The following is a 72,089-nucleotide window of genomic DNA, read 5'->3' on the forward strand; positions in this document are numbered from 1 at the left end:
CCAAATATACTACATTTCTCTAGCCAGATCTTGCTTCTAAATTCCTGGCACATATATCTGGCTGCCTATTTGGCATCTCTATTTGGATTCCAAACAGGAATCTCAAACATACCCTGACCAAAAATAAACTCCAGATAGTTCCCTCTGCCCCCATCTCTTTCCCACTAAAAATCCCTCTTGCTTCCACTGTTTACCCCACATTTATATTAAGACTGGGTTTAATAGCTACATATTTTTAAAGAATAATCCATAAGTAATAATTCATATGGAAAATAAATTCTAAACAACCTATGAGTTAAAGATGAAATCAAAACAGAAATTAGACAGCATTCTGAACTGAATGAAAGTGAAAACAGGGCTGGGGCTGGGGCTCAGTGGTAGCGCACTTACATATAAATAGCGCACCGCATATAAATAAATAAAGGCCTATCGACAACAGATATATATATATATATATATATATATATATATATATATATATATATATATGAATTTAAAAAATAAAGAAAGTGAGGGGATACTAAAGGAATACTTAGGGGATAACACCAAATCCCTGTATTATAAAGGACAAAGCTCTCAGATTAAGAATCCCAGCTTTTACCTTAAAGAATAAATTAAACCCCCAAATAAACAAGGTAAAGGAAATAATAAAAGAATGGTACAAAATCAGGAAATAGAAGACAAAAAAATTAAAATCAATAAAATCAAAAGCTAAATATTTGAACAAAGCAATAAAGTTGGCGAAAGTTTAATAGTCTAATCAGAAAAAAAACAGGGAAGACACAATTGCCAAGATCAGGAATGAGAAAGATAATATCGATTGTGGAGATAGTAAAAGAGTAATGATATACAATATGATCAACATTACACTGATAAATTTGACAACTTAGATGAAATAGACAATTCCTTGTAAAACATAAACTTTCAAAGCTTCAAGAAGAAATAAAAGGCTGGGGATGTAGCTCAGTTGGAGAGTGCTTGCCTCACATGCACAAGGCCCTGGGTTCAATCCCCAGCACCACACACAAAAAAGGAAGAAATATAGCTGCGTATGCCTGTAACCCTGGTTACCCAGGAGGCTGACGGAAAGTTTGAGGTCAGCCTCAGCAATTTAGAGGAACCCTGTCCAAAAATAAAAAGAGCTGGGGATGTAGCTCAGTGGTAGAGCACCCCAGGGTTCCCTGCCTGGTACCATGAAAAAACAACAGGAAGGAAGGAAGGAAGGAAGGAAGGAAGGAAGGAAGGAAGGGAGGGAGGGAGGGAGGGAGGGAGGAGCCCTAGCCTGTTATAAAGACATTAACTGCGTAGTTAAAAGCCTTTCCACAAAAATATCCCAGGCCTAAGACAGAAATACTAGAGAATTCTACCAAATATTTAAGAAAGAACTAACTCCAATTCAACACAAATTCTCCCTGAATAGAGAGGAAGAAACATTTTCCCAACTCACTTTATAAGGCTAAAATTACTCTGATTCCAAAACCAGACAAAAGAAATTATAATAAAAGAAAATTACAGACCATAAAACTTCAGTTCATGGTCAGGAGCATAGGGGCAAAAAAATTGTAACAAATGTTTAACAAATCTAATTCAAGAATATGTAAAATGAATAACAGAACATGACCCAGTGGATCACACAGGAATAGAGAAATGTGAGGTTAAGTTACCCTCTGAAAATCAATCAGTGTAATTCATCAAAGAGTACAGAAAAACCATAAGATCCTCTCCATGGGCTCAAAACTATTTTGAGAAAATCCAACATCCATTTTTGATAAAAAACAATCAGCAAACTAGGAAAAGAAGGAAAACCTCCTCAAAATGATAAAGGGCATCTATAAAAACCTACAGCTAACATTATACTAAATGGTGAAATGTGGACTCTTACCTCCTAGAATGAAGGTAAAGGCTGTCAGCATTCACCACTTGTATTCGGCATAGTGCAATACGGAAAGAAAATCATATAAAAAGCACCCAAAATGAAAAGTAATATCAAAATCACATGATTATGTAGAAAATATCCACCCAAAGCCTAATGTTAATAAGTAACATTACAAAAGTTGCAGGATTTTAAAAAATCAATTATCAAAAATTATTTATGGGGCTGGGGCTGTAGCTTAGTGGCAGAGCACTTGCCTAGCACATGTGAGGCACTGGGTTCAATCCTTAGCACCACATAAAAATAAACAAATAAAATAAAGGAATGCTGTCCATCTACAACTACAAAAAAATAAAAAATCAAAAAATCAAGCAACAGTAAGTGCTGGTGAGGGTGTGGGGTAAAAGGTACACTGAATCATCGCTGGTGGGATTGCAAAATGGTACAACCACTTTGGAAAGTAGTATGGCGATACCTTAGAAAATTTGGAATGGAACCACCATTTGACCCAGCTATCCTACTCCTCAGTCTATTCCCAAAGGACTTAAAATCAGCGCACTACAGTGATGCAACCACCTCAATGTACCAGCAACTCAATTCACAGTAACTAAACTGTGGAAGCAGCCTAGATGGCCTTCAATAGATGAATGGATAAAGAAACTGTGGTATATATGTACAATGGAATACTACTCAGCCTTAAAGAAGAATGAAATTATGGCATTTATGGGTAAATGGACAGAATTGAAGAATATCATGCTGAGCAAAGTAATCCAATCCCAAAAAACCAAAAGCCAAATGTTTTCTCTGATAAGTGGATGCTGATCCATAATGGGTGGGGGGAGGGCAAGGGAAGAAGGGAGGAACTTTGGATTGAGCAGAGAGGAGAGAGGGGGAGAGAGAAAGGGATGGGGAGTGTGTGGGGGAGGAGATGGTAGAATGAAATGGACATTATTGCCCTATGTATGGGTATGATTGCATGAATGGTGTGACTCTATATCACGTACAACCAGATAATGAAAAGAGTGCTACATTTGTGTAAAAAAATAAAATAAAAAATTTAAAAAATCAATTATATTTCTATAAACTTTCAACAGTCAAAAATTGAAAAATTTAATCCCCATTTATAATAGCATCAAAATATGAAATGCTTATGAATAAATCCATCAGAAGATATACACATGAAATATTAAATATGTATAAATAAATCTGTGTTTATATATATATATCATATATATGTGTGTGTTGTAAGGTACTTACACACATACTTACATACTTATACAAGTATGTGTGTGTATATATATATATGTGCATATATACATATACATCCTATTTTTATATATATACTGGAACTGAAAAGTATTAAATATTGCTGAAAGAAATTAAAGAAGACCTACACAAGTATAGTAATGCATCTTGTTCATGGGTCAGAAGACCTAGTATTATTAAAATGTAAATTCTCCCAAAATTGATTTGTAGAATCTGGCATAGGGATGCATGCCTAAAATCCCAGTGATTTAGGAGGCTGAGGCAGGAGGATCACAACTTCAAGGTGAGTCTCAGCAATTTAATGAGGCCCTAAGCAACTTAGTAAGACCCTGTCTCAAAATTAGAAAAAAAAAAAAATTAGAAAGGACTGGGGATGTGGCTCAGAGGTAAGTTTCCCTGGAGCAATCCTCATTACCCCTCTGAAAAATATTGATTTATAGATTCAAAATTTTGCCAAATTCCCAGGTGACTTAGAAAAGTGATAAGCAGTTTAAAATTCACATGAAAATGTAAAGGACCTAAATGAGCCAGCTAAAACAATTCTGAAGCCAGAAGCAGTGGCACTCACCTATAATCTCAGTGACTTGGAAGGCTGAAGCAAAAGAATTGCAAGTTCAAGGCCAGTCTCAGAAACTTAGTGAGACTGTCTCAAAACAAAAAAATTTTAAAAAGGACTGTGCATGTAGCTCAGGTACAGCCAATCTGGGTTCAAACCCCAGTATTTAAAAACTAAATAAAACTCTGAAAAAGAAAAACAAGGTGGAGGCATAGAACTACCTAATTTCAGGATTTATTATAAAGTTACAGTAATCTTAAGACAGTGTAATATTGATGTAAATACAGACAAATCAATGGAACAGAAGAGAGTCAAAAAATAGACTCATGTGTATATGACCAGTAGAATTTTGACAAAGATGTTCTGTGGAGAAAGCAGAATCTTTTCAGCAAATTGTGCTGCAACTAATGGATACTCTTGTAAAAATAAAATAAAATAAATAAAATAAACAAAACAAAAAAGTTTGATAAACTTAAGAGTTTTCAGAAGACAGCATTCAGAATTTCTGCAATGTATTATCCATAATGTCCACCATGCAATAAAAATTAGTAGATGTGAACAGAAGCAAAAATTATAATATATTATAATATATTATAACAGAACAGCCATTCAATAAAAGCAGATCTACAATGACCCAGATGTTACAAGGAGTAGATAAGGACTTTAACTGTGCTAATTATAAAGAACTTATTGAAAACACGGGTATTTGGGGTGAAGAGAGGAGAACTTCAGGGAGAGATACGGAAACTGTAAAAGAGAACCTAATGGAAATCCTAGAGCTGAAAAAATACCTCCAGAATTTTTCAGAAGTCATTGAACTACAAAGGGAAAAGTATTGGGGGGAAAAAGTGAACAAAGCCTCCATGTCTCGTGGGACATTATCAAGCTAAGATACATGACATTAGAGTCCCCCAGGGAGAGAAGAGAGAGCATGGACAGAAAGCACTTGCAGAAATATTGACAGGAAAGTTTTCTAAACTGGATCAAAACCAGCAAGTCACAAATTTAGAAGCTCAGTAAAACTCAAACAGCCTAAAAGCAAAAAAAAAAAAAAAAAAAAAAAATCACAGCTGTATCACAGTCAGACTGCTGAGCACCAAAGGTAAAGAGGCAGGCTGGAAAGCAATCAGAAGGGGAGAAACACAACAAAGAACAACAGCAACATGATAGCCGGCTTCACACCAGAGAAAAAAAAGAGGCCAGAAGGAACTAGAACATCTTTAAAAAGTACAAAAAGAAAACACACAGACACACGTGCACACACCATGTCTACATAAAGTTCTCTCTCCGGAGCTGGGGTGTGGGTCAGTGGTAGAGGGTGTGGCTAGCGTGCTCCAAGCTCTGGGTTCCAGCCCCAGTACTGAGAAAAAAATTCTACATCCAGTCAGAATATCCTTCAAAATTGAAAATAAGTAAAAGGATAGCATGAGAGAAGATTTTGTAATGACACAAGAACTCTCTATCTGCACTGTAGGTTTGGTTACACGAATCTCCACGTAAAATTGAACAGAACTGCACAAACAAAACACAAAAGAGTGCAGGTGAAACTGCCGCCATCTGCATACAATCTGTGGAGCTCTAGCTTGGTTTAACATTACCTATGTTTACGTAAGATGTTACCATTGGGAGAAAGGTACACAGAACCTTTCTGTTCTATTATTTGAACTCTCTTAATCTATAATCTTCAAAACAAAAGTTAAAGCATTTAAATATAAAAGATACTTTGAATAAGTAAAGGCTGAGAGAATTTGTTTCCAGGGGAGTGCAAGAAATGCTAAAGGAAATTCTTCAGGTAGAAGGGAATGGGATAAAGCATTAGTACCCTCCTCCTTAAGGGGGCTGAGCATGCTGGCTTCCTCTCAATGAGGTCAGTATGGAAAAGAAGAGGGAAAGATTTTTGTACTTTATGGCAGAAAACTCAATGCATTACCCCAATGATCAAGGTATCATGTTGATAGTAAGTCCCCTTGAGATAGTGTGATAAAAATGGTCCCTCGCCTCTGTGATCTTCCTCCCCAAACTCCATATATCACATATGGATTCTGGTGAGGATGCCATGGTCAACCATCCGTATATCCCAGTCTAAACCTGTCAAAAACAGACAAACGTCAACCAAGGAACATTCTACAAAACACCAACCAAATATTCAAAAAGACAGAAACTGTCACAGTCAAAAGGAGTTAAAGCGGGGCTGTGGTTGTGGCTCAGTGGTAGAGCGCTTGCCTAGCATGGACGAGGCACTGGGTTCAATCCTCAGCACCACATAAATGTAAAATAAAGATATTGTGTACACTTAAAACTAAAAAATAAATATTTTAAAAAAGGAGTTAAAGGAGACAAAAGCAAAATATAACATTCTGAATACTAACTAGTGAGGGTAACCCTGCCAATGCCTCCCTGCTGTGAAAACTCAGCACCAGTCATGACATGCCACAATCACACAGTGATTGTGCTACAGTCAACCCATATATTATATATAGGTTACGGTGAGGGTGCCACAGTCAATCCACACATCACATGAGGACTATGGTGAGGGTGCCACACTTAATCTGTGTATCACATATGGATTATGGTGAGGGCATATTATGGTTTAGATGTGAGGTGTTCCCCAAAAGCTCGTGTGTGAGACAATGCAAGAAGACTTAGAGGTAGAATTATTGGGTTATGAGAGCCTTAGCCCAATCAGTAAATTAATCTCTTAATGGGAATTAACTGGGTGGTAACTGAAAGTCGGGTCGGGTGTGAGTCAAGGATGTGGGCATTGGTGGGGGGGCTGCCTTTGGGGTATGTATTTTGTGCCTGGCAAGTGGAGTCTGTCTCTCTCTGCTTCCTGATTACGTCCTGAGCCACTTTTCTCCACCACGCTCTTTCACCATGATGGGCTGCCTCGCCTGCCTCACCTCAAGTCCCAAAGAATGGAGCTGGCTATCTATCGACTAAGACCTCTGAAATTGTGAGGCCCCCAAATAAATTTTTCCTCCTCTAAAATTGTTCTTGTCAGTCTTTTAGTCACAGCAGCAAAAAGGTTGACTAAATCAGGGCACCATTGTCAATCAATCTGTGTATCACAAACAGATTACAGTGAGCACACCATGGTCAATCATGTATCAAATACGGATCATGTTGAGGGTGCCAGGGTCAATCCATACATCACATATGGATTATGATGATGATGCCAGTCAGTCAATCCATATATTACATGTGGATTATGGTGAGGACTCCATGCTCAATCCATTTATCACACATGGATTGTGGTGAGGGTACCAATCAATCCCTATACCACATATGCATTATGGTGAGGGTGCCATGGTCAGGTCATCTAATGTATAAATGCTTAAAAGCTCAATTATTTTATTTTTTATAAAAATGTTCAGAAAATTAGTTTTTTCTTTGTGTACACCAACCAAAGAAACTCCCTGCAGCAATCCAACACTGAGACAACACTTCACATAAGCTGAACCAACGGTGAATATGTGCCTCAAATGTTAATTATAGCTTCCAGTGGCTTTATGAACACTGTGACTAAAATTCCACATCTCAGGCACATTTGAAGAACATACATAATCCAAGCTGGACTGACACAAGCTGTCACCTGTTTTATTGCAAGGAATCAGCCTCCTATCCCTTCCTGAGCATCCCCCTGGTACCTTCTTACAGGTCCTTAGGAATAAGTGCCACAAGTTCTGCAACAGCCCCCAGTGGACAATCTCAAAAAAAAAAAAAAAAAGATTTGCTTTGTGGGGCACTGCAACCTTCTGCTGGTGAAATTCCTATTACAAACATCTGTCCTAGAGATTGTGGGGAGGAGGCCAACAAAAACCACAATCCAGGAGAAACCAAATTTGAACTTTTAATAAAACTTTATTGACCAGCCGAGGATAGTTTGTGTATCAGTTTTCTGTGGTGGTTGTAACAAAGTACTGCAAACTGGGTAGCTTAAAATAACAGATTTTTTTTTTCTCACAGTTATGGACACTGGAAGACTACAATCAAGGTGTTGGCAGCGCCAAACTCCTTCTGAAGGCTCAGGACAAGATACATTTTTGACTCTTTTTTAAAAATATTTTTTTGGTTGTAGATGGACACAATATCTTTATATTTATGTGGTGCTGAGGATCGAACCCACTGTGTCACATGTGCAAGGCAGGCCCTCTACCACTGAGCCACAGCCCCATCCCCACATTTTTGACTTTTGCAGCTTCAGGTAGCCCCAAAAGTTCCTGGCTGCTTGTGGCAGCATTACTCCAATATCTGTCACCTTGACCATCTTCCTTCTGTCTCTTGTTTTCTTCTCGTAAGGTCACCAGTTATATTGCTTTAGGGCCCACCCTGCCCCAATATGGCCTCACCTTAACTAATTACACCTGCAGCACTGCTATTTCCAAATAAGATCATTTTCTGAGAGAGGTGGGACTTCAACATATCCTTTTTGGAGGGGCACAGTTCAACCCATAATAGCTGAGACAATTTAAAACAACTGCATAGCCCTAGACCTTTCCTCAGACTTCCTTGCTAAAGAGCTTTCTCACACATGGCCGCCTCCGTGGATTGGGACTGGCTCACTCCATTTTCCATCTCTTGGAGGACCCCTTGCAATTCCATTCTTCAGAGGGTAGATCAGGCTGAGCCCTGCCTTGGAGAGGTCAGGATTTTCTTTTATCCTGGTGAAGGTCAGAGGAGTTGCCTTCCCCCAGATGACTCTCATCCTAAAATGCTGAGAACAGGACCACCAATTCCCTGCAGAGGAAGCACCTCCCACCCACAGGTAAGAGCTGTCCCTTTGACTCCAACAACTTGATCCCATATTAGAATGACAATGTTTCCCCAAATCTGCAGTTTGATTTTGAACACCTTATGTGAGAATAATAGATTGATTTGGCTTATGCCAAGATGATTCTAGAAGTTCTTCTTCCCTCATCAAATATTCAAACAGCAGCAAACCTCCTTAATATGTATTTTAATTAGGGTCACCCTTTCCCATGCAAAATAATTTCACAAATGTCCATTTGGTAAAAACTAACACAGCAGTGATTTACTATCTTATGATAGGAAAATCCAATGGTAGGAAAAATGTTTTGTATTTATCTATGGAAATTAAATATATATTTTTTATGTGTTCCATAAATATGTACACATATATGTGTGTGTATGGTCACAGAAGGGTAATAAAAATACCACAACAGCAGACAGGTTAAATTTCAAATAACTTCCACAGACACCAATATCAGAGGTGTAGGCCAGGAGAGACTACCCGGCCAACCACATGTTTAACATGAGCTTCTCACTCAAGGGATGATGGTAATTAATTGAAGCAATTATGTCCTCTCTCTGGGAATTTAAATAGGAGAGCTCAAGTTCTTAGCTCATAGAAAAAAAGGAACAAAGTGGAAGAACACACGAAGAGAAGACATCAAGCCGAGACCACAGGACAGCAGAACCTGCAGAGAAGTTGACCGGGGACAGACCTTCCGGCTAGTTAAGGCTATATTTCAATTAGTAGAGGTACTTTAGATATAAAAACAGTCCCTTTCAACCAATCAAGTTCCTGTGTGGCTGTAGTCAGGTCTCTTGGATCATTGATTCCTATTATTTTTGGTAATCTGAGTTATTTCTTTTTTTTAAATATTTTTTTAGTTGTAGTTGGACACAATACCTTTATTTTTATTTTTTATTTTTTTATAATGTGGTGCTGAGGATGGAATCCAGCATCTCACAAGTGCTAGGCAAGTGTTCTACTGCTGAGCCACAGCCTCAGCGCCCCCGAATCATTTCTTATACCAAATTCTCTCCACTCTGGAATAAAGGTATCTTCTAAATTCTTGGGTCTGACATAAAAGGGGTTTACAATAACTGGAAAACTTCTTGAGTGAATTTGTCCTTTACAATTGTGCTTCTCAATCTAGAAAAATATTAATATTTCCAGCCTTGGACAGTGCTTTCAAACTTTTTGAGGCAATTCAAAGTAAAATATATATTTTATAATTTATAATGGATCCCAGTACCATATTTTTACATAGATATGCCATGTATGTATCTATAAAAAAGTACATATACAGAATACATACTAACCCTTACAATAGTGTGTCCTTTCCTTTTTTTTTTTTTTTTAAGGTAACACCAATTAAACTGATTTTACAATCCACTAAGGAATGTGGTGCCATAAATTCAAAAATAATTTGGGAAGTCATGGTGGCACATGTCTCCAGAGGCTGAGGCAAGAGGATCATGAGTTCAAATCCAACCCCAGCAACATGGAGGCACTAAGCAACTTAGTGAGACCTTGTCTCTAAAGAAATACAAAAAAAGGGCTGGGGATGTGGCTCAGTGGTCGAGCGACCCTGAGTTCAATCCTCAGTGCCAAAACAAAACAAAAACATAGTTTGGAAGGGACATCTAAATCCATTGGATAAACATGCTACGTTTTTCTGGAGAGTCCATTTTAAGACCTAATGCTTTAAAATATTTGAATGGTACCGGAGATGTAGCTCCGTGGTACAGTGCAAGGCCCTGGGTTCGATTCCCAGCACACACCCCCACACCCCATAATGAAAACATGTACACAAATTAAACAGCAGAATGCCAAATTTCATTAAAAGGTATAACTTCAAAGATATTTGTCGCTTCCCCCTGGTTGCCTAGGACCTCAATCTGTGGACCTCTGAGGAGGCAAATGTCCACAACTGCTCTCCCAGGAGGGCCTGGGTAGGGCGGTGGAGGGAGTCTTCCTCGGACTGTTCGGGTCCCACAAGGCTATCTACAGAGCAGTGGGCTCTGAAATCTTCAGACCCACCAGTTCGAGGCCTGCCACCCATCTCCCTCGACCACTGGGAAAGGGCCCGGGGCCGTGACCGGTAGTGGGGGCGGGGGACGACACCAACACGCTGTCAAAAGGGCCGAGGACGGGGGTAGTCGTGGGCGCGGTAGGTTGCCCGTTTAGCAACCACCAAGGTCAAGAAAGTCCACCGTGAAGGACAAGCAGACGTCCTGTCCCTCAACGGCATCCCCGTGCCTCGGACCTGGCTTCCCCGACCCAGGGCCGGGTGGGCTTCCCTTCCCGCGCCCCGCCCCCCTCACCACTTCCCCGCGGCAGGGTCCGTCGGCGCCTGCGGTCGCCAACACGCCCCGCACCCGCGCCGCCCCGGGCGACGGCCGTGGCGTGTGCCCGCTCCATTAGGAGCAGAGTGGTTAGAGACACGGACGCCCTGGCCACAGGTTCCCACGCGGGCGCCATTTGGCGAGAGGTGCGCCGCGCCGTGCGGGCCTCAGGAGTTCCCTGGGCGGCTCGCGCCGATTTAATGAAATCTCTGACATTTTCAATGATCGCAGACTCCATTCTTCCCACAGTCCTTCAGCCACGGATGACGGTTAGTCGCCACCTACATCAAGCCCAGACTAACTAATGCTAATACAGCAAGACGATAATCAGAGAAAAGAGTAAAAATACAGAAAAACCAGGGCGGCGCCAGCTAACCCACAGCCTGCCCGCAATCGCCACGCACCCCACGCCTATTAAGGGATCAACGGGCGCCGGTCCGCCAATCGCTTAGCATTTCGCCAATTACCACATTTCCCGCCGCTTGCCCCGCCTCCGCTCCCCACTTCAGCCAATCACTGCAAAGATACCTTCTCTTTCCCCCTCCCCTCAGCCGCCGGCCCCCACCCAGTGGTAGTTCGAAGCCGTCAAACCGCGCAAAAGCCCAGCAGTGCTTTAGCAGCCTGGGTGTATTTTTAACTCCAAGGCAGGCAGCCCCGCCCCCTACTCCGCCTTCTGGCCGCCCCCAATGGGAAACGGAGTTTCCGTCGCGTCATCGCGCGGGCAGACAGGAGCTGTCCAATCACCGCTCGGGGAGAACTGGCGTAATTAAAAAGCGGCGGAAGAAGGTGGGAGGGTCGTGACGCAGCGACTTTTAGTCGTGACTTTTCCGGGGCATCTCTGCGTTCCCTTTTTTTCCCTTTAAAGTAAAACGTCGCTCCGACGCACCCCCCGAGCGTTTCGGCGGGCGGAGGCGGCGGCCGCGGCGGCGGGAGGGGCGCGGCGTTGACGCGGGCCGGGAGCGGACCGCCGCGCGGGGTCACGTGGGCGTGTTGTGGGGGGAGGGGCACCGTCGCGCGGTCGGTTCCGGGCGGTTGGGCGCGAGCGAGAGAGCAGGAGGCAGCCGCGCCCGCCGCCGCCCCAGCTCTGTATGCCGCTCTCCTCTGGCGCTGCCGCCGCCGATCGCAGCAGCAGGAGCCGCCATCGTCGAGGTTGATGTGGTTGGGCCGGGGCTGAGGAGGCCGCCAAGATGCCGCAGTCCAAGTCCCGGAAGATCGCGATCCTGGGCTACCGGTCTGTGGGTGAGTGGTGGGCGCCTCGCGGCCTCCATGCGCCACCGGATCGGTGCCACGGTCAGGGCCAGGGTCCGCGCCGGCGCCACGGCCTTGCCTGGGCGCCGGGACGCGGCCCGGCCTGCGAACTTTGGGGCCGGCGCGGCCATGTGGCGGGCGGGCGCCGCGCGTTTCGTAACCACCATTTTGAGCGGAGGTGGCGGCAGCCCGGGCGGCGGCCGCCCGGGCGAGGGCTGCGGGGGCGGAGGCGGAGGCGCGGGAGGCCTCGGAGCCGCCGCCGCGCTCCCGGAGCGCCGCCGCACCTGTCCCCGCCTGGCCGCTCACTCTGGCGGCCGTGCAGCCTTCCCTCGCCCCTCCCCGGCCGCGAGTCGGTGGGGTCTTAACAAAGGAGACGGCACCGGGGTGCCTCCGTCCGCGGCCGGTTCGGCCTTTCCCGGGAACCCGGGTGTTCCGCGCGGACCGGGCGCCCAGGGCCGGCTCCCCACGCGGTACCCGTGCGGAGCCCCCTGGGTGACTGCCCAGGCGGGAGGGCGAGGAAAGGCGCCCGGATCCCGCGCTGCCCTATTTTTCTTAGGGAAGAAATAAGGTCAGATGCTTGTCAGGCTGCTCGGTAATTCATAGGTCTTTGTCCTCTTCGGTTCCGGAGCGTTTGACAGATGTCGGAAAGTGGTCCCGGCCGGTGGCCTTTTGCCGCGCAGGGCCGGGCCGGGCGGTGGGCCGGGCGAGCTCCCGGTGTCCGCTCTGAGTGCGCGGAGTGGAGGCCCGACCGTGCTCCCGGAGAGCAGCGGGTTCGACAGGCAGCAGCCGGGGAAGTTGGGCTCGTCTTTCGGTGCCGATCCTAGGAAGTGACTCGGCTGTGCACCTGACCACAGGGGCAGGGGTGGCGAGGGCGAGGGGCTGAGTCCCGAGCGATTGCGGAACGAGGTGCCAATAACTGCCACAGGGACGTCTGTAACTGCCTGTGCTCGCTGGACAGACTCCCCGCTCGCTTCGCTTCCTCACCCCCACTTTCCACCGCGGGTGCCAGGGTCTGTGCTCTTTGACCGAGATCAGCTACAGCGTGCTTACTCATCCTTTTACCGTCGCCCTAAAGTGCTGGGGGAAGTGTGGCGGGGGATCAAAGGCTGAGCGCGCCAGGAGTCCTAGGGGCAGTCCTTGTGTTGTGCGGTGCCAGATCGCAGGTGTATAATGGGGAAGCCGAACAGCTGTAGCCTTAACCGTGCATCGAATTGAGGCTTTTAAAGTTACTGACAGGCTACTTCCCCAGGACCCGTGTGGAACCCTGGATCCAGCCCTCTTGGCAGCCTGAGTCACCATGCTGTTGCTCTTCTGTTCTCTGAATTTCTTCCCCTGCGGTTTGTAGAGTGGGATCAAGACATGGGCTGACTTTTGAGAGAAACTTGCCCTCATCAGATAGTAGCAACTAATGGAAGATAGGTAGCACCTGTATGTCCTAAAGATCCTGACTTTTTAAATTTTTTGAAACTGATGCAAAGGTCCAAGAGAGCCTACTTAGCTAGACCTTTCCTCAACATAAAAAGGCTGGGGATGTGGATCGAGGGTACAGGGCTTGCCTAGCATGCAGATGGCCCTGGGTTCATATCCCAAACTGGAGGAGGGCCTTAGGGGGGGATATGATTGATGATTCCAGTCTTTAGTGAGCAAAGTCTAAGTGTTTTGTCACTCTTTTGCTAAAGAATTTCCTAATGTCCAACAATTTCTATTCATTGTTGTATCTTCCTTTTAGTCGGCATCCTCCTAAAAACCAGGTGTGACCTGCTACCCCTAAGGCTTTTCTTCATAAATATTTAAACTGCTCTTTGTTAAATGCTGTGCTAACTTAACCTTCAGTGGCATACTCAGTAACTTTTAGGCCCTTTTTTCTCTGTCCTTGATATGTCACATTGTACAACCTACTTAGTTTTCTCCATATTTATTTTCAAATGTAGTGATTAAAAGATATTTTGGAGGATTAAGTTATTTCCAGTCTTGCATTTGATTATAAAGTTGTTTACCTTTGTTATGAACCAGGATATTTTATAGTTTGTGGGTTCCCTTTGGGGGGAGGTAAGGTTGGTCTTTTGTTAGCATGATTCCATGTACTAGCCACTCTTGAGAGTTTTTGTATTCAGACTTCTTGGAGCTTACAAATGGTGCCACAGTGGAGAAATTTTAGTATATGTGTTTCTAGGTTGTGATGCTAAGCTGTTGTGTTGACTGTCAAGAAAGCACAGTAATAGGCTCATCTAGAAATCACACCTTTCTTAGAATGTTCTCTTGATTAAATTTTCTTGATTTGAATAGTTATCATTGTAACTTGGTCATACCACAAACTATTTTAAAAGTCCTTCTTAAGTTAAAACTGAAATGCCATGATTGTTTTACTGCTTGACTTTAAGTTTTGTGTGTATTTTTGACAACATTGATAATACAGTCAGTACAGAAAATATAATTCTTGGGTAACTGTTTTTCTATTGAAGTAATTTTCCTGTTATTTACAATGCTAAAACATTTAAGGACACGTCGCCTATAATTCAGTCTGGCTTTCAGGGAAGTGCTTTATGGTGTTTTGGTTGTGACCACATGTGCCAGCTCCTTCATAGTCCATTGTTTCTAATACAGCTGAGCAGTCTCATAATCTGAGGTAACTAAATTAAGTTAAAATTGTATCATCTGGCAAACTACTTTCAATCTGGTACATCTTGTATTGGAATCTTACACAGAGAGTTTTGGTAATCTAGTTTACCATTAGATCCTAATTAAAAGCTTATTTGTCATGTATAAGCCTCTTATGTGGTTAATCAGGAGGATGGGATCACAGGAATGTGAAAGATTATAAGAAAGTGAAACAACTGTGTGGTTTGACAAAAGGCAATTCATCAAAACTGCTCACATTATCACTGTGTGGGAATGTTTCAGGTAGAATTTGCATATTTCATAGAGAAAGATGTCATTAGATATTTTGTTTGTAGTAGAACACAGATTGTTTTTGGACTATTTTTAATTATCTTGTCCTTTTCTGACATAGTCTATGGAAAAAATTGAAAGGTAAAAACATTTTTCATGTATAAAATCTACCATTGTGTGAAATGATATATACCGCTGCTTAATAACATTCAGATGTGTGCTTGTGGGTTGGGGTGGTCCTGTAGTGGCCAATTCTTATTGAGGTTTGTAATTACTTTTTTTTTTTTTTTAGTCTCATTTGTTATTCTGTACAAGGAATAATCAGAGCTCACATTTGTGGTTATGACTTTTCCAGTGCGAATGTTATTTTAATGTCAATGTTTGTTGCATCTTTCCATATATAACCTTTATCACCCCACTAGTTAGCAGTCACTCCCCCCTGTTTTCCTCCCCTCAACTCCTGGCAACCACTGATACACTTTGTTTCTATAGGTTTGCTTATTCTGAACATTTCATAGAAATGTAATCATATATGTGGCCTTTTGTGACTTGTGTCTTTCACATTTGTTGTATTTTCTAGTTTCATCCATTTTGTAGTATGTGTCTGTATTTCATTCCCTTGTGGAAAATCAAGTGACCCATAAATTTAAGCGCTTATTTAAGGAATCTCCCATTCCATCCATTGATCTCTTATGTTTGGCCTTATATCAGAACCACGCAAGTACTTAGTACCATAGTCAGTTTTGAAATAGGGACATGGAAATCCCCTCCCCCCCAGGTTTTGGCTATTCTGAGTCCCATTCATTTCCACATGAATTTTAAGACCAACTTGTCATATCTGCCAGAAAAGCAACTGGGATTTTCATAAGGTGTTTTATGGTTTTGAAAGAATCTTTTAATGACTGGCTTTAAAAAACAGTGAATTCTCATATCTACTCCTCAATCTATTGCATTACAATGTTATTTTAATGATTTATAAGATGAAAATCCAGCCTTGCACATTATGTGTGGTTGGAAAAGGGACAAGCATTAGCTTTTTCAGATAACTGTAGATATTCTTTGATATTCACCAAAACTCCATACATGAGAGTCTATTGAAGGTTAGTTGTTGTGTACAGTCTGAAATCATGGATGAATTTGTCATGCTCTGTTATATTAAACTCCATTGCACTGCTTTACACTTTGAATGAATCTTCTATGTTTGATTTTGTAACATCATACTTTAGTTGGCACTTATTCACTATTATATAGATCTTTATCCCCTGTTGGTTAATTTTATTTTTTAAATTTTTTCTCCTTTTTTAAATAATTTTTTTTAGTTATAGATGGACACAATATCTTTATTTATTTGTGTCATGCTAATGATCAAACCCAGTGCATCACACATGGTAGGCAAGTGCTCTACCGCTGAACCCCAGCCCCAGTTGGTTAATTTTTGTATACAGATATTTTAAAATTACATTTGCTAGTATTGCCACCAATCTCAAAAAGTATTGGGATATTGTTAAAAGCTTTCAAAAATTCTTATTATCCCCTTGAGATTTGAATTTTCCTTCAATTTACAACTTCATTTAATTCTCAGAAAAATATCTGCTAATTTGATATATAGTTTGTTGTCGTTCTTGGAAGTAAAAAAAAAAATAAGTATGCCCTGATAAAAGTGGCTAGTGCAAACCACTTCTCAAGCAATTGCCCAAGTGCTTTTTGTTAGTCATAACTCTTATACTTCAGTATGTAGCAGAGGTACTTTATTTGTACATCCCGTTTTGTCAAGCAGAATATTAAAAAGACACGCACCTAAGGATCAAGATTCAATTAACTTAAATTATTTTTACTGCATTCTAAAGGGCATTTTTAAGTGAAAATGGACTTTTTCCCCCTTCTCTATGTAGTAGTGAAGAATAAAATGATTTACCATTTAGTTGTAGCCACTGTCTTAGTTCATGCTAAGGGGTACCGCCACTCTAGCAGTTTTACCACCATTGCATTTACACTGCTAGTACAACTGTGAACATAATATAAAAAGCAGATAGATATCTCAGTTTGGACCTCTGGGCGTTCACAGACCACCCTTTTGAGAATTGTGTTATTCTGAGATCTTACTATTACTGTTGTACTAAGTTAATTGATTGCAGCTGCATCCTAAGTGCTGTTGAATGGGATGTGGATAACTCTATCTTGGAGGAGTCTGCTGGGATTGGCTCTTGTAAGAGCCCAGGCTGGTGAGGCAGGAAAGAACTTGGCATGATTGAGAGTGAAAGGAAGTACAGAGGTGGCAAGAACATAATGAGGTGGGAGTAGGAAATGAAATTGGAAAGGTAGTCAGGAGATGCATTACGCAGGGCTTTGCTGGGACTTTGGGAAACTGTTTATTGGGTAGTAAGCAATGAGTTACAAAAATGGTTGGGAAAATTAGGATATCTGTGTGTCTGTTAACATGGCTTCTGGTTGTGGTTCACTTTTGGTTGAGTTGTCTTCTTTGGAACCAGTAATAATGAGGCTTCAAAGATTTAATAAAATTGCCAAGATGGTATCATACCAGGTCCCATAATCTAATAGTGTAAAATTTTTTGTTATGAAATACACACTGGTTTTCTTAGCTTGAGGTCCAAAATAACAAGTGAATAGCTTTAATATTGTCTGTGAGTGAATTGTATTTATTTAATAAGTCAGAACTGAACTTGGACATGATTGTGCAAGTGAAAGCATTATGAAATCTTCAGTGATCACACTTGAAAGAACTGTTATTCTTAGTTCTAGTTTATTAAATTAAATCTGAACAGTTGATCTAGTATTCTCAGAGAATGTCTTGTCACGTTTTGTTTTGTTTTAAAGGCAGAGTCTTGCTGAGTTGCCTAGACTGGCATCTACTTTAGAATTCTCCTGCCTAATCCTGAGATTACAGGCATGTGCCACTGTGCCTTGCCTCACAGAATATCTCAAACTGCTAATTGGCAGTAAATTGCTGGGTAATTTTATCATAAATACGAAGGTCCTAGAGTACTATTTTAATATTCTTAAATGTATATTGGCTTATTATAAGAGTTCCCTGTAGGACATTGTAATTTTAAACATAAATTAGTTTTAGACTAGAAGCTCTAGAAACCTTTGTATTTTGCCCTGCTTTGCCCTGCAGAAAAGTCATAGAAGGGTGATTTAAGGGGATTGATGAAATTAACTCCTGCGTGTGCATACTTCATTTTTGTCTTTAACTGTTATGGTTGGGTCTCCTGCCAACATTTCTCTTTTTATTGTGCTTGTTTACAGAAAGACTCCTCCAGGCTCTTTGAAACAAATTGATACTTTTACAGATATGTAATTCTGCTTTTTTTGTAAAATGAAGAGCTGAATGTTAACTACAGGATGGAATAATAAATTATTTGTGAACATCAGATGCAAATACTGGCCTTTACAGTTAATAGGTTTTTTTCATTATTTAGAGAATATTTTATTATTTTCTGTAATCAAACCCATGTCGATAAGACCTTACCTTTCTGTTTGTGTGTTATCCCTGCACACACAGAAAAAATTAAGTTTAACATTTCTAAACCAGTATGACTATTAATTTCTATACAATGCCAACTCAATACAGTAAGCTGAGATACTTTTTCCAAAGTTGACAGCAAAGCTGGATTATAAAAAATTCAAATTTTATATTTATATTAAAGGACCAATAATAGCAGTGTGTTATACATCAGTAGCAGCAGCAGCGTTTCTAGGTGCTGAACAAAATTGTAGAGAGATCCGGCACACTTCACTAAAAAGGCGGGGGGAAAAGATAAAAGAAAACAGCAAAGTTCTGTTTGGATATTGTGATACTTGGCACCATTTTTTTTTTTAGTAGCTTCTTGATTATTATCCAAAAAGAAAATATTCTAGGGTAACCTTAAAGACAGTTCTGAAGCCAGGCATTTTGGTGCATGCCCCAGTGGTTGGGGAGGCTGAGGGCAGCAGGATCACAATTGGTTTTTTTAAGCCATTGATTAATATGGAGCACTATCTAAAGTGCCATCCATGTACTAATTAACTTTCTTAATAGCCCTTAAACTTCGAGGTAGGTGCAGTTACTGTGCTTATTTTGCAGAAAAGGAAACGGGGGGTACAAAAAAGTTAAGTGACTTGCCCAGGGTGAAAAGTTTACTAAGTGGCAAAACCACTATCTGAAACCAGCAGTGACTCTAGAACTGGAACTTTTTTTTTTTTTTTTTTTTTTAGTGCAATTGGGTTTGGACTGAGGGGTGCTTTACCACTGAGCTATAGTACTAACCCCTCCTTTTATATATAAAATTATAGGATCTCCCTAAGTTGCTGAGGGTGGCCTCAGAGCTTGTGATCCTCCTGCCTCAGCCTCCTGAGTCATTCAAATTACGGGCTTGGACCACCATGCCTAATTTATTCCAAGCTGGCCTTGAACTTGTGATCCTTATGTCTAAGCTTCCTGAGTAGCTAGGATTACAGGTAGTGCTGTGCCTGGCTTAAGAGTTGGCACACTTTAGCTGATTGCTACAAAAATTATTGATATGCAGTTGGTGTAAGTGCTTGAGGGAGGGATAGCTAACATACCTGTGGATGGGAATGGAGGTGGGGGATTGTCTCCAAAGAAAAGGTATTTTTGGCTCCACCAGTGAATTGCAGACAGGGGCAAGGAGTGGCAAGGAAGTCTGGACTTAACTGTGTGCCACCTGTCTGTGAAGAATAACTTTATAGGCTCTATTAAAATTTTCATACTTTTTTCTAGAAACAGTGAGAAGTCACTGAAGGATTTTAAGCAACAAATAAGATAATGATCTATACCCGCAATTGGCAGACTTTTTCTGCAAAGTGCCCAAAAGTAAATATTTCAAGCTTTGCTGGACAAGTGGCCTCTGCTGCAATTACTCACCTTTGACTTTGTAGCATGAAAGCAGTCATAGACAGTGCATTGAGTGACTGTAGCTGTGTGCCAGTAAACTTTATGCATAGATGTAATGTTGGAACTTTCATCTGATTTTCTTCACATGTTATGAAATACCATTGATTTTTTTTTTTTTTTTTAATTTTTTTGTACCCAACCATTTAAAGATGAAAAAAGGGGCTGGCAGGGTGGGAGGACATAGTTGGCTCATAGACTGTATAAAAACACAACAGGCTCAGGGCCAAATTTGGCTCCTGATCTGTAGTTTCTGGTCCTGCCTTACATCCTCCAAAAGACGCCTCCTGTGCTCTGGGAAGTGAGAAGAGAGTGGAAATGGGAAGACCAACTAAGATGTTGTAGACTTCTGTAGTTGGGAGGGACACGCATTTGAGATTTCATTAGAATGGGCAAGAAGCCTTTGTGATATGGGAGCTGTTAAGGATAACCTTCTGATTTCTAGTGCAAGAGGGAAATGTTGCCATTGGCTAAAATAGAACAGGACCAGGTTTAGGGGATGGAACAGATTGACTTAGGCAACTGTCAGATCCCCACACCTACCTTGCTTTCTCTCCAGCAAGGCCTTAGCAGTGGCCTGCACAGTTCCTGTGGTTCTAGAAACAAGGTGCCTCCAGCTGTGGTTTGGGGGGTTTGCTGGTCCTGGATCCTCATATCACCCAAGGATATGATGCAGCATTCTCTCACTGCAGGTTGTTTCCCTGTCACCTCAGAGAGAAATGAGGTTGCAGGACCCAGGTGGGTGGTGGAGTGCACTTGCACAAGTGCGCACAAACACACACACACACACACACACACACAGTCCATTCAGCCAGGCAGGGTGTCTGAGGGGCCCTGTCTAGCAGCAGGATGTTTTCGTCATTCCTCTTTCAGCTCCATCTCTAGATCTTTAGTTCTGCATAATTGTATTGCACAGATGTGTGAATACATTTATAGTAATAAACTGCTTCCTTAATCTAACCAAGTTTCTGGATGTGCAATATCCTAAAAAAAATTGCACTGTACACAAAATGAGACTACCTTCAATTTTTTAGACCTCTGTGGAAGTCATTCTAGAGCTAAATTTATGACTTTTAGCTAACATTTATAACATCTGAGTTTATACAAATAGGATGTTCCTGTTTCTTTAAGCCTGTGGCATAGAGCGCCATTTTCCAACAGAAATAGAATGTAAGCCACATGTTACTAGGTTTTCTAGTGCCCACATTGACATAAACAGGTGAAACTAATATATTTAACTTAGCCCAAGATGTCCAAAATACTGTCATTTCAACATGTAATTGATACTTTTACATATCTTCATATTAAATCCTCAGTCTCTTGCATATTTTACACATCTCAGGACTAGCTACATTTCATGTGCTAACTGTCCAGGTGTGGCTCCAGGCTAGAATTGGACTGCACATGTGTAGTGAGAAGTTAACTGGTGTTGGGAGGTAAGGTCAGTGCGGATTTTTAAGGACTTTTGAAGAAATTATCTTCATAAATTTGAATATTTTGACCATTCATGCTGTCTGGTGAATATACTTTTTTTAAATCTCCTATTTTGTTATTAGCAGTTTGAGAATGTTAAATTTCATGCTCTTTTAATATGTTAAAGATTGTGTTTTGAGAATTTCTTTCTGCTTTTCTCTATTTCCTACCCTCAATACCACTTCTAGCCTACCTCCCCAGTTTTGGCCCAAATCTAGGAAAACTCATTCTTTGTCATCATCTATTCCCTTGTCTTACAGCTAGCTTTACCTCTCAGTCATCATATAGTATTAATATTCTATTTAAAACATGTTTAAAATATTAAAACATCTAGTTTTCTGGGCTTGTTAGGCAGCACTCTTTTTTAGATTAATATTCCTGACAATAAAATTCTTCACTTATGTAATTCATTCGTGTTAAAATATACATAAACTTGTTTCTTACTTTCCTCAATGGAATATTTTTTGGTAACTTAGTGCTTGGCAGTAGTAGATACACAATACATGTTTGAATGAGTGAGTAATAATTTTATGAGCCACCTTTACTTAGTTATTCTGCCTTGTCTTTGTCATAATAACTGCACCTTAATTTTTTCCCCTCATTTTTTTTCTACCAGCATCTAAAATTGGGAAATGAGTGTGAGAAAGAACAAGATGATGTCAACCCTGCTTAATTCATAGGAACAAGTGAGATAATTATGTGAAAATGCTTTGCAGACTCTAAAACAGTGCCTTGTGTGAAGTGTTGAAGATGGGGTTGTCTGCACCAGGTGCCCTCATCTGACCATGCGCTGGCCACAGGGGTGGGTGTTAACATTAGAGCCATGATAAACGTTCTGTTAAGATTATAATGCTTGGATAGCTATGCTCTCTTAAGAACACACATTTCCTTAGTGATCTTCATATATACACAATTACCCCTCCCCCTCAGTCTTACACTGACAGAATTACATTTTTTATCCTAAAGTGGGTACATATAATTGTAAAGCAAGTAATCACCATATGAGGAACACATTGTTAAAAAAGAAATCTTTTTATAATCCATTGTTTTTCTAGCCCTTACAGCAATAAGTTCTAGTCTGTTATAACCACAAGTGATTCTGCAGTCTTCCCTGCTGTTTGAAACCCAGTCTGTTTTATTGATTTCCTCCTTATACCTCGTACAGCGAAGGGCCTTGATGTTTCTGCCCTGAGCCTGTAGAACACAGTAGAGAAGACTATGTGTTAGTTCCAGGCTTTCAGCCTAAAGAAGTTAACAGCCTGAGCTTTTATGTTCTTGGGAGCCTCAAGTAACATGCCAGAGGTCCCCCTCCAGCTGCCCAGCCCAAGGAGCCCAGAAGAATGACCCAAGTGAATCTTGGCTATAGAAACACTAGCAAGTGAACAGTGTGATTGTTGCTCTCATTGACTAAGCTTTGTGCTGGTTTGAAATGTAGCAGTGGATAGCTGAAATAGTAATTTACTGCTTGAGGGGGACCTATGTGTGCTTGTATTTTGAGATTTTAGCTAAAGTAGTTACTATAAATCATCTTTAGTTTCAAATTAATGTTAGATGTAGTTATGAAAACATTTTTTCACTAAGCTTATTTCTGTCTTATGGGGGGTTATTAGTAGTAGTAATAATAGTGACACTTATTGAGCACAGAAATACATCCTAGGTATTCTCCATGTATTTTCATTTACTATGCACATTATTTCTAGAAGGTAGGTCCTGTATAACCTCCATTTTACTATGAGGAAACAGTTCAAGAACACTGGAAAATCAAGATAGTAGTCACCATCCTCACCAGCTTAGTAAAAAAAATGTAAATACCTTGTCTCCACTTCCTCCATGCTTGGTTTTTTTTCCTAAATCAAGTTAATATTGAGTTAGAATGAATATTTATATATAAATTATAAGTGTAGAGTTGGATGTTAAATTCCCCTATGTAACCTCCATCCCAATCAAACAGAACATCTGTATCATCTCAGAAAGTTCCTTTGCACCCTTTTAAGTTAGTCCCTCACACCTCTCTCCCAGGCAAGTGCTGATCTCCTTTCCATCCCAGTGGATTAGTTTTATTTGTTCTGAAATTTCACAAATTGAATAATGTGGTAAGTTTTTGTTGTACTGTGGGTAGTATTCCATTGTATAGTTGTACCTTCATTTGTTTTTCCATCCACCTGTTGATTGTTTTCCTGTACTTAATTACTGAAGAATAAAGTTGTCACAAGCATTTGTATATGTCTTTGGATGTAGTATTCTTCATATTTTGTAAGAATTGTTTCTTGTTACATATTCTGAGTAAAAGTTCTTTTCAGAAATGTATATTGTAAATATTTTGCTTATGATTTATTTATTTTGTATCATGTGTGGAATCTTTGCTTACCTAAGGATCATAAAGATTTTCTCAGAAGTTTTCCTCTAGAAGTTTTATGGTTTTGAAGTGGGTTTATGATTAATTTCAGATTTTTGTGAAGATTTTCTGAAACTCAAAGTATAATTTACATATAGAAAATTTATTCTCTTTCAGCGAGTTTTGACAAAGTTGTGTGACCACAATCTGGATATGGAATAGTTCTGAAAGAAAGTAGTTCGAATAGAACCCCAAAGATGATCTGTGCCTCTTTCTAGTTGTCCCTCCCCACTTTTTGTTTTTCATCCTTGTAATTGTGGATTTTGTTTTATTTACAGTGCTAGGAATGGAACTCGGGGACTCACACAGCATAGGCAAGCTCTCTACCCTTGAGCTGCACCCCTACCCCAACCCTGTAATTTTGTCTTTACCAGAATGCGTGATAAATGGTGGCTCACACCTGTAATTGTAGCTCCATGGGAGGTGGAGGCTGGAGGATAGCAAGTTCAAGGCCAGCCTAAGCAACTGAAAAGTACCTGTCTCAGAAAAGGGCTGGGGATATAGCTCATTCTTAAAGTGCTTGCCTAACATTCACAAGGCCCTGAGTTTGATCCCCAGCACCAAGAAAACAAAACAAAACAAAACAAAAACATGGTTCCATACTTGTTAAGCTGCTTTCTTTTAGATTTCTGGCTCTAGCATCTTCCTATGATGATCCACTTAAACCAATTATTAGAAGGCAGCACTGATTGCCTGTGTCTTTTAGAGAAGTAAAAGTTCATGGAGGAATTTTACTTCTGGACTGTCAAGAGTGGGTGTAGAGTCAGAGTGATGTAGGTAAAGTTCCATAAAGTAGAAGTGGCTGAAGGTGCTTATCACTGTGGAATACAAAATTATGAGCTAGAAGATAAGTAAGTTGAATGATTCTAAGGAGATATTATACTTTTTTTCAGTTCTATTTTCATATAGTTAATATTGTAATCAGGATAGTTTTGACTGCAAATTAAGTCATTCTGGTTAGACAGAATGGATGGATGGACGACTAGAGGTTGACTGAGTGGACAGTCAACTCAAAAACAGGTTCTTTCCATCCTTTCTTTTCTGCCTTCCTTGATGATGTTGACTTTGAGGTGGTGTGGAATATTAGAATCATCTGGGGGAGGGAGCTTTTAAAAGACCCAGTGCCTGACCCCACACCCTGTACCAGTTGGATCAAAATCAGTGGATGTGAGATCCAGACAGTAGTTTTGGAAATTCTAAGTGATTCCTGGGGCAGCCAAGTTTGAGATTCAGTGTTCCAAACTCTCCAGAGCTTTGCCTCTCCAAGTGTGGTCCAGAGACTTTGCTAGAGAAAACCCCACACCTCACCTCAGAGCTATGAATCTGCACTGAACTCTTTGCATTAATGTTGGACAACACTGCTTTAGAATACTGGTTTTCAAAATTGGCTGCAGATGGGAATCACTGGATGGATTTTTAAAGATTTAAATACTGAAGCATAGGTCCATCTCTAGAAATTCTGATTTGTGGGGGAGGGGGCGTCCTAAAGTATTACCCGGGTCCAGGTTTGGCTACTGTATCCCCATATATACTTAGCATGTTTATTTGTTTGCTGTAAATTGGTAATTAGATACAGCAGTTTGATCAGGTTTGGATAGTTTCTCCCTTCACCCCACTGGTTGCAGAGTGATGGTCTGTGTTTCCATCAGAAGGCACATAAAATCTGAGTATTTCTCTCCTTATGGTGTTGATAATTGCTAGTGATCATTATTACTTAGCTACATTTACTCATTAGTTTAAAAAACCATGGTAACTGCTGAAGCTGTATCCTTTTGGTTAAAGGAAATAGATATCCAGATTTTCTCCCATTTATTGCACTTACTTTGAGTGTGTTTCTCCTGATTATCTTTTTTTGTACCTAGGAAGGGGTTTCATCTGTTCACTGTATTCCAGTACCTGAAATTGTGCCTGCTGGCACATAATAGCTGCTTTAAAAATAATTGAGTTTTATGAATGTCTTAATCTATAGAGCATGGAGCATTCGGGTATCAGAATGGAATGAAATGTTACCAAGCTTGGAATTATAAAAATTAGAGCTGGTAGGAGGTAGAAACGGAAGAAAGACATATTGGGGAGCTGATCTTGTTTTACAAAAGCAGTTCTGCCTTTATCTAAAGAAATGAGAAGGTCAAGTGAATGCTTAACTCATTTAGCTCCAGGGAATTGGAAAGGGGAATAAACCAAATTCCTCTTCTGTGGAAATGTCATAATTCAACTCTATGGAGATAAATATCCAGAAGTCCCAGCTTGCCTCTGGCCAATAGTTTTCTAGTTGATTCTTTAAATTCAGTTATGTTCTTTCAGTTCTTTTCCTGCAGGTTTCATTGATGTCTGAGTTCCTTTGTAAAGTTAGAGAGCTGGTTCTCTTCCTTAATTGCTTCCAGAGTTTGAACCTCTATTTATTTGACCTATTGTTCAAGACTCCTCAAACTAGAATCTACATACTATTGTCAAGTATTATAGCCAGTTTCCTATAGGACACACACTATGTACTTGCACCCCCATGGGTGTATTTAACTTGGATTGGTGGGATGGAGTTGTAAGTGGCTAAGATGATTTTCTATAGGCTGCACTCATCTTCATGGTCAAGCATGCAGCACCCAGTTGCAACAGCATCTACTGAGATCTTTCTCCGACACCTATTGATCTTTCTCCGACCATACAGCAAAAGGGAGCACAAATTAGTGCAAACCCTTGGCTTTTTAAATATATATATATATATTTCAGAGGCAGGGTTATAACAAGCTACCTGGAATGGAGTTATTCAATAATGAGACTGCTGAACTATTTTATGAAAAGGTTTAGAGGACACCAGGAGGGAGCAGTTAGAGAAAAGAGATAGAAGAGCTATGGTAAGCACTGGTGCCAGCCTATTTCTTTGAGTCAGTGATGATTAATAACAGCCAGGCCTGCATCACAGGATTCAGGCTCCATTCAGAGTCTGATGTGCACGAAGACTGGGTGGATAAGAGGATTTGGAGTAGAGAGTGCCTCCTGTATGTATCTTTTAATCATGGCTGTGTCTTAATCCTGGCTGGCCCCTATTATGTATTCTTTAAATGCTCACGATCTGAGCTCCTGGTCTGAACTGGAGTATTAGGGAACACCCTGAAGGCTGAGGCCACTGATTGTAATAGTTGAACTTGTTGCCCAAGGGCAGTAGTTCTCAAACTTCACCTCTAGGGCTTGTTCATATTCTCCCTAGAGCTTTCCATCCTGGAGGTTTAAGTAGATTTAATAATTTGCATTTATAACAAGTACCCTGAGCTAATGCTGGGCCATCCTCTCTGCCCACACTTAAACATGTAGAACTGCTAGTGTAGGAGGAAAAGGAGTCACCCATAGAGGATCCTATGGAGATTGGGTGGAGAGGGGAAGACCTGACTTGTTAAGGGTCACCAGCCCACACAGGTGCCGGGGATCTTCCCAACAGGTAGGCAATAGCATTCAAGTAGATTAAGATCACAGAAGGGTCAGAAAAAGGAAATTGGAGGCTTTTGACAAAAGGGTACTGGGAAATGATTTATCTTGGAGTTTAAGCTGCATACAGAAGGAAGTGAAACCTATGGAATTGGTGATTTAGGGTCATGGTTTACTGTAGCATATTTCTAAGCTTTCTGACTACAACCCAGTAAGAAATGCATTTAAATTGTTAGTCAGTCATAAATGTGTATAACGAAGACAAATTTCATGACACCTTTACTTACAACCCAGTGTTCTTGTCATGGCTCATTAAGTTGATCTCATGATCCAGTGGTTTTGAAACACTGCTTCAGAGGTGGTCTGGATGCACTGCCAGAGTACTTGGGTCTGTCAATTGGTCAGCACTGGGTACTCAGGAGGTAGGCTACTGCAGTGGCATGGAGATCATGCTGGTGGCAAGACCACTGGGCTTTAAGGCTAAGTTAAGTTGTTCAAGAGTGTACTAGCATGAACATCAAAATTCCTTGAAACAATGTTAAGAATTTGGACTAGGGACTGAGGCTGTAGGTCAGTGGCAGAGCCACTTGCCTTGGCATGCCTGGAGGCCCTGGGTTCAGTCCCTTACAGTAAATAAATAAATACTGAAGAAGAACTAGGGATGAAGAAGGCAGTCCTGAAAATCAGTTGTGCCCCAGATCCATTATATATGAGACTTGAGAGACTAATTAGTAGACAGAAAACCTATTCTCCATCATCCCAGTGAACTAGTAATATGTAAACTGTTCTAGAGAATAGTGGGGGGTGGGGGTAGGACAGATAGTACAATTAGTTTTTCTTTTTTCAGAACACATGAAAACAAGTTCAAAATTAATCTGAAAACTATTAAAGTAGTTGTGTAAAACAGTACCTGTTTCTCAGTAATCACAAAGTATAAGTATCAGCTAACAACCTTGAAGGCACACCCTCTATAGCGAAAATACTGGGTAAAAAAAAACTTGCTGGGTACTGTTTTGTCTTGCCAGTTTTTTATCTTTGCCATTTTTACCTGTTAAAAGTTCAGAAGAGTGTTTTACTTTTGGCTTTTGTATTGGTTTTTGGTATTTTTGAGGTATGAGGCATTGAACCAAGCACTCTACCACTGAGCTACATCTTCAGCCCTTTTGATTTTATTTTGACACAGGATCTGGCTAAGTTTGAATTTGGGATTCTCCTGCCTCAGCCTTCAGAGTAACTGGGATTACAGGTATACATCACCAGGCCTAGTTTAAATGATTTTTTATGGTTTGTATACTTCGTGTTTTTTGGTTTGGAGGAGAAGAGTATGTGGAAATTGTGGGGATTTTAAAACCGTTTGGTAACATGTGTTAGGAAATGAGTGATTTATGTCTGTTACTGTGCAGATATGCTTACACCTGATCATGTGCTGCTTTTCTGTTTTCAGATCTCTCTTGGATTCTTGTCATGTAACTCTTTTCTCCCAAGAGTTGATCTGGAGTTTGGGATTCATCTTCAGTTGTTCAGATTTATAAGCCTTCTAAGCGCCAAGTCATCTTTAGGAAATAGTTGGTATTTCAGAACCTGGGTTTGTTAAGGACAAAAGCCAAGTGAATGTGTGAAAATATGAGGGAGGGTTTTAAAAAGTGATCACAATAAAAAACATAATTGGCTATAGATCAGCATTGGCCTTTTAGTAGCTGCCTGCAAGCTGCACACAGAGCTGGACTGCAGTCGCTGAACTGCTTCCTCAGCGACATCCCCTAAAGCCAGAAAATTTGGTAGCCAGAGCTCAGGACACTTGAAAATAAGTAGGGGGATTTGCTTACAAAGATTAATATTCAATGCTGACTTATAAAGATTCAAATACTAGTTCTCTAATAATCCCCCTTTTAATGAAAATGGGGTAAAATAGCTATGTCATGTCAGCAAATACATTTTTAAAGTCTCAATAATTAATGATCTCCCTTGGGGGAGAGTCCAAGGGAGGAGAGACCCAAGGGAAAATCATCTTTTCTCTTCAGTCCCACTTATGCTAATGAATAATGTCCTCCCAGGGGCTGTCTGATTGAGAAATCCAGTTTACGCCAACTCTGGTATCCCAACTCAAGACAGACACCAGTCAGGAGTTTGCTTTTGCCAGAATGATTACTTACGTTTTCAAGTTAAATGTTAATATTGTCTGTCAAACAATTTATTCCCTTTATAATAAAAATCGGGAACTCTGAATGTGTAACAATATTGTATCTTTTAAATATAGTCAAGCCCTTTTATTTATCCATTTTTGCACTTTGTTGTGCCCAGCCCATCTCTCATGCTATCTTGTTTAATGTATGTAACTTGGATGTATTTTGCTTAAATGTGGCTTTCTGCATTTCATATGGTAGTTCTAGAGGCTGTTCACTCCTTCACCATTCCTAGTAAGTTTTTCTAGGGCCAGTTAGAGACCAGTGCAGAGAAAGAGTCCCTTCTAGGGTTTCTGCTAGTTTCCCACCTCTTGGGGATCTTATATATCATATATGACCCCTTTCTTTTGTTGTTTTATTTGTTGACTGAATGATTGATTGCAGAACTAGGAATTGAACCTTGGGGTGTTCTACCAGTGAGCTACATCCTCAGCCCTTTTTGTTTTTTGAGACAGTCTTGCTAAATTTCTCAGAGTAGTTTCAAATTGGTGATTCTCCTGCCTCAGTCTCCCCAGTAGCTGGGATTACAGGCATGTACCATCATGTTCAGCTCTTCTACTACTTTTAATCCAGTCCTACTTTTAGAAACATTACAGGACTCTTTTTAATCCTCTGTCCTTTTTTCTTTGTAACTTGGACCTTTATCTTAGGGTAAATTTTGTCCTCTGCTTTCTTCCTTCTTTTCATTTGTAAGATGTACATACAGTGCCTCATACCTACATAAGGTTAAAGGTTTTTTTTTTTTTTTCTTCAGGTAATAATGTTTAGATATACATAAATAAGAATTTTTTTAACTCCCTTTTCAGTTTCACTGACAAGTTTTTTTTCTCTCTGTTCACTACTTAAAATAATTGTTACATTTTGTGGGCTAGCATATACAGCATGGTTTCTTCTTTTCTTTTTTCTTTTTTTCAGTTGTAGATGGACACAATACTTTTTATTTTTATGTGGTGCTGAGGATCGAACCCAGTGCTTCACACATGCTAGGCAAGTGCTTTACCACTGAGCTACATTAGCAGCCCCATACAGCATGATTTCTTTTGAACACAATCTAGTTGAAATTGATGGAGTTTCTAAACTACTGTTGCATACCTATATTGTAGACAGACCCATGATTGGATGCCAGTGAATACTAGTTATTGTTCCTTCGTCTCTATGAACTGTGTTTTATATTTACATCAAGTTAAGATCTTTTGTAGTGTCTGCATGGAAGACTGGGGTCTGAGCTTTAATCTCATTCGTTGATTTAGAAATGAGTGTCTACATGTGTCAGGTCTTAGTGAACAAATAAGAGGACAGTTTCAGCTAACCTGAAGTAGTAAGAAGTAGTGAAACAGGATAGATAAGAGACTGTTAGGGGCTAGGTGCTATCTTAAGTCAGGTGGCCTTCTCTGTAGAACTGATGTTGGAGCACAGACCAGAGTGACAAAAATGAGTCATACCATCAGATCTGGGAGGATGGTAGCTAGAATAAAGAGGCTAAGGTAGTAGGAACTTTGCAGAAACACCAGGGATGTGACTGGAGCCTGGGGGGTTCAGGGGCCAGAGAGGCAGCCAGAACTGGCAGGTTGTGGTCAGAGATGAGGATTCATTCTGACTGCAGCAGGAGTCAATGGGTCTGCCGATTTTCTTGATTTTCTAGCTGTCTCCCAGCAGATCCTGCTTTTATTCCAGCTTTTTAATGAATTGATTTAATTTTTGAGCTTGTGGGGAATGCCTTGGTGTGAAAACCTTTCACAGCTTGTGAGTCTGCCTCCCTGTGGTTTTGTGCCCATCATTACAGACCCTAGCAGTGCAGGGTGTGATTGTCATACATACTTTTTGAGATGGAAGAAAATATGACACATGTGGAGCATGTGTTTAATAATGTTCTGAGGATGTGAAAGAGAAAGGTTTAGAAGTGACATGAGGGAGGAACAACTTCCTATTTCTTTCTCTTTTTTTTTAGTTGTTAGACCTTTATTTATTTAATTAATATATGGTGCTGAGAATCAAACCCAGTGCCTCACACATGCCAGACAATTCACTGCCGCTGAGCCACAATCCCATCTTGATGATAACTTAATCGATTTGAGTTCTCCATGTTTCTTCCCAGAATAGTTACATACCCTGTTCTGGAGTTCTCCAGTAGAAATTTCAGAAAACAAATAAGGAAGTGGGAAGTTCTTGTGTTAACATGTAGGCCCAGTTGGTACTGGTGAAATCTAAATATTTCTTTTTTCTTTCTTTTTTTTTTTTTTTAAGAGAGAGAGAATGGGAATTTTAATATTTATTAATTTTAGTTTTCTGCTGACACAACATCTTTGTTTGTATGTGTAAGACTGGAAGACGCCGCACCACACGACACAGATTACCAAAGAGGTTTTCCACTTTATTACAAAAGGCTGTGTGTTTCTATAGGTCTAAGGAGAGGTAGCAGGGGCTGAGGTAGATAACGGGTCGCCCGTTTATTGGCAAGCTCTTCCATATGTCAGTTCCGGAGCCCAAGAAGTTAATTCTAATTGGGGCTAAGGCTTCCCACCAGCAGGGTTTGAACATTGGCGCCGGCGGGAACGTTTCGCGCCAGTGAAAGAAACAAAGAGGGGAAAGAGGGTCGTTAGACGCCATGTTGGGGTTTTTTTTCTGGGGTGCTGCCGCTGTTATATGTTTGCCCAACAGTATGTGGTGCTGAGGATCGAACCCGGGCCTCACGCATGCCAGACGAGCGCGCTACCGCTTGAGCCACATCCCCAGCCCCTAAAATATTTCTTAATTTTCTAGACACTCCCAGGTCTTTAATGCTGAACAATTGGAATAGGATTTCTATCTGAAGGAGTTTTTGAAATAAAAGGCTTATGTTACATGTTTTCATATTACTGATTTTGAAAGCTATACCTGGTAACGCTTTTAACAGCCATATATAAAAGAGCACATGTAAACTACATTTTCATAATAAAATTAAATAGCCAGATTTCGAGGACACCAGAGGAAGTCAGCCTAGTTTAGATCTTCTTGAAGAGTTTACAGTTTAACCTGATATGTGATGTGCTTATTGGTCAGTGATACTTGTTAATGTCTTAGAATTGTTTAGTTCATGATGGCTTAATTGCTTTAAGTCTTATATAAAGCAAACTAAGGAACGGTACTTTGCTTTTTGAAATTGCTCAAATGATAATTACAGATGTTTTCTGACCCTGGTCCTTTATTTTCTTCATCTTTGGAGTGACTTTTTTTTTTTTTTTAAAAAAGCAGAATCTGTCTACCTTAACATGCCAGTACATGCTGAGCTGTTGTTCTCTTCCATAGGGAAATCCTCACTGACGATTCAGTTTGTTGAAGGCCAGTTTGTGGACTCCTATGATCCAACCATAGAAAACAGTAAGTATTGTTTCGAGTTCTTCTAAGTTGAGAAGGCTTCTTTTGCATACAGATGGTCATTGTGTATTCCTGGAGGCTTTCATTGTAGGGAGATATTCAGTTAAATCTGTGTTTTTCCAACTAGGGTCAAAGAAAGTTTCCAGAAACTATCTACTTTACACTGAATGATTATTTTCATTCAGTGCCCAAATTCCTTGCCATGTAGAAATTGTTACTCATGTCACTAGGATCTGGTCCTCTCCTGGAATGTTCATATCCAGAATATGCTTCAAGAAAATAGTAGTAGAGAGCACATTCTTTTTGTTGTTGTTTCCTTTCCTTCTTCCTCTCTGAAGTAGCCTTTTTAGAGAGTTCAAGCTGAAAACACTCTATACCCTAATCTCTTGCTCTTGCAGAAGCTTAGCCACCCCCAACCACTTCTAGTCCTAAAGACTTGAAACAGGTTACAGAGAAACAAGCTATTCTGGGGTTGGAGCAAATAGTTGTAGCATTAAAAAGAAGTTGGCTCAGGGAACCTGTTGGCATTTCAGGCCATATGCAGAAAAAAAGCACAGACAACCAGAACTAGCCACAACCAACCTTTGTTTAGTTTGAATCAATGGTTTCAAAATCTTCCACAAGAATTCTAGAGACCACAGAGGATAATCTAAATAGTAACATCCAGGGAAGCTGAGTTGCTGGGAGTGAAACTGGTCTTATTTCAAGCTATTTTAGAATCTTAGGTAAACCCTGGAACCAGTCTTCTCAGATTCTTGAAATCAGTTCTTAGATCTAAGATTTGTCAGCAGGAACACAGATTTAAATATGGGATGGATCAAAACCTTCTGGCATGGTAGACATAAAGCAGACTGAACAACTGGGTTCATGCCTGCATCTTGCAAAAGAAGTACTTCAGTGCTTTGCTTTTTAACAGAGGGTTTGCAGACTGCAGGTTAGAAGGGCATACTGCTTGTTTTTGTATAGCGCAAGCTAAGAATGATTTTTTTTGTTTAAGTCCAAAGAATGTTGTGACATGTGAAAAGTATATGAAATTCGGGTTTCAGCACCCAGAAATAAAGTTTTATTGGAACATTTATGTTATTGCCTTGCTTATTTCTTTACATATTATCTTTGACTGCTTTTGTTCTATAGTGGCATAATTAAACTGTGTGGCCTACAAAGCCTGAACTATTTACCCTCTGGCCCTCTACGGGGAAAGTTTGCTTAACTGCTGGCTTAAAATTGTCTTTTGTCCCCACTGTCCTGGTGGCAGACAAGGAAATCTGTCCTTTGTTAAACTAACTGGAGACCCACTTTTGGAAGTAATCACTGCTGGTTATCTGCAGAGAGGAGTCCTGAACATGGCTGTATTGCATTTAGCTGGGTACTTAGAGAATAAGCACATTAATTTGATGCTAAGGGGAATGGTTTGGTTATCTATCAGCTGGAATAAGAACATAAGAAAACAAAGATCTTAGCTTTAATATTTGCTAAATATAGTAAATTGGGATTTATGGTCTTAAAAAGATAAGGCTGATTTGGGAATTTTATTTTCTTGATAGCTCTGCATGTAATAATGGTTATTATAATTGTAGATGTGCCATTTAGAGTTGAGTTGGAAGGAAGATCATGGTGTTGTATATAAATACATTTTCTTCATAGGTAAGTAATTGATAGAAGAAAGTTCAACTTACATATTATCTGAGAAAATTATCAGAAACAGAATGGTATAACTCTACTTTTTTTGAGATGGGGTCTTGCTATATCATCAAGGCTTGTTTCCAATTATTGGGCTCAAGCAGTGTCCTCCCAAGTAGCTGGGACAATAGGCACAAACCACCTCTCTTGGCTAGACTGGCTTCCCAACAGTGTCAATGTCATCTTTGTGTTTTTAAATTTTTTCCCAAAATGCTCAACAGTGAGGGCTTTTTTTTTTTTTTTTTTTTTAATCTCAAACATGAATTCAGTTTATTCATTAAAGTCTTTTTTAGGCAAGAGCAGAGATGAATGTCAAATTTCATGACTCCCTTGAGGGTTTGTGAGGCATATTCTGGCATGAAAATCTGTTCAGTTTTTGTCCACTCTGTGTTAGTCAGCTTTTTGTCACGATGACCTAGCAAGAACAACTCAGAAGAGGAAAAGTTTATTTTAGGCTCACAATTTCAGAGGTTCAGTCCATGATTAGCCAACTCTGTTACTCTGGGCCAGAGTTGAGGCAGAGAGAACATCATGGCAGGGCATGGCAGAGAAAGCTGCTCTCCTCCTGGTAATCAGGAAGCAGAGAAGGCACTTGAGGAGCCAAAGACAAAATACATAATCCCCAAGCACTTCCCCTGGACCACTTCCTACAGTCATGTCTTACCCACCTATAATAATTACCACCCACTAATCCATTCAAATTATTAATCCACCAAATGGATGAATTCACTGGTTAGGTTATAGCTTTCCCAATCATTTCACTTATCAGTATTCTTTGTCTCACATGTGCTTTCAGGGTCCATGTCATACCTGGACAGTAACATCATGTTTCTGTTAGTCTTTGCTAGACTATCTATTCTACCCTGATTCTATTTGGTAGAAAAACAGTTTAGCAATAACAGTGAATTCTAAAGAGAGGAAAAGGTTATTGTGAACATTTTGCTAATATGGATGGTTTTCGGATTTTAAAAAATACAGTACTCCCTAGGTCTGGAAATTATCTAGCAATTTATTTTATAGTTATCTTTACAGTGGGAGAATGGGCTATTTATAGTAGACATTCAGTGGTGTCAGATTTCAATGAAGTAATACTGTAAAAGCTAAAATTTGGAGATCCTGTCATCTTTAACAATAGGGGTATAAGAAAATAGCTTGAATAAAACCACATGTCTTCTAGTTTGGGAAAACTTTTAGGCCAGAAATATGCATATGCAGAAGTGCTTTGTTATCTACTATTGCATTAATCAAACAAAATACAGACTTATTGATACAGTAAAATTAAACAAATGTGAGCTTATCATTTAAAAAGCAAAAATAGCAATAGTTTATAACCTCTGCCATCTCACAGTAACACTATTGATGAATGATAAAGGTCCTATGAGAATTTGGGAAATTCTAGAAGTTTTGCAGTGTTATCAAGCTTGCCTGCTGCTAGATTTCTCAGTGGGATATGAATTAAAAACAATACTGAGCACATTACAAAGTGAGATTTGTGTTACTTTAGTAACACAAATCTCACTTCGTGAATGCCAAATTTTAGCAACCTCTGTTAGCTTGCCTAGTAGCTGCTACTGGTAAATAGCTATTAATCTACTTAAGGGAATTCGAGGGTTTTAGAATGGAGTGTATTAATTTCTCTAGTAATTGAAAAAGGAGGATAGAGAAGGCTTAAGGAGAGTGATATCAAGAGAAAGTCAGCTTTCTGTTTCTACTCCTGGTTGGAATTAGAGGACAGAATAGACTTGCTGCTGTCTGTCCTCTCTTCCATTTTTTTTCTACAGTACCAGCAGAGGCCCTTTCCCATGATAAAATAGAAGGTCTTCAGTTTCATTTTCTGCTTTGTGTAAAGGAATTTAAATCCCTTTATATGTGAAGATCTCCTTGAATGTTAGTATTTTCTTTCCTTTATTTCTTAGGCACATTGTATTTCTTACCCTCTTGCTCTTAGGTCACTGGCCAGTACTTCCCCAGGCTCCTTGACTGATCTTGTGCATCTCCCTGACTTAGCAGTATAGGTTGCCTTGCACTCCCAGTGACCTTCCCTCTTCAGTTTGACCCACAAATGTGCCTCCCCAGCCTCATTCTCTTCATTGATATCTTTATTTAACTGCCCTCGTTATCTTGGTTATTTAATAAGCATTGCAAGCTTAACAAACCAAACTATTCATCCCCTTTCTCTTCAACCCCGAGTATTCTTCCCCAGTCTTTTCTTAGATTAAGCAAAAGCTCTCTTCATCTTATTGTTAAAGCCGAATTTTAGAATCATCCCAACTCTATTCTCTCATGACCCACTTCTAACAGGTCAGATCCTTTTGGTCCTGCCTCTGAGCGCATCCAGAGTCCGTCGTCCCCCTCCCCCCCCCCCAATCCAGTCCATCGTCATCTTTTAGAGATCACAGCAGTCTGGTTAGTCAGGATTGCTGGTTACTGTGTCGTTGGCTTCTGCTTGACTACCGCTGTGTTCATTTTCACCTGTTATTCAGGCGAATATTACCAGAGTGACCTTTTAAGGATATAGATCAGATCAGGTTACTCCCCTACTCAAGAATCTTGGTTTCCCATCACATTGAGAATAAAGATCCAAAGTCTCCTAAGGCCACCTTATGCTCTTCCAACCTATATAACTCTCCAGCTAGCTATCTACCTGCCTTCTTTCTTAGCTTCAGGTGCTTTGACATTATTGCTTTTTTTCACTTCCCATGTGACCTGTGTCAAATGATCTTTCCCCAGATCACACTGGATACCAGGCAGGGTAGGTAGGTATGTGAGTGAGTCTCTTCATGACATGTCAGCTCGCAGTCAGGAACCTATAGCATCTCAAGCACATAGAACAGTGCTGCTGGTAGTGATAGCACTCAAAGAAGTAGTTTTTGAATGAATGAATGAATGATGTTTGTTTCAGGAATTTTGTGATAATTATTTACACATCATAACCATCTGTGCTGAGTTCTAATTAAGGGTCACTGGTTTTATTACTCACCAATGTTTCTCATAATTTTCATCAAATTGAAACACACACTTGTGTGGAGGGTAGGGTGATGTTGGGGATTGAATCCTAGGGCCCTTTACCTTTTGAGCCCTTTTTATTTTATTTTGAGACAGGGTCTTGTTGGTTCTAGCCTCAAACTTGGAATCCTGCCCTAGCCTACCAAGACACTGGGATTAAGGCATGTAGCACCATGCCTGGCAATGTACACTTTTAGACACCTGACTGAAAGGTTCTCACAGACAGCCCACTGGCTGACAGTGATCTCAAGGTCCTGCAGTGCCAGTTGATCCCAAGTTGGAAAAATCACAATGCAATTCTTTCTTAGAATCAGTGAACAGGTCACATTGGCATTTCCCATCTTGAAATACTCCGGTTGAGTTTTCATCTGGTTTACCTGATTCCTTAAAGTGATCATTTCAGAAAAGGTTGGAGGATAGTGTACAGTGTTGGCCTGCTGGCACTCCTGCTTGTGTTGAAGAGAGTAAAGCTAGTGATGTTAGCCACCATCTCTTCTTGTGGAACTTTTATAGTTAAGATGGGGTTTCCTGTCTTCCTCCTTATAATGTAAAGTTTTCTTGACTAATTTGCATTTATTGTTTTGTTCTTCTTTTTGGGTATGAGAACAAAGTAGGACCTCAGGTGTGCAAGGGGTGTATTCTGCCACCTGGCTCTGATCACAGGGAATGACCAGCCAGGAGAGAGGCCGGGACTGAGTATACAGTATTCTGTTACTGTTGATGGTTTTTTCCCTCTTTTTTGTGAATGTTTATTTGGAGCCTCTCTCCTTAGAATTCTGAATTGACTTCTCAAAGTTATTAAAATCTGATCCCCATCACCTTTGGTAAGGTAAAGAAGTTGATGATCAATTGCTTTGATCTTTAAGAAGGAATGGTGGTTTCAGTACAGAGCATTTGTTGCATTGTTGCTTTATCTGTTGATAAAATTGTTTAAAATTTTTATGTGCTTAAAGTTCTTAGCACTTCAATTAATATTATTTATGCTCTTGATACCAGAATACCTATAAATTAATGGAAAGTTTTTGTGGTTTTGTTTCATTCTAGACCTCAGACTTTATGAAGTACATTTCAGTTATTTACAAGAGAAAGGACTCATCACAGAGCATTCAGATTATTTTTCTTGGATATCAATTGTCTAATTACAGTTTCTTTTGGAAAAGACTCAGGGTTTTCCCAAGCTGAGCTGTGGTCAGCCTGAGTGATTCTTAGTTAAATAATGGAAGTAGGGGAGAATCTATACAACTCCAAAGACTCATTTCTTTTCATTCACGGAACCTTTTTGTGAGATTATTAGGGAAACTTTTAAGTGGTCTAGAGTTAATTTATTTAAACTAATACTTAATTCCCTTTTTCCCTGTAGCTTTCACAAAGTTGATCACAGTAAATGGACAAGAATATCATCTTCAACTTGTAGACACGGCTGGGCAAGTAAGTGACCTCTGGAGCCTCAGAATCTCATGCAGCATGTCCAATGGCCCCAGCCTAATAGAGTTGCAAACACGGCAGTGATGCCAAGAAAACCCCTCATGCTCTGTGTAAAACAGAATGTTAATATGCTATCTGTTTTGTCTTTTCTAAGACATGTATGGCAGGTTTCCAAGTCACTTGGTTTTTCTACTTTAGGTAGGATTGTGTGTTCTTAGCATTGTGAGGGTTGACACTTCCTGCAGGATGGTGTTTTTCTATATTCTGAACCTCAGTTATGTATTAAGAGAATTGCATCAGCGCTCCATCCATCCTATGTATTCTCCTACATTAGGAGCAAAAGCATATCTTTCTCGGGACCAGCAAGAGAAGAGTAAGGGGCAAAAATAGCTGGTTACACTTACACCAGATTTGAAAGTGATTACTAGATTAAAGAGAATCAGTTTGAGTTGTTAGACAGTAGGTAATTGCCCCAAGTTAAATTATCCCCCCAAAAGGATACTCACAGGTTAATCATTATAGCAGTGATGTGTAAAATGGATCACCAGGGCAACTGACTTGGGAACAAGGGAAAAGAAAGAAGAGTATTGCTGGAAACAAAAAAAAGCCCTTTTGACAGCTTAGCTGCCTGGTTTCCATGGCACCCAGGACCGCCTTTACTAGAAACCATTCTGTTAGATTGAATTTGTCCCTGTTCACTGGAGGGTGGGGAGTGTAAAGAGCTGAGAATTCAGTGCCTCACACCTCCTTCCCTTGCATCTCATAATCACAAAGGACCAGGCTAGCAGCAAGGTGGGTGGTATAATCTGATCTGCCATATTGAATGAAGACTTTTCTCTGGAATCTGGGGAAATTGGAGTATACCCAGGATAATGTAATGTGTCCTGTGGACTGGGAATAAATTTCCTCTGCTTTATGTTCTGAGTGAATATAGAAGGAAAGTATGTCCCCCTCATAAAACAAGAAATATCTATATTGAGTGGTGTTAGCACTGGAGAAACCCTGGAGTTTGCATTCTGGAAGCTTGGATGAAAATAAACCAAATGTGTCCATCTCTGAGCTGATACATAGTGCTGTGGGATGCACCTCCTTCCCTCACCCCATGTGATCATACTTGGTGGTGGATATAATACAACTTTAGTAATCAAGACGTATTGGCAGTCCTGTTCAAGCAGAGCCATCATGGGCTCTGCCCTGCAAGGCACTTGTTCTGTGGCAGAATGTAAACTGGGGCTGACTGGAACAGAGCAGGAGCAGATGACAAGATTTCCCCTGAGCCTCTGGGCAGGGAGTTGTATGGGATTCTGTGTCTTGTCTTTATGGTTAAGGTAACTAGATCATTTATTGCCTGAGCCAAGACATTTAGTGGAGGGGGTGTTGCTGGTAATGGCAACAGGTGTAAGCTTAGAGTATCTTGGGCCAATAAGTATGGCCTTTCCGTTGATATTGGGATTCTGGCATTAAGATTTTGGCTTGCTTTTATATCCTTATTTGAAATCTTCTTTTAAGAACTTATTTAAGCTCCTGAAAAGTAGAGGTAAGTATGTAAACTGATAAATCGTTTCCATGAATATTGCTGTAGAAACTTACATCAAGCCAATAAGGACCCAGGGCTTCCCAGGTGTCTAGAGTGTGGACAGTTCCACTGCCTGGCTTTGAGACAAAGCATTTCTTACCCAGTGACCTCAAGAAAGTGAATGAGCCTTGCTGGGCCCTCACCTTCATCTTTAAAGGGGTGGAGACAGTGTCATCTGCCTTCATAGACTATTATCATAGGTTATCATACACTACTCTCTCTAGTCCTTGTGCTGAGACTGGAAGAGACCTAGGTGATAACAGTTGATATTGACAGCCATGAGTGTCTGGGGGGAAGGGGGTGTGGTAGCGCAGGGTTCTAGAAGATCTGTTCTTGGAGGTACTATTCTACACTAGAGCCTATGCTTGAAACATTCACAAGTGTTTTAATGATATTGTAATACAGATAATGAAACTGAAAGAATCACACTTAAAGGAGTGAGGATATGGAATATGATAGAACAGGAGCAGAGGTTAGATTACCAGCTCTGCTGCTTCTCTGGGTTCTGTTACTACTGGAAAACAGTAGAGAATTTTTACACAAAAGTATACCTATACTTGATGACTTTGAATAATTGGTTCTTGTTGCAGCTGATAGTTCTTAAAGATAATATTCAGTTGGGAGATAAAAATAATAAGATACGCTTGTATTTATGATTCATGAGGGTGAAATAACTGGCATCTTCCTGCCTTGGTTCTACCCCACATTCTGTAGAAAGCCTGATGAAAATGAAACTCCTACATTTGCATTCAAACTGAGCTAGTTCTGGGGTTAAGACTGATAATAGTAGGGAGAAATGATGAAAGGGCAAATTCTTTTAAAAGTAATCTGTAGCCAGGTGCACTGGTGTCCGCTTGTAGTCTCAGCTTCTTGGGAGGCCGACAAAATCTCTCAATTCTAGGAATTCCACACTAGCCTGGACAATGTAGTCAGATTCTATCCCTCTAAAAAGAAAAAAGGTGATGCAGATAAAATTTGTTTACTTATTACTCCTTTTAGGAGTAAAATTACACTCAATATATTGCTAAATTGCAACACAGATAGCAGGTGGTATTTGATGAGTAGATGAGATGGGGACATCTTCTGAAAAATGCAATATTAGGCCATTTGCCATTGTGTGGACATCATAGAGTACACTTTACTTGTATAGTCTACTGCAGCCTAGGCTGTACAGTGTATGTCTGTGTCTGTAGTATAGACTTGCTCCTAGGGCTGGGAACAAAACAACCGAAGAGAAAAATGATACAAGAGACAGTGTTTTCTTGTTTTTTTCATTCTCTCTTGTTTATGTGTGGGAGGAATAGTACTGGAATTTGAACTCAGGCCCTGGAACATGCTGGGCAAATGCGCACTCTCTGAGCTACACCCTCCTCCTGTTTAAAATAAATAGAAGGAGTATACTGTAAAATTTCAAAAACCATACTATAGTGTAAGTATAGAAACCTGTAACTATTGTCATCTTCATTGGTGATTATATGACTATATGTGTTGTATATCTTTATACAACTGGGTTGGAAATACAGTCATATAAAACCAGCATCATCACAAATTAAGATGGCTACAACTATAGCATCACAAAGGGATTGGAATTTTCTAGCTCAGTTGTAATCTTAACAGCACCACCACGATATATTTGGTCCCTCACTGACCAAAGCATTGTTAACTTGGTACATGACTGTATAGCACTGTGGTTTCATTGCCCAGCTAGGGATAATGATGAGCTTAGTTTAAAAACAGGACTGTTTTTAGTTTGTATAAAGTACTTTGGCTTGGCCTAATTTTGAGGTGAAAGCATACACCTTAAATGATTTTTTGAGTAAGAATGTGAGCTGTCACTGGACCTTTCATTCCTAGGTACTTGGGAGGCTAAGGCAGGAGGGTTGCAAATTCAAAGCCAGCCCAGGCAACTTGGACCCTATCTCAAAAAATAAAATAAAATTTAAAAGGTCTGGGGATATGGCTCAGTTATAGGGCACTTTCCTAGTATACGTGAGGCCCTGGGTTCAATCCCCACTTCTGAGGAGAAAAAGTTCTATTTTAGTAATTGAAATAATTCAATGACAAGACAGTGAGTAACGGTCAATTTTAAAATGGAATTTAAATTCACCTTTAATTTTTTTAAAAAATCAGTTTAAATGCACATGGTACAAAAATAAAATTTGCATAGGAAAATAAATAGAAAACTTAAAGTCTTTTCCACTCTTAGCATCTTTCACAACCCCTATTCTTTGTTTTTTGGTATATGCTTCTAAAGTATTTTGTACATGAATATGCAAATTAGTATTAAGTTGTTGCCAGTATTGCCACCACCAATAGTGTTGCTGTGAATGTCTCAGGTGTAACGCCAGGTGTCTTTTTAGATCTGAAAGAGTATATATGTAAGGAAACTTATGGGTGTGATATTGCATAAGGCCAGTTTACATTCTTGACATCAGCAAATGAGAATGCCTGCTTCCCAGCCCCCCCACCAGTACCAGATCTGTGTTACCAGATCTTTAAATATTTGCCAATATGATGGAGGGAAATCGCACCTCAGTGTAATTTTAATTTTTTTTTTTTTCTTATTAGAAGGGACTTTGATGCTATTTTCTTATGTTTGAGGACATTTGTATTTCACTTTCTGTAAGTTATCCTGTTTGTCTGTGTGTTTTGCCATTTTTTACCTATTGGGTGCTTAGTCTTTGCTTATTGACTTAAGTATCCCTTACTATGGTGCAGAAAATTAGCAGTTTGTCTATGACCTGAGATGCAAGGTTTGTTTTGTTTTTAGTTTGTCTTTTTTGTTTGGGTTTGGTTTTGGTTTTATTCCTTATGATAGTACTGGGGGTTGAACCAAGTACCTCACGCATGCTTAATAAGCAGGGCTCTACCACTGAGTTATATCCCCAGCCCCTCAGTTTGTCTTTTGTTTATGGCTTTTGTTTGAGATTTCAGCCATGAAGAACATTTTTACATCGAAATTTATTGATTTTTCATTTATTTAATTGATTTTTTAAAATTTCTCCCACCTGCTTTGCGTTTACTCTATAAATTTTCATGTTTAAATACTTGATTCCTCTCAACTACATTTTTGCCAAAGTGCATATCACAGATCTGACATAAACAACCATCCCAAGACTGCTCTGTACTTGTTCCTATACATTTTTATTCTTACAGATTTGAAATGTCAATATTGAGCTGGGCATAGTGGCACAGCCCCGTAATCCCAGCTACTCTGGAGTTTGAAGCAGGATTGCAAATTCAGGATAGCCTGGGCAATTTAATGAGGCCCTGTCTCGAAATAAAAATTAAAAATGGCTGGGAGGCCAGGCGCCATGGTGCATGCCTGTAATACCAGTGGTTCGGGAGGCTGAGGCATGAGGACTGTGAGTTCAAAGCCAGCTTCAGCAATTTAGCAAGGCCCTAAGCAACTCAATGAGACCTTGTCTCTAAATAAAATACAAAAAAGGGCTGGGGACATGGTTCAGTGGTTAAGTGTCCCAGGGTTCAGTCCCCAGTACACACACACAAAAAAAGGCTGGGGTTTAGCTCAATGGTAGGTTCAATCTTCAATACTGGTTTAATGAAAGTTGTACTGATAATGAAAGCAGTCGTTTAATTTTGCATATATAGTAAGTTCTATGAAGTAGAAAAGCTATTTTCTGATTAATGGCTATTTTTTTAATATCAAAGAAGTTTAAAAAAAAAACCCATTTGTTTATTTATTTATTTTTTGGTGGTACTGGGGATTGAACCCAGGGCCTCGCATGTTCTAGGTGAGTGCTCTACCACTGAACTACATCCCCAGCCCTTTTTAGCATTTGTTTTGAGATAGAGTCTCCCTAAGTTGCCCAGGCTAACCTTGAACTTGGGAGCCTCACATGTAGCTGGGATTACAGATGTGTGCCACCATACCCATGATTCTGGGCCATGAACAGTAGTTGTGACCATACTGTGGGTTTGCAAAGTTAGCAGACACTGCTTGATCTGATGGTGGGGTGAGTTTTCTCTGATAGTGTTTGGGTGCTTGGGGTATGTGGTATGTTGACAGTTACATTCAACTGAGAATGAAATGTTTGTACCAGTGACTCCTGGTGATGATATGTTGATATTAGAACTTTTTATACACTTTAACAATTTAGTATCTAAAGCAAAATTTTGTGAAACTGCTTCATAAGACTAGAGACATTATTGCATAGTGTGTACCTTCGTATTTAACTCCTCAAGTTGTTCAGAAATAATTCTTTTGGTCCTCAAAGGTCTGCAATACACTGATTAGTTCTAATAGTTCTTTACTCTCCTCTTTCTCCCTCAAATGGTGGCAGCAGCTTTCAAACAACCCATAAAATGATGCCCAGGCCACTTGACTTACATGCAGAGAATAGGACAAGCCATAATTTGACAGTTTAAGAAAATACAAATAGGTATAACTAGTAGGCATTATAATTTCCTATGAGGTCTAAGATGAATGTCTGCATTAAGCACATTATCACCTCTAAACCATTTTTAAATCTTCAGTATGAAAACTACATTTCTAGAATAATAATACACTTTGTGTTTATTTGTATTTCTTTGATTTTGATTTCTGTAGTATATGAAAAACTTCGGGTAAATGTGTGTTTGTTATGGTCTATGAAGACTTTAATTATTTTTTCTTTCACAGGATGAATATTCCATTTTTCCTCAGACATACTCCATAGATATTAATGGTTATATTCTTGTGTATTCTGTTACATCAATCAAAAGGTAAGGCTTCAGTTTATTTGTTACACATAGATAGCACAAATCCTTTTAAAGGATGATGCTAAATTAGTAGTAGTAACAATTAGACTTGATTATTATACAAAATGTATTTTAGTGTTTTTTTTTTTTTTCTCCTCATAAAGCTGTCAGGTTATTAAGGGGAAAATTAGTGTCACCCATACAAATTCTGTTATGTTAATAGAATAAAATTTTTTTTTTTCTTACTTTAGGCTGCCTAGATAGTGATGGAACATGACTTGAGTTTTTCTGCTAATTAAAATGGGAAATACAGCTGGGCGTAGTGGCATACATCTGTAATCCCAATGACTTAGGAGACTGAGGCAGGGGGATCACAAGTTCAAAGCGAGCATAAGCTTGCTTAGCAAGACCCTGTCTCAGAATAAAAAATAATAACAGGCTGGGAATGTTGCTCAGTGATTAAGCACTTTTGGGTTCAACCTCCAATACCAGAAAAAAAAAAAGAAAAGGTGTGGGAGATTTGTGAATTGGTTTTACATTTTGTGTTTTCACCATATTGATGTGGAATAGATTTTCCAATACAATTTGGGCAGCTGAGTTTGGTAAATACTTTATTCTTTGAATTTGAGAAATAAGGTTTTATGTAATAAAGCCTCATCTATATAAAAATGAAGCCACTGTTTTTGTTGCTAAGGTGGATTTTGGTTCCTCTAGCTATGTGTTTATTATGCTATCTCCCATTACCAAAGCTGGCAAGTATTGTCACTGAACAGAATGGAGATGGATATGTAGCAGCAGACCCCTGGGCATTAGGAATAGTTTGTCTTCTTCGACTTAATGGAAATGTCATTGTCAGTGGGAGGGAGTTTGCTATGCAGTCTGCCTTAATAATATATTATTTGCTACCTTAAACAATCTTTGATCAGAAATGTTTTGTTTTCTACCTTCAATAGAAGGTAGAATTGACAAGAGGTAGATTGACAGAGAGGTAAAGTAACTTGCTCAGTGGGGCATTGACAGTATGTGACAGTGTTGTGATTCATATCCACGTCTACAACGCCACAGTCAAGTCCAGCACAGTCCAGTAGAACTTCCAGCAGTGACGGAAGTCTGTAGTGTGCTACATGTGGCTATTTAAATGGCTACAATTAAAAATTCATTTCCTCAATTACACTAGTTACATTTCGGGTACTCAGTAGCCACATGTGGCTGACAGCTGCCATATTGGACAGTGTCTAGGCTCCTCATCGCTGCACATTATCCTGCCAGTGAAAATTGTAGTCTCCTTTTCTCTAGGAATGTGTTACTTAACATTTTTCTCCATGGCAGGGAAACATACTTTGAGGTGTTAAGATTTAACTATAAACTGTTTGGATATTGTGGCCACTCTTGTGAATAGACCCCACACTGGCAGTCCCTGAGAAAGCCTACAAGTGAGACAAAACCAAGGATTAGAACTATGTGTTAAAGAGAACTGGCGAAATGTGAGAAATAGAAAGTGGGGAGGCCACCCAAACATAGATATTATTAGCATCTTGGAGTGTTTCTTTCTGGTCTTTGTTTTATTCTGTGTAGATTGTTCTCTTGTTTATATTTGCTCTCTGGATGCTGTTTTATACTTTATTTTTCATGGTTTCATATTTTTATTTACCATATACATTTTCCCATGTTTCTTACTATTTGAAAACAGTAAGTGGTTATATAAGATTCCTTGTTCAATAGTAGAAGGACACTTTTCTACCTCTATGTTTTATTTTTTTGGTCACTAAACAAGGATTAGATTTTATACATAAAATCACTGCCTTTTTAATTTGGTACCAGGTAATTTACTTTTTGACTTGGAAGAATACCTTAAATAGTAAAACCTTCATTCTTTTTTTCATACTACTTACAAATATTTTTCTAATTTGTGTTATGTGTTTTTATAATTTATTTATTATACACAAAACTCAGTCCAGGCTTCATTTGTTGAATATATTCTACAATTTTCAATTTATATACCTGACATATAATGCCTTGACCAAAACAATATACCAATAATTTGATGAATGTTGCAAGATCAGATTTGATTGTGAATTTTCCATTATTTCTCTGATTTACTTGGGAAAACACTATTCAGATTTTTTTCATTGTTTGTAAATACAAATTTTTAAAAAATAACATTTGTTACTTTATAAATTATCACTCTGAGGAGTTAAAATAGTGGATAAAAAATGTTCTTAATGTGTTTATTACTTTTTTTTCTTTTTTCTTTTTTTTTTTTTTAACAACCTTTTTTGGTGGCCATAGAATAGATGACATTCAAGTTGAAAACTCCATATTTGTCACTGGGGAAAATTTATTGAACTAGATTTAAAAATATGAAAACTTGCTCACTAAGGACTTTGTGTGTTATGACCTAATGCAAAGCAGAGAAAAAAGTCTCCCATGTCATTGCAGTGGTACCTTTGCAAGTTCTGACCGTGTTTTATCTTGTGAAGTAGGAGTGTTCTATTTGAGTGATGCTTTTCATCCTGGTTTAATAAGGATTCTCAGTACATCTCAAACATGAGAAAATAAGGGAGGAGTGCTGTTTGTTTAGTTTTTTTAAAGAAATCTGTATAAAACTATGAAAATGTTGATTTGTTAATCAGAACTATTGTCTTTTTGTTGAATTCAGCCTCTACCTGAATTATAATCATTGTTCATTATTTTGTGAAATAAAACAGAACTATCAAGTTATACCTTTTTATCATAAAGTCCCTATAGAATTGTTTCTTCTGACCAAATATAAAGGAAGAATACGTTCCATTTTATAATTTCTACAAATAGAGCCAGGTGTGGTGGCACACACCTGTAATCCCAGCCACTCCAGAGGCTGAGGCAGAAGGGTTGCAAGTTCAAAACCAGCCTTGGGAACTTAGTGAGACCCTATCTCAAAATTTAAAAAAAAATATACTGGGGATGTGGCTCAGTGGTTAAGTGCCCCTGGGTTCAATCCCCGGTACACCCCTCCACACACACCAAAAATTAATTAATTAATTAATCCTAGAAATAGAAAAGAACTCAGATTTGAAAAATGGAATGTTTGGGTTTTCATTTATCCCCTTTGATAATGTTGGATGAGTCACCTTTGTAAACTATTAGGTCTGTTTAAACAAACAACTCCTGTCTGAGGCATTCAGGATACATACTTAACAAACATTGGTTAGCAGGGCATGACAGTGCACACCTGTAGTTCCAGGGACTCAGGAGGTTGAGGCAGGAGGACCAACCTCAGCAACTTGGCAAGACTTTGTCTCAACATAAAAAATAAAATGGGCTGGAGATGTGGCTCCGTTTTTAAACACTCCTGAGTTTCATCGCTAGTACCCAACCACCAAAAAAAAAAAAAAAACTTTGATTAATGGCCCAGGAGTGGTGGCACACACCTGGAATCCTAGCTACTCCTGAAGCTGAGGCTAAAAGTAGCAGGAGAATTGCAAGTTCATGTGAAGGCCAGCTTGAGCAACTTAGTGACCCTGTCTCAAAAAAAAAAAAAAAAAAAAAACAACTGGGGTATAGCTCAGTGGTAGAGCACCTCTGGGTTCAGTTTCTAGTTCCACACACACAAAAGTGGTTAATGGGGAAAAAAATCAATAAAGGAGATCATGACTCTCTGTAGTGTTTTCTTTTAAAGCATAAATACATGTTCGGACATTAATTTTCTGGAATCATTGCCTTTGAGACTGAGCTTACTCGTTTATGTTCTGTGTCTCCCTTTCTTATATCACTTGCACAGAATGTGACAACTTTGATCTCCAATTTCTTAAAAATGGGATACTTGTGAAACAGTCTAATTCTGGACTATTTACAGATTCGTACAATTTTCTTCCCCTACTTTTTTTTTTTTTTGCAGTAATTTTGGTGCACCTTCTTGCCTTCTTAAGGAGTAGTGTCTTGTCTCTCTTTCCTTTGTGTGTGTTGTGGGGGGGGGGGGGGCGTGGTTACCACAGAACTACACCTCCAGCCCTTTTTATTTTCTTTTTGAGACAGGGTCTCGCTAAGTTGCTGAGAGGCTGGCCTTGAACTTGTGATCCTCCTACTTCAGCCTCCTGAGTAGCTGGGATTCCAGGCATGTACCACTGCCCCCACTGAGGAACAAGGAACAGTATCTTTAGTAAATTGGTCCACAGTATTTGACTTTTAGTTTTTAGAGAAACAAAAAGCTATACTCATTTTAAGGGTTTATTGTATAAATTGTGACTTTATGATGAATTTAACTGACTTAAACAGGTGTTTCGGAACAAATGGATTTTTTATAATGTTTTTTAGCTAGAGGCAGCTGTGGTGCACTGACAGTGTTTCTCAGAATGATTATTACTGATTCTTTTCTCTTGTGCAAGGCATTATGTTATTTTTTTAATGCAACTTTTCAAAAACCTATAAATTAATAACATCCTAATTTAAAAACTGCTGACTTCAACCATCTGACCTGTTGTCAGCCTTTTAATCATTTAAGTAGGGGTTGGCTGAGAGGGTCTAACATGTCTGTTAAGCTTTCAGTCAAGTTCTGCTTCGAGGTTAAGGGGAATCGGGACTCTTGGAATGGATTGGGGAGTTGTTGGCTTGCTGTGCACAATCGGTCCATTTCAGGATATCTTTTTGTCTTGTCTCATCTTGTAGATAGGCTCTGAATTTCGTCTTCTACAGTATTCCCTCATCAGCCCTAACATGGTCTTTTAAGACCTATAGAGAAACAGTGCTATTTTGTTTTTTTCACATAACAAATTGGCAATATTTGAAGGCAAAAATAGAGATTACTTGCCTTTAAAAGAATGTCTGTATGATGATGCATAATAAATTATCCAAAAATATTGCAGCTTAAAACAACACACAACTTACCTCACTGTTTCTGTGGATCTGGAACATTGATGGAGCTTAGCTCAGTTCTCTGCTGCAGAGTCGGGGGCTAGAGTCTGCTAGGACTTTGTCCCATGCAGATGATTGGCTAGGGAAGGGTGTTTTCAAAGTCATTGGTGTGGTCATTGTTGGGTTTCAGCTCCTTGAGAGTTGGACTGAGTTCTCAGAACTTTGCTGGCCAGAGATTGCCTTCAGTTCTTTTACCAGGTGGTACTTTCTATCAGGACACAGGAAGTGACAGAGAATGTTCAGCACGGCAAAAGCCACAGTTTCCAATAACCTAAACTTAAAAGTGGCTTCTTATTACTTTTATCATGTTCTGTTCATTAGAATCAAGTCACCAGGTCCTGCCCTCTAGGAGAGTGCACAGGGTATAGCTCCCAGAGCAGGGCAGCTGAGGAACCAACCTCACACCACCTACCATCAGTCCCAGTTCTTTCAACTGCCTCTCATTTGACTGACCACCATCTTCCAAGAACTTGTGCATTTTAGATGGCAGGCAAACAGCACATTCTAGGGGAATCAGGGTTCTGTAATGCAGCCTGCAGTGCTTGGGACATCCTATCCATTGTTGACCTGTGGTGGTGGGAAGGCAATTAAGTTTATTTTAGGTTTTTACCCAAGTGACAGTGTGCATAGGTTAAAATAGCATAGTGTGGAATGCATTCAGCAGGCGTACTTGTTCCAAAACTAAAGACAGCAATGAACAAAGCAAAATCCCTGCCCTCTTGGAGATTGTTTCGAGATTGTTTCTATTCAAGAGACAGAAAGCAGCAAGGGCATGAGAAGTATGGAGGGAATTTGTGAATTCATGTAGGGTGAGCAGAAGAGTTCTAAGTGACACTTGAATGGAGAGTTGGAAAGAAGTGAGGGAATCTCAACCGAAAGAGCATTCCAAGTGTCAGGAAGGCAACTGGAGGCTCTGGCAGTGCTAGAGGAATGGCATGATGGATGTAGGTAGAAAGAGGTGGCGTCACCTCAGGATGGAGGTGGATGGAGTTAGGTGGGGGTAGAAGGAGGTAGAGGTCAGTGGTGGGAGGGCGTTGCCAAGTTGAGGTGGGTGCCCATTAAAGGCTGCTGCTGCAGATCCCTCTGGCTGCTGTGCTGAGCAGAGGCTGGAGGGAAGGGGCAGCAGTAGGTAATGCAGGCTGCAATAGGGAAGGCTCGGAGCTGAGCCAGGGTGATGAAAGGGGGTAAGAAGTCAGACTGTGATTCTGGACAGCTGTGAAGGTTGATTGTAGTGTGCTGGCTAATGCTGATGATGGGCTTTCTGGGGGAGGGTAAGAATGGTTTGTGGTCATTTGCCAGCAGTCAGTGGCATAAATAATCTCAATGGCAGATTTTAAGTTATCATTGTGACATTATAAAAATGCATAGTTGGGTCCAAGAGATGTGTGATTGAGACCCAACTACAGTCTAAAACCATCAGCACATTGAATAAAGAGATTGCTCTCACAGAAAGAGTGACTATGCTTGGTAAACAAAAGGAGGTGTCAGGGCTGAGTGCGAGACACAACAGCTTGCAAAGCACTACAAGTTTTTATTTAAATACTTTGTTCTTTACTAAATGAGGTTAAAGTTTGTGTTTCTCAGCCTCTTGTTAAACTTGCCCATTTAATGTCTTACCTGTAACCCTTTGGGTATTCCCATAACTACAAAAAAAAAGAGTGTCAAATACATGTGGAAAAGGATTGGTAGGGAAAATAACTCTATGTTAAAACAATTAGTTGGTATTTTTCTTCCACTGTAAACAGTTTACATTTGAAAACATTAAAGTAGATGTCTGATTTCATACTTTTTGTCTTATAGTTTTGAAGTGATTAAAGTTATCCATGGCAAATTGTTGGATATGGTGGGGAAAGTACAGTAAGTAGCACTATTTTATCTTTTTTGTTTACATGAACTTATTATAATAGCATCATCTGAGTAATAAAATCTGTCACTAATTTGTGTTTTGTTGGTTTTTATTTTTTTTTGTTATAAATAGAATACCAATTATGTTGGTGGGAAATAAGAAAGACCTGCATATGGAAAGGTATGTCGCCTTTTAAATCATTTGTTGATTTATAAGATCAAGTCCAAGTTGATTTAGTCGCTGAGCTGCCAGTTTTAAGTATTGTTTGATAGTCTTTTTAGCTGTAGTGTTTCTCTCTGTTTAGCAGTGTTGCAGTCATGCACAGCAGAAGCAAAACTACAATGTAAATACCACCACATTTCTCTAGAATAGGCAGCAAACTGTTAGAAAACTCTCCAGAGATTATCTGCTGTGACAAAGGTAGCATCCATTGTTTTCACCAAATACTTTGAGTACTGAGGCTGGGATTGCAGTGATGAACTGGGAAGCAGGGTCCACATACCCAGGGAGCCCAGTAGCAGGGAGGAGGAGCCCTGTGCAACCTTTGCTCAGCACAAGTGAGCTGCAAGCCCTCACATCCCTGCTATGAAGTAGGCAGTTGTTACAGATATTGGAATACTGGGGAAATGTAGTCATGTTCTCTGAACCCAGAGCTTGCTGGAGAGTGGGTAACCCCATAAGGCAAGGTCTTTTATATTCCCCAACCCAGACATAATCAGTGCTCTTCTGTTTCATCTTGGTGGTGTCTAGCAGGGTATGGTTCTGCCTCACAAGAAAATCAATCAAAGTGGAGCCTGTTTTGTAAATTAATGAGGTGTTTTATCCAATAAAGATCAAAGAATTGGAATGTTCTTTTTCCTGTAGGGTGATCAGTTATGAAGAAGGGAAAGCTTTGGCAGAATCTTGGAATGCAGCTTTTTTGGAATCTTCTGCTAAGGAAAATCAGGTATGTAAAACTCATTTTGCATACCTTCTCAGTCACAGGCATTTTGACCCCTGTCTGTATCAAGCCCACTTAAACTTTAGTCTTCAGCCATCTATTTTTCTTTATTTTTATTTTGGTGTGTGTGTGGGGAGGGGTGTACTGGGAATTGAATCCAGGGGATTTCTACCACTGAGCTACATCCCCAGCTCTTTTTCTTTTTTAAGACAGGGCCTTTCAAAGTTGCCCAGGCTGGCCTTGAACTTGTGATCCTCCTTCCTCAGTCTCCTGAATAACTAGGATTATAGGGACACACATAGCGCTTTTCACCATTTCTAATAACTAAGCTTTCTTTGTTTGGCTTTAGAAAGATAGTAATGTTGTTTTTATAAGTTCGCTGGGTACTCTACTTCTGGTGGGACCTATAATATTTGTAGGGTCAGCAGAATAGTAAAGGAAATACTACCTTTTGTGAACATATTAATTTTGTTTCTTATTGTTAGTATAGAAATGAGACAGAACCAAATCACTAATTTTGTAACTCTTCCCTCCCCCTTTTCTATAGAATAAAGTGAGTCATGTATTTATTATTTTTAACACAGAAATTATCAGGAGCCATTTTATTACCAGTTTCCGCCCTGCAGCATGTCCTAGGAAGGATGTCAGCCTGTTCTTTCTGGCTCCACATATTTGCCTTTTCCTTTTTCTTCTGTGACTTTAGTTTAGACTCCTGTTCTTGAGTGCATATTTTAGTGTCCAAGCTCGTCTCCCCCCTCCATTTTCTCACCACTTCTCTTTGCTTCCCTGAACTTTTTAAACCTGCAAACCGATGGTGCCCATCTCTGCTTGCAAACTGCCAGTTCCTGCCATTGTGTGTGGAGCAGCCCTCATGCCCCAGTGCTCGGTTCTGTACTTCTCTCATAGGGTCTCACATGTCCCCGTGCTTCTTGTTCCCTTAAACACAGTGGGTACTTTGCTCAGTCTTGTCTGTGGCCCGAAATGTCCTTTATCTCCTGTCTTCATATATTTGCATGGTGTTGCCTAGTTTATAAAGTGCTTTCTGTATATGATCTAGTTTGATCTTCCAGCAAGATAAATATATGGTTTTCGTTTCTGAGGACGCTCCAATCCAGCAAGAGTGGCTGGTGGCCAGTCAATGAGGCCAGCAGTCAGTTGGCATCCTTCTTGTCATGTTCCTCTTCTTCCCCCATGATGAAATTCCTAGCCCTCAAGGCTCACCTTCTCACTGGCCTCTTCCTGATTCATCCACCTGAAATTTAGAGTTGTTTCTTCTCTCTTACCCCTAATTCATTCTGAGATCCAAGAGAGTCTCACTCACCTTTATATTCTCCATACTGTTGAGTACAGTGTTTTTGTGTTTGGTAAGTTTTTAATCAATCCAGGTATCCTTTGATCATTAAATCTTTCATTCCTGTGTTCAGACCTGGAGGATATTAAATCTGTGTAATTGGTTTCCAGGTTCCATATAGCAAGCAATTTATCTGAATCTGTTCTGTTCTGGAATACAGATAGTAAGAATTTATGTAACAAAAATTGAGATTAGTAAATGAGAGATGGCTACATTTTAAAAATTGAATTCAACATTTATTGGGTATCAGCTCTGTCTTTATGTAGTTGAATCATCTCGTTTTAGAAATGAGAAAATTAAGGTCTAAAGAAGTTAAATAAGTTCCCCCAAGATCTCTTGTATGATAGGAGAACTAGGACTAAATTTAAATCTAACCCAAATCTCATCTTTTTTCCTGTACACAATGTTTTCTGATAGTGAGGTGTGATCCTAAGCCAGTGACCTTGATTAGATGAGAAGGATGGTCCCTGCTCCTGCTTGAGATCAGTCAGGAACACAAATACATCATTCATACCAACAGGCTGGAAGGCAGAGTACGTAGGTGGGTCCATTTGGTGTATGGAAGATGCAGAGTCCTCTTATGAATGGAGCTTCTGTTGCCAGTGAAATGTCAAGCAGGTTATCAGGCGAAGCTGAGAGCGGGGGAGTCTGGAGAGGGCCAGATCTAGAGCCTGCTTCTGGGAGTGATGGGGGTGGGGGGCTGTGGTTGGGTTGCTGGGCAGCACCAAGAGTCCACCAAGTTCCTGCTTGTGGGTGTACAGTGAGCAGCCATTTTGTGTGCTCCTCTGGGCTGTGCCTGCTGCACTGTGCAGGTGGACACTTGGAGAGAAGGGTGATGAAGTACAGTGACCACAAGGGTGAACTGTGGAATCTAAGCTGGCCCAGAAGGAAAATGAGAATAAGAATCGGCTGCAGGACAGGAAAAACGTAGATCAGCACATCAGGTTCCTGTGGATTGAGAATCTGGGAATTGAAGAGAAAATGGACTAGGAAGATGGTGTGGTGGGTAATGGAGGAGGGTGCTGCTGGTGATGACGACACCTGGGCTGGGGCCCAGGAAGGGATTGGCCATTTGCCTAGTCCTTCAGTGAAAGAGGGTTTCCCACCCAAGCTAGCACGCCTTCTTGTGAAGGACCATGAGGTTCTTGACGCTGGGGTAGAGATGACAGTCATTAGAGGAGAGGAGGCAGTGGGCTGGAAGGAGTCAGGAGGCTGATGTGATATACAGGTGGTAACCAGGAGGACTGCAGGGAGGCAGGCAATTTGGGGTTTGCAGGTGTCAGTCGAAGCTGGCTGGAAGGTGTAAGGAGAGAGGGGCTAAAGGGACAGAGAGGACAAGAAAAGCACCTCTCTTCCTGGAGCCAGGGATTCGGGAACAGAAAGCCACAGGGAAAGAAAGCAAGGTCTACAAGGGAGATTAGAGCCAGCAATGAAGAGGGGCCCTGAAGGTCCAGAGGACCCTGAGGAAGATACGGGATGGCACAGGATGGGAGTCCAAATGAGGAGGCCCCAAAGTCCTGGGACTTCTTTAAGCCCTCCAGCCCCCTCCTGCAGCCATAGTGGTGGGCAGCTCTTTCCTCATCCTGTCCACAGTGAAACTGTCTACTTGAAAACTAGCTTTCTAACTGGTTTTCTTCCTTTTCAGACTGCCGTTGATGTTTTTAGAAGGATAATTTTGGAGGCAGAAAAAATTGATGGGGCAGCTTCACAAGGAAAGTCTTCGTGCTCAGTGATGTAATAACTGCTGCAAACCTGAGGACACTGGGAATATATTCTACCTGAAGAAGCCAACTGCCCGTTATCCTTTAAGATAAACTATGCTTCTTTTTTCTTCTGTTAACCTGAAAGATATCATTTGGGTCAGAGCCCTCCCCCCGACCCTCAGATTATGTTAAACTCTGACTCTGTCCAAATGAGTTCACTTCCATGTTCAAATTTTAAGCAATCATATTTTCAATTTATATATTGTATTTCTTAATAATATTATGACCAAGAATTTTATCGGCATTAATTTTTCAGTGTAGTTTGTTGTTTAAAATAATGTAATCATCCAAATGATACATATTGTTACACTACTATTAACTAGGAGGCTTCAATATATCAGTGTTTATTTCATTGTGTTAAATGTATACTTGTAAATAAATAGCTGCAAACCTTAATCCTTTGTGCTACATAATGTGACTTTTGAAGGAAAACCTGAGTTTCTTTCCTGCTGTTCAGGAGGACTCTGAGGGATCCCAGGAATGAGTGGAAGACATGGCCCATAACTTTCCCAGGTACCTTCTCTACACAGGGCACGGGCATTGCCCAGACAGTGATGGGATGGGTTGCTGACCAGAACTGAGAGGCTTTGAGGGCAGAGGTAGTTCCCTAGTAATGACTCTTGTCCCTTTTAGCTCTGAGCCCTGAACTGTGACTTGATGCTGAGAGCAGGGGGGGAGGGCCATGGAATTCCCTGGCAGAACGTTCTTGTCACCTTTTCTTTGTGTGAGTTGAAGAAAAGCCATTAAGAAGCATCTTAAGGCTAGGTGTAGTGGCACATGCCTGTATCCCAGCATCTTAGGAGGCTGAGGCAGGAGGATCACGAGTTCAAAGCCAGCCTCAGCAACTGAGCAAGACCTGGTCTCTAAATAAAATACAAAATAGGGCTGGGGATGTGGCTCAGTGGTTGAGTGCCCCTGAGTTCAATCCTCGGTACCCCAAAAGCCCTAGCCTTAGGGCTAGGGCTATAGCTCAGTGGCAGAGCACTTTCCTGTCACGTGTGAGGTACTGGGTTCAATCCTCAGCACCACATAAAAGTAAATAAAGAGGCACTTTAGATTTGCCTTCTCCACAGCGTCTGGCAGTTTAGAGGATGTGGATGTTTCCAGCATCTGAGGCTGGTACTTTGTAGCCTCACTCGGGTCCAGGTGTGAGGGTGAGTGCTGAGGCTGGGGTAGCCCTCACCTGGTCTGTTAAGTCAAACCTGGAGTTGAGCTGTGGTTTTTAAATTAAGACTCCTTCCCAGTTAAAATTTCTCAGGGTTGTTTTCTAGCATCAGCAAATGCTACCATTGACTCTATTAATATACTTTTGCTTTGCAATTGATTTTATTTTTTTTTAAAGTGGGAATTGAACTCGGGAGTGCTTTAGCACTAAACTATATCCCTAGTTCGTTTTTATTTTGAGGGTTTGATATAGGGCCTCCCCAAATTGCTGAGACTGGCCTTGAACTTGCAGTCCTCCAGTCTCTCAGCCTCCTGAGTTGGTGGAATTTCAGGCATGTGCCACCACTCCTGGCTTACAACTGATTTTTAATGAAAAACTGTAGTTTTAGAGCATGCTATTTATTCTTTTGAATCTTTAAGGTTTTTGTCATTTATCATCCTTGGATGAAATTCAAGCCTTAGAAGACCTCCACCAAATATATACTTTTGAATTATTAATTTGGACAGTAATTAATGTGGTTTAATCTTAGAACTAAAAATGTTGGTTCAAAATATATGGGTCCACATTAAATGAGGATCCAGTTCATCTTATCAGCCTTTGCATCTAAAAAGTTATTTCTGTGTAAAGAAAACTCTCACAGAATCTTGTACTAGAAGGTAGTACAAATATGAAACTAGACACTAGTTCTGTTTTCATGAAGTGAACCTTGAAGCACTGGACCTCCTGGCTGCAGGGAGCACAGTGTCAGTCCCTTTGCATGGGGTGGTCCACCTGCTCTTTGGTTCCTGAGCACCTACAATGTGCCAGGGGCTGTTTGAAGTGCTATCAACACAGCAGAGCTCCGTAGCCCTGTGGAGCTTACATTGAGCCTTGGAGATGCCACTATGGGCCCAGAAGTGACCCTACCATGAGACAGTTGAATTGCTTACTTCTTACATGTGCCAAACACCTTGCTAGTTTTGGGGGGCCCCAAGTCATGACAGCAGACACCACTAGTGCAAATCCCATGTTCATGTCCTAGTTTGCTTCACCAATCATTGACCTTGTGAAGTAGGTAACACCTACTTCCACATGAGGAAACTGTGTTATATATGTTAAGTGATTATTTAAGATATACAACTGGAAACAGGAGCAATAGCCAGGCACAGTGGCACATGCCTGTAATCCCAACAACTCAGGAAACTGAGGCAGGAGGATCACAAGTTCCAGGCCAGCCTCAGCAACTTAGCATGGCCCTAAGAAATTTAGCCAGATCCTGTCTTAAAAAAAACTTTTTTTTTTTTTTTTTTAAATGATCAAATTCACCCTATCCCTGTAAGTTACTGTGTCATCTAAGCTTCTAAAGCAATTCTTGGAACTGCCAGCCTTGTGCTTAAAATATTTTCAGTTAAATACAACATTTCAAGCTAACACCTTGGGAGCCTCCTTCAGTTCCTCCCTTGAGTCCCCTGCCCAGCCCCACCACCCCCGCCCCCAACCCACACAGAGTTCCCAAGGGCCAGTCCTGGGTGATGTGATTTGTATTCCATCCACGTGCATCCCCTCCACACGGTTACCCTGAAGCCAAAGCCATGGTCTCCAACAAACTGTGTTGCTACTTTTTAGAACCCTTCACAAATAATTGTGCCATATCCACACTTCCCTCGTTTTAAAGCCAGACATGATCTTGTTGCTGCCCCATGTATTCCCATCTGCTGCCCTGACTGGCCCAGAAACTGGTGTGGCTCCTTCCCTGAAGCAGGGGTCTCTTGGCCCCGCAACCTCGGCACTTGCTCTTCCCTCTGCCTGGGGACAGACTTCCTGGGGCTTGGACTCCTCCATATCATCTTGTCCCAGGGCCTTCCAAGCTCCCCTGAAGAGCACTTTTCTGTGAATCTGAACCTATATTTTATCCCAGGGGACAGTGTACAGCATAACTTGATCATCATCTGGGTCCTTGTGTCTGTCGTGGTCCGTGTGTTACTAGGCCACACAGCAGGAACAGCAACTGCCCCAGACCCCTCTGTTCCAAACTCCTCCCTGCTTAGGGCTGGGAAGTTTACACTGTAACATTTTAAGTCTTTCTTTTACTGTTTCTGTAGTTCTTAGTGGTCCCCCTTATAACTCTAGTTCAGAGGAATACCAGCTTGACTCCAATCATATAGGAAAGCTCAGCTATTTCCCCCCTGGGTCATTTGTGCTGCTCTGTCATAGATGGCATAGGTTGTGTGCCCATCAATAGATGGATAATTGCTCTATAAAGTTGCCTTTTAAATCAAATAGAAGGAAAAAAACGTTGCAATTCATTACCTTTGTGGGTGCCCCTTGTTTCTCAGGTGGAGTCCAGGTCCTATCTAGTGTCCCTTGGTTTGAGCCTACAGGATTCCTTGAGTTGGGGAGAGAAGTGTGCTTGGGGGGATTCCCTTCGTGGTGGTTTGTCTGGGAGTGTCTTCATTTCTTCATTTTTCAAGGATAATCTTTTTGGTATAAACATCTTGGTAGACTGTCACTTTTTTTTGCCATACTTCTTGACACTCCCAGACTTACAAAGTTAACTTCAGGATTCTGAGGAAGCTGGGTTTGGAGACAGTTTCTGCCAGGTTCTCACTGTGTTCTGAGGTCCCTGTGCACTGTTTCTGATTGCCCCACCCTATAGGGTAAATAGGAATTTTCCCTAGCCTTGCTTCTGGACAGGTTTTTGTGGATTTGAACTGCGTCTGCTGCGCTGGAAAGCCCCTACTGTTTGCATGGTGCGTGGTGATGCCATTGACCTTGAGTTAACATGTTGGTCCTCTCTTATGCCTCCTAAGAGGGAAGGGCCAACTTACCTGGTGCCCTCAGACTCGGTTCGCAACTTAAGCTGGTGATCAGGAAGCCATTCAGATGACCCAGAACATGCTGCTGCTTTTCTGCATTACTATCTAGTAACAATCCCAAGAAAAGAGCTGTGTTGCATGTGGGAGATTTGTGTGCTGCTGCCTCCATGCCCACTTGCCACGCCTAGAGCCACGTGATACTTGAGGAACCTCCAGAAGGAGCTTGTGCAGGCAGCCAGCGACTCCATCTGGCCAGGTCTGTGTGTACACCAAGAGGAGCCCCTGAGGCCACCTGGCTGTCTGGAGGCCTTCCGAAGCATTCCCCTGGAAATTCCAGAGCTGCTCAGCACCTTCCCATCCTCCAAGAGGGCACAGTTTTAACATGAAGCAAAATGGCCATCCTTGCCAATCCCTCCTCAGGAAGCTAAAGCAAAGGATTGCAAGTTCAAGGTCAGCCTCAGCATCTTAGCAAGACCCTGTGAAAATATTTTAAAAGGACTGGGGATGTAGCTCAGTGGTAGAGTGACCCTGTGTTCAATTCTCAATGCTACTAAATAAATAGGGCCAACTTTATACTATTGTTCCTCAACTTTGATAAGATCCTGATATGACCAACTAAAGCCTACTGTGCAAATCAAACTGAGAAGAATCCAAGGTCTCGCTCAACATCTTGGTTTCCAGAGAAGTCACCTAAAGCTGCTCTCAAGGGGCAACGGGTAAGGTCTTCCCCTTGCACCACATACTATGCTACATTTGAACTCAGGCCATGAGCCTGACCCCCGGCACCCTCAGGGAACCCCAGTTAAACAGCATTGGACTGAAACTCAGAACACCTGGCCCTACTCTGTTACTGACTGTGTCTTTGGGCAAGTCAGTGGTCCTTGAGCTCACTGCAGCTGCCACAGCCGGGGAACTTCAAGGAAGGCAAAGGTCTCGAACTCCCCTTGGGTCTGCCGGATCTGAGACTTTTCGGATGAGGCGCATCTGCCTAATAAGCCCTGCAGGTGACATACACGCCAACATTGGGGACCAATGTTGAACTCTGAACTCTGGTCTTCTCTATCCATGAAACTATCTGTGTGAGATGGGGTGGGGTGGGGTGGTGTTGTGATGGCCAGAAGTCTGCAAACATGGGTGCTCCCAGAGCTCTATAGGAACACAGTGTCACAGTCTTGAGGAGGACCACGTCGACCTCCACCACCATCCTGAGGTCTGTCCTGGGGCTGCCTGGGTGTCTTCAACAGCAGCCAGCATCGTGGGTGACTGGAATTCCTGTAGAGCTGCCTCTCATTCCCCCCCGGGCTCTACATCCAAAAAGGCAATGTTAAGAGCCACAGTGACCTCTTCCAGCAAGCTTACCAGATCTGAGAAAAAATATCTCATTCTAGCCTGACCCAAGGCATCAAGAACTTGGGACTCTCCTGTCCTGATGGGAGAAGCAGGCCTGCCAGGTGCATGCACCAGTGTTCGCTGGCTGGGCCCTGGAGTTCAGTGCCACACCTGCTCAGCTAAACACAGCTGCAGCACAGTGGAGTGTGTCACCTCAAGGAGGCTGACAACTCGCAAAAGTGGTGGGACCTCAGCTATTCACTGAAGTGGGAGTCGTATGGGAGATGACACCAAAGGCTCCGCATCTGCTACCACCTAAGAGAGGTATGTACTGATTGATTGGTATCAGGGACTGAATCCAGGGGCGCTTAACCCCTAAGCCACATCCTCAGTCCTTTTTTTATATTTTATTTTGAGACAGGGTCTTGCTAAATTGCTTAGTGCCTCCCTAAGTTGCTAAGGCTGGCTTTGAACTCTTGATCCTCCTGCCTTAGCCTCCTGAGCTGCTGGGATTACAGGTGTGCACCACCATGCCTGGCTTGGTTTCTTTCTTCTTTCTTTCTTTTTTTATGTATTTATTTACTCTAATTTGTCATACATGACAGCAGAATGTACTTCAATTCATAATACACAAATACAGCACAATTTTTCATGTCTGGTTGTTCACAAAGACATATCTGTGTCTTCATACATGTACTTAGGATAATGATGTCCATCTCATCCCACCATCTTTCCTACCCCCATGCCCCCTCCCTTTCCCTCCCTCCCCTTTGCCCTATCTAAAGTTCCTCCATTCCTTCATGTCCTTCCCCCATCCCCTTGGTTTATTTCTTAGACGGGATCTCACCATGTTGCCCAGGCTGGCCTTCAACTCAAGTGATCCTCCTGCTTCAGCCTCCTCAGTAGCAGGGACTGCAGGCACAGCTACCTGGCCCAACTCTATGCTTTTTAAGATATGTAATTTCACAAAAACTAGCACAGATTCTAGAAATATTGTGACCTTAGTGATCAAGACCGTTCACCCAGTTCTTCCGGCTGCCCAAAAAAGGCCCAGGTGGCGCTGTGTCTCTTGGAACAAAACCTTCACAGTTCCCTGTTCCAGCAGGGAGAGGCCCTGTGCGTGGCCAGCATCCTGAGGATTTGCTTTATCATTTTACCCCCTCTTGTCCTCATCAGTGTCAGACTAGCGAGGAATTCCAAAACATGGACAGTGATCTATGGCTTTGTGTGTGTCACGGCTGGTGAGGCAGATGTGTCTTGAACTTTACCCTAAAAGGCTGAAGTAGGACAGCCTGCCGTGGACAGCTGGAGCAGCTGGAAAGGTCACATTCCTCCGCACTGACGGCATCTTCATTACGCGTGGCAGATTCTTCAGAGGCTCAGCCCTCTCTGTGCTTAACCAGAGCAGTGTGTAAAGCTAAAATGAAGGTCACTGCTAGGAATCAGGCTGCCACCACCCCTTGACTCCCTGGAGCGCCTGTTTTGGTGGTCCCCAGTGTTGGCGTGTATGTCACCTGCAGGGCTTATTAGGCAGATGCGCCTCATCCGAAAAGTCTCAGATCCTGCAGACCCAAGGGGAGTTCGAGGCCTTTGCCTTCCTCGAAGTTCCCCGGCTGTGGCAGCTGCAGTGAGCTCAAGGACCACTGACTTGGACAATAATGAGATAGAATTCTTAGAATAACATTCTAATAATAAGAATTCACAGATGGGAATCTTAGATTACAGGATTTGAAAGTGTAGTAGAGTGTAGCCAGGCACATGGCACACGCCTGTGATCCTCGGGATTCAGGAGGCTGAGGCAGGAGGATCATAAATTCAAGCCTGCCTGGGTAATTTAATGAGACTTTGTCTCAAAGTGAAAAATAAAGTAAAAGGGTCCAGGTATATAGCTCCATGGTAAAACACCCCTGGGTTCTATCCTAGGTACCAAGAAAAAGCATATTAGGGTGACCAACCACCCTGTGCAAGTGTTAGCAGGTTGAATTCAATTTAATCCTTAATACCTGGTTTCCTATACTATTTGACCGTATTTGAAAATCAGATCTTTACTAATGAAAAGTTAAGATGAGCACATACAGGATGAGGGTGAGCCCAGTCCAGTGACTAGTATCTTTGGAGGAAAAACAAATTTAGAGCCAGGTGCAGTGGCAGGAGCTTATAATCCCAGCTGCTCAGGAGGCGAAGCAGGATTGAATTTGAGCCCAGCCTGACTAATTTAGTGAGACTCTGTTTCAAAATATGAAAAGGGCTGGGAATGGGTGAGATGGTATTGATCTGCAATCCAAGCAAATTGGGGCTGCAGCAGGATTCAAGTTCAAGGTCAGCTTGGGAAGCTTAGTAAATTCCTACCTCAAAATAAAAAATAAAAAGGGTTAAGGATGTAGCTCAGTAATAAAGCACTCCTGGATTTAATCCCCAGTACCAAAAAAAAAAGTTTGTGGTGAGTGCCCGGGATATTGCTCAGCACATGCAAGGCCCTGGGTTCTATCCCCTCTCCCCAAAAATAATAATGATAATAAGATAAAAGAAAGAATAAATTTGGACACAGAAAGACAGATACCCAACCAGGGAAAGCTGCTTGAAAATGGAAGCAGAGGTTGGAGAGATACCTCCACATGCCAGGACTTGCCAAGGGTCACCAGAACACCAAAAACTGGGAGAGAAGCCTGGACAGATTCTTCTCTGAGCCATCAAAAGAAGCCAAAACCAGCTGCCTGCCACCTGTCCCGCAGGCTCCCTGCATGGCTCCTGCTGTACCAGGGGTTCAGTTCTCTCCCTCCTCACTCTCCTCCCTAGTCTCCTTCTCTGGTTTCCCAGATTCTGGGATGGAGAGAGAGAGAGACAGAGATCTGAAAATGGGGGCTTCCCAGGGGCAGGAAGAAACCCAACATTGAGAGGCAACTGTTCTGCCTGGTTCTCTGGGTGCCAATCATCCTTACAGAGGCAGCAAGTGACAGAGGATAACGTGCCCAAGGCCACCCAGCAGAAGAAGAGGGTTCAAGACTGGCTGCAGTGGCATTTACATTTGGTCCTGACCACTTGGGAGTCTGAGGCTATAGGATCACGAGGGCCCAGGAGTTCAAGACCAGGCTGGGGAACATAGCAAGACCCTACCTCGAAATTAATAAATTGTTAAAATTAAGAAAGGAAAGAAAAGGCCAAAGTCCCAGGCTGCCAAGCCCAGTGTGCTCAGCCATGATTCCTAGAAATAGTGTCCTCTTTTACGGGGTTGAGTCCTTCAATGGTGGGGGAACTGTTTTCTACTCATACATGGTAGTTCTTTGTTTTTTTGTTTTTTTTTAGGGGGAAGTGCTGGGGTTTGAACCCAGGGGTGCTTTACCACTGAGCTACCTCCTCAACGCTATTTATTTTTTTATTTTAAGAACAGGACTCACCACATTGCTCAGGCTGACCTTGAATTTTCAATCATTTGATGCTCTGCTCCTCTGATCCTCCTGCCTCAGCCTCCCAAGTGGCTGGGATTACCGGCAGGCACCGTTGTGCCCAGCTATGGATGGCAATTTGCGGAAGGCTGTAGGCTGCATCTTGCTTTCGGGTCCCCAGCTCTGCCAGCCTGCTTCAGGCTCTCGGTTCTTGACCTTGATGGAGGGCAGCAGCTCCACTCAGCTCTGCAAGGTGCAAAATGCTAGCAGCTGGTCTGCAGCTCCCACACCTGTTGGAAGAGTGTCCACCTTACTGCTGGTCCTGTCTGCTGCTGGCCCTGGTGGAGACAGGAGTCCTGTCTTGGTGAGTGGACCACAGCCTAGTTTTGATTTGAAAGCACAAATCCTTTCCCAGTGAGAGTCCCAGACATTGCCTCCTGCCTGGGGCACTGCTAGGGGAATTGTATATGCCTGCTGAGCTCAGCTGCCCTCCTCTCTCCTCCTGCCTCTGCTCCTCTGCTCACTTGCTTTGCAGTCTCATCCTAAACCATCTGCCCTCACCAGGACTAAGGAATGCAAAAGGACAGTGGTTCAAGAACAAAGGCTTGGCTCCTAGCTGGGCAGTGTGGCCTTGGCTCCCCCTGGGGGCCCGCCATCCCAGCTCTTTCTGCCCTCTGCCCCCCAAACCCTCCCTGCTCCCTCACTGCTATGTGGCTGTGTGACCCCCTCCCATGCAAAGTCAGTCCAGCAGTGGGCTGGGCTGGGACCCCACTCAGCCCCATGTGAGCCAAACTGGGTTCCCTTGCTCAAGAATTTGGACTAGGAAATGTGAAGGCATGAGACTCTGACCTGGAAGACAATAATGTCGAGAGACAGGAAAGAAAGAGTGACACAAAGAAGAATGCTGGCAGCCAGGTACAGTGTCACATGTCTGTAATCTCAGTGATTAGGAAGCCTGAGGCAGAAGGATCTCAAGTTGGACACCAGCCTCAGCAGCTTAGTGAAACCCTGTCTCAAAAAGAAAAAGGGCTGGGGATGTGCTCAGTAGTAAAATGCCCCTGGGTTCAATCCCCAGTACCAAAGATAAAACTGTCACCATCTTTGGACCAGGCAGCCACTGCTCTGCCATCTGTCACAGAGATCATCGATCTTGTCCAGACTTTCATATACTTAGCAGGGTCCAATATGAGCCATCCCCCTTTGGCCCTGCCCAACATTTCTGAGATTTATCTGAGCCACCCACGTGGGTATGAGCAGCTTGGTCCTTTTTCCCCCAAGTGGTACTCTGTTGTATAATGAACTATAATTTAGTTATTCCACTGTGGAGAGAGAGCTGGGCTGCTCCAGACCCAGGTGACTGTGAAGAAAGCTGCTATGAGCAGCCAGGGCAAGGTTTGCTGTAAGTTTTTACTCCTCTTGGGGAAACAGAGCAGAGTTGCGGGGCGGGGTGGGGGTGGGGGGTCTTAACCTTATGGATAACTGGAGTAACTACCCCACTCCCGTGGCTCCTCCACAGCCACACCCGTACCTGTTCTTACTGCCCCTTGTTCATTTCTGCCACTCTAAGGGACTTGTGGTGATTCTCATTGTGCTTTTAATTTGCACATTGAGGCACAGTCTTTGTAGGTTGGGTGTCTGTCCCGCTTGACTCACTCACACAAGGAAGTGCCAAGGCTTAGGTGAAGGAGAGGGAACTGGAGCTGGTACAGCCGAAGCAAGAACAGGCGGGGACTTGGCTCAGTGGCAGAGCGCTTGCCCTGCCTGAGGCCCTGGTTCCATCCCCAGCACTGCAAAAAGAAAAAGGGAAAAGGCGGATACTCCCAAAGCCGCCAGGAGCTGAAGAGATGCCGTAATTGACGCTGGGCGGGCATGAGTTCTGGGCTTGCTCCACATAACCTCGGGCGCACCCACCTCCTGGAGCTGCTTAGGAGAAGCAACGAGGAGACACAGGCCAAGGCCCGGCTGGCCCCCGGCTGCACTGAACGCTGAGAGTCACCGTTACTCCTGCCCCTATTCCCCACTAGCCTTCCAGAATCCTCCCACCGCCCAGCCCGGCCACTTCCCTGGGGCTGCAGTGCTGGTGCCCAGGTCAAGGTCGGGGAGAAGACCAGAACTCATCTCCCAAAGCCGGCTCCAAAGGTGGGCGCCGGGGCGGGGGCGGGGGCACATCTGCAGGGCACACACTGGCTCAGAGGCGCTTTCTCCCGTGCGGAGGTCCAGCCCCGCCTCAGGCAGCGCCTGCGTGTGCTCACCGCCGTCCATTTGTTCCTCCATAGCCTCCCGGAGCGCCAGAAGGGACCCTCTGGCAGCGAGGCGAGGCTGCGAGGAGGAAGGCTGGAGGCCGGGAGGTGGGGAGCCTGGGAGAGGGGGTGTGGCCTGCGGGGGAGGGGGGGATGGACACCGCCCCGGGGCTTCCCTCCCTCATCCTTCACCTGTGCGACCTTGGGGAGCTCCAGGATCAAGCCCGGCCAGTGGCTGCTGCTGGGCTGGGTGGACGGGCCCCAGGTCGCTGGTGTCTGCCCTGGCCAGGCTCCTGCCCTCCGTGGGACCAAGCCTCCCCGCCCTTCCGCTGCCACAGGCAGGCGCCCTTGGCCCTGGCCAGAGCGCACAGCACCGGGGGCCAGGTCACCCAGCCCTTGGGAGCCTGGTCAAGAGTTTGGACTTAACCCATGTCGGTGCAGGGAGGTGCCCCGGCACAGCACCTCAGGAGGTTCTCATGCTCGGGATGCTGTGGCCTTGGTATCCTGCTTTCCCCGGCTGGCAGGAGAAGCCACCCAGGGGGTTCAGGCAGGAAGGTGGCAGGGTCAGATTTTGTTTTCTGGAGACTGAGCGGCATCCTCAGCCATTTTACTTTTTTATTGTGACACAGGGTCTCGCTATATTGCTCAGGCTGGCCTCAAATCTGCCAGAGTCCAGGTCTCCTACCTCAGCCGCCTCTCCATTCCCTGGGATTCCGGTGCTGGTCAAGATTTTAGGGTTTTTTTGTTGTTGTTGTTGTTGTTTTTATTTTTGTTTTTTTTTTAAACAAATTATCTTTTTTTTTTTTTTAGTTTTATTGATTTTATTTTTGTAAATACAGAACAGCAGAATGCATCACAATTCTTATTACACATATAGAGTACAGTTTTTCATATCTTTGTATGTTCATGCCAATTCATGCCTTTATACATGTACTTTTATTTATTTTTTTTTTTTTGCATTGCAATTCTTATTACACATATATATCACAATTTTTCATATCTCTGAGTATATTGACACCCAATTTGAGTCTTCATATATGTACTTTGGATAATGATATCCATCACATTCCACCATCCTTGCTAATCCCCTGCCCCCTTCCCTTTCCCTCCAACCCCTCTGCCCTATCTAGAGTTCATCTAATCCTCCCATGCTCCCCCTCCCTACCCCACTATGAGTCAGCCTCCTTATATCAGAAAACATTTGTTTTGGGGGGATTGGCTAACTTCACTTAGCATTGTCTTCTCCAACACCATCCATTTACCTCTAAATGCCATGATTTTATTCTCTTTTAATGCTGAGTAAAATTCCATTGTGTATATATGCCACATTTTTTTTTATCCATTTCCACTGAAGGGCATCTAGGTTGGCTCCACAGTTTAGCTATTGTGAATTGTGCTGCTATAAACATTGATGTGGCTAAAACAGGTTTTTCCAATTAGGGGGAGGCACCCAGCATCCCCAACTTTTTGTGAAGTTTTATTTCTTAACCTGAAAGGCAGATTGACTGGTGTTGATCTTTTGTCTGCCTGAAATAATTCATAAAAGAAGAAGAACAATTTATAAAGGAGCAAATCCAAATGGACAACATATACATGGACAGATGTAGAGCAGCTGGACCTCCCTCCCCCAGCCCCGAAAGTGGTCTGGAGGTGGCAGGGCCCTTTTACATGCTGCTGTGACATCTGATGGCTGAGGCTGTTTCACTGTCAAGTGCGCACCACCAAAGGGTCTTCAGAATTTGGTGGTGCTTCCTGTGTCAGAACGCCAGGGAACTGGCAGATCTGCAAGGGGCAGGACCTGGGACGCTGGACACCCCTCAACCTCCAGGCCCAAGTAAAAGTCTCAGGAATCTGCTTTTAGTAACAGCAGCCTCCCATCCCTGTTTCAATTCCGGTGTCACATTCAGTAGAGCCTCATTGAAGCACCTTGAGGAGCTGAGTGGGGGCACATGCCTGCAACCCCAGAGCCTCAGGAGCTGGAGGCAGGAGAATCAGAGAACCACCGGTTCAAGGCCATCCTGGGCAGTTTAGCGAGACCCTGTTTCAAAATTTTTTAAAGGGGGATCTTTCTTTTTTTTTTTCTTTTCTTTCTTTCTTTCTTTTCTTTTTTCTTTTTTTTTTTTTTTTAAGGCTGTGGGATGTAGTTCAGTGCCAAAGCAACCCTAAGTTCAATCCCTGTAGGAAAAAAGAAAAAAAAAAAAAACTGTGTCTAAAGGAAGAATGCAGTCTCACAACATGGACTTGACCGTGTTCCCTAGAAAAGAAGCACACAGCATTTTTGCATTGTTTAAATACACATCGAAGAGTGTGTACTTTTCATTTTTTTGGTTTTGTTTTTGGTACTGGATATTGAACCCAGGGGTGCTTTACCACTGAGCAACATCCCCAGCCTTTTTTACTTTTTATTTTGGGTTTTGCTAAGTTGCTTAGGGCCTTGCTAGGTTGCTGAGGCTCGATTTGCACTTGCAATCCTCATGCCTCAGCCTCTCAAATCAATGGGTTTACAGGCATGAGCCAGGGCACCTGGCAAGAGTTTGCCATTTTCTAAACAAGCAGATAGAATATTTTACTTAGTTTTCTAGGAAACTTTACCAAGAATTGTTCATTTATCATTTCAGAAAATCTTGTTACTAATAACAACAAAAAACAAATTGCAAGCCAGGTGCAGTAGTGCAGCCTGTAATCCCAGCTACTGGGAAGGCTGAGGCAGGAGGATCTCAAGTTTGAAGGCAGCCTTGGCAACACACAAGAACCTGTCTTGAAATTTAAAAAAGAAAAAGTGCATTCTGGGGATTTAACCCCAGGGGCACTCTACCACATATATATTCCCAGTCCTCTTTAATTTTTTATTTATTTTTATTTTTTAAATGCACAACAGCAGAATGCATTACAATTCTATTACACATATAGAGCACAATTTTTCATATCTTTGTATAAAGTATATTCATGCCAATTCATGTCTTTATACATGTACTTTTTTGCATTACAATTCTTATTTCACATATATACCACAGTTTTTCATATCTCTGTTTGTATATAAAGTAGGTTGACACCCAATTCATGTCTTCATACATGTACTTTGGATAATGATGTCTATCACATTCCACCATCCTTGCTAATCCTCCCTTTCCCTCCCTCCCCTCTTTCCTATCTAGACTTCATCTATTCGTTCCATGTACCCCTCTCTACCCCATTATGAATCAGCCTCCTTATATCAGAGAAAACATTTGTTTTTTGGGGATTGGCTAACTTCACTTAGCATTATCTTCTCCAGCACCATCCATTTACCTGCAAATGCCATGATTTTATTCTCTTTTATTGCTGAGTAAAATTCCATTGTGTATATGCCACATTTTTTTTTTTATCCATTCATCCACTGAAGGGCATCTAGGTTGGCTCCACAGTTTAGCTATTGTGAATTCTGCTGCTATAAACAATGATGTGGCTGTGTCCCTGTAGTATGCTGTTTTTAAGTCCTTTGGGTATAGTCCAAGAAGAGGGATAGCTGGGTCAAATGGTGGCTCCATTCCCAGATTTCCAAGGAATCTCCATACTGCTTTCCATATTGGCTGCACCAATTTGCAGCCCCACCAGCAGTGTATGAGTGTGCCTTTTCCCCACATCCTCACCAACGCTTATTGTTGTTTGTCCTCATAATGGCTGCCATTCTGACTGGAGTGAGATGATATCTTAGGGTAGTTTTGATTTGTATTTCTTTGATTGCTAGAGATGATGAGCATTTTTTCATGTATTTGTTGATTGATTGTATATCCTCTTCTAAGGAGTATCTGTTCAGGTCCTTGGCCCATTTGTTGATTGGGTTATTTGTTTTTTTGGTGTTTAGCTTTTTGAGTTCTTTATATACCCTAGAGATTAGTGCTATATCTGATGTGTGAGGGGTAAAGATTTGCTCCCAGAATGTAGGCTCTCTGTTCACCCCAGAGATTGTTTCTTTTACTGAGAAAAAAAAAAAAAAAAACCTTTTAGTTTGATTCCATCCCATTTATTGACTCTTGGTTTTAATTTTTGTGCTATAGAAGTCTTATTAAGGTAGTTAGGGCCTAATTTCACATGATGAAGATTATGGCCTACTTTTTTTTCTATTAGACGCAGAATCTCTGGTTGAATTCCTAGGTCCTCAATCCATTTTGAGTTAAGTTTTGTGCATGATGAGAGATAGGGGTTTAATTTTATTTTGTTGCATATGGATTTCCAGTTTTCCCATCACCATTTGTTGAAAATGCTATCTTTTCTCCAGTGCATGTTTTTGGCACCTTTGTCTAATATAAGATAATTATAATCTTATGGGTTAGTCTCTGTGTCCTCTATTCTGTACCATTGGTCTACTGGTCTGATTTGGTGCCAATACCATGCTGTTTTTGTTACTATTGCTCTGTAGTATATTTTAAGGTCTAGTATAGCGATGCCACCTGCTTCACTCTTCTTGCTAAGGATTGCTTTAGCTATTTTGGGTCTCTTATTTTTCCGGATGAATTTCATGATTGCTTTTTCTATTTCTATGAGGAATGCCATTGGGATTTTGATCAGAATTGCATTAAATCTGTATAGTGCTTTTGGTAGTATGGTCGTTTTGATAATATTAATTCTGCCTATCCAAGAGCAAGGTAGATCTTTCCATCTTCTAAGGTCTTCTTTGATTTCTCTTTTAGGGTTCTGTAGTTTTCATTGTATAGATCTTTCACCTCTTTCGTTAAGTTGATTCCCAAGTATCTTTTTTTTTTTTTTTTTTTTTTTTTGAGGATATTGTGAATGGGGCAGTCTTCCTCATTTCCTTCTCAGAGGATTTGTCACTGATATACAGAAATGCCTTTGATTTATGGGTGTTGATTTTATACCCTGCTACTTTACTGAATTCATTTACTAGTTCTAGAAGTTTTCTGGTGGAGTTTTTTGGGTCTTCTAGGTATAGATTCATATCATCAGCAAATAGTGCTAATTTAAGTTCTTCTTTTCCTATACATACCCTTTGATTTCTTTTGTCTGTCTAATTGCTATGGCCAGTGTTTCAAGAACCATGTTGAATAGAAGTGGTGAAAGAGGGTATTCCTATCTTGTTCCAGTTTTTAGAGGGAATGCCTTCAATTTTTCTCCATTTAGAATGATGTTGGCCTGAGGCTTAGCATAGATAGCTTTTATGACGTTGAGATAGGTTCCTGTAATCCCTAGTTTTTCTAGTGTTTTGAGCATAAAGTGGTGCTTTATTTTGTCAAATTATTTTTCTGCATCTATTGAGATGATCATATGATTCTTATCTGTAAGTCTATTGCTGTGATGAATTATATTTATTGATTTCCACATGTTGAACCAAACTTGCATC

General features: G+C 41.4%; 1 protein-coding gene across 1 annotated transcript; it reads left to right on the forward strand.

Annotated features, from left to right (window-relative positions):
• Positions 1–11,635: 11,635 nt before the first annotated feature.
• On the forward strand, positions 11,636–56,235 carry Rheb (Ras homolog, mTORC1 binding). Its single transcript, XM_027943427.2, has 8 exons — positions 11,636–12,029; positions 32,593–32,664; positions 38,708–38,775; positions 44,991–45,073; positions 51,740–51,796; positions 51,918–51,965; positions 52,650–52,731; positions 55,722–56,235. The coding sequence occupies exons 1-8, from the start codon at positions 11,978–11,980 to the stop codon at positions 55,812–55,814; spliced, it is 555 nt and encodes a 184-aa protein (XP_027799228.1). The 5' UTR covers positions 11,636–11,977; the 3' UTR covers positions 55,815–56,235.
• Positions 56,236–72,089: the final 15,854 nt, after the last annotated feature.

This window comes from Marmota flaviventris, chromosome 1 (assembly GCF_047511675.1).
Source record: "Marmota flaviventris isolate mMarFla1 chromosome 1, mMarFla1.hap1, whole genome shotgun sequence".
Lineage (NCBI taxonomy): Eukaryota > Metazoa > Chordata > Mammalia > Rodentia > Sciuridae > Marmota > Marmota flaviventris.

Coding starts and splice junctions, on each gene's coding strand:
- Rheb (XM_027943427.2), top strand. CDS start 11,978: ATGCCGCAGTCCAAGTCCCGGAAGATCGCGATCCTGGGCTACCGGTCT. Junction 12,030..32,592: donor CCTGGGCTACCGGTCTGTGG/GTGAGTGGTGGG, acceptor TCTCTTCCATAG/GGAAATCCTCACTGACGATT. Junction 51,966..52,649: donor AAAGACCTGCATATGGAAAG/GTATGTCGCCTT, acceptor TTTTTCCTGTAG/GGTGATCAGTTATGAAGAAG.